This window comes from Fringilla coelebs (genome assembly GCF_963513975.1).
Source record: "Fringilla coelebs genome assembly, chromosome: 3".
Classification (NCBI taxonomy): domain Eukaryota; kingdom Metazoa; phylum Chordata; class Aves; order Passeriformes; family Fringillidae; genus Fringilla; species Fringilla coelebs.
Genome location: NC_140030.1, coordinates 105,851,684 through 105,910,049, shown reverse-complemented (window position 1 = coordinate 105,910,049; position 58,366 = coordinate 105,851,684). Strand labels below are relative to the sequence as shown.

Sequence of the window (58,366 nt, the reverse complement as noted above, 5' to 3'; positions counted from 1 at the left end):
CTGTGCCATGGCAGCTGGCAGCGCTGTGAGGAACAGGCCCTGCATCCCCACTCTGTGCAGGCGAAGATGTCCCTGGTCCCCTGACACTGCCTGTTCTCCGCTGCTTTTGGCACCGAGGGAGGGAGGCGCTACTCGGGAACGGTGCTGCGGGGAGCAGCCGCGATTAGGACTGGGAACGGGGCTGAGCAAGCCACTGCTGGGCCACGGCTCCTGCCTCGGTGCTGCTGGGGCTCTTTTAAGCTAGCAGCTGTGGCAGGGCACAGCCAGCGTCATGTGGCAGGTCGACGATGAGCCACGGCCGGGAAGTGCTGAACTGTTTGCGTCCTTCTGCTGTTCACAGCGGGCAGTGCGGGGCCTCAGGTACAAAACAAAGGCGTGAGCTCCCAGGCCGGCAGCGAGAGGCGCTGCTCCTTTGGCCCAGGAGCCGCCCGTGGGATGGAAACCCACCTGCCAGGAGCTCTCGAGGGCCGTGCCACGGGCGGGTTTGCTCTCCTCCAAGGCTTTCCCAGCAGAGGGTGCTCTGTGTCCGACGAAGCCCTGCCCTGCCCGCCGCTGGGAGGGGGGCGAGGGACGCGGGCTCTGCCCGCCCGCCCCCGCTGCGGCTTCGTGGATCGGCTTCACGGCTGCCCTGGCCACATTTGTGCCTTTTAATGTCTTTCTACAGCCAGAAGGAGATGTTTCTTCCAGGTTGTGTGGCCAGACGCTGCTGCAGGTGTCCCTGCGACTAAATCTGGGAGAATCCCGGGAGAGCCAGAGCTGGGGATGCTCGGGGTGGGTGTGAACGGCCGTGATTTGCTCATACGTTTCGGCAGGGACTGTCCCGACCACAGCCCCAGCGAGCAGCTGCAATGGGTAGGGAGAAATGCAGCTGATTTTTATTTTACAGTCATAAAGTGAAAGCAAAGAGGCGGAAAGAAATAGTGGGAAACCCCCTTCTTTGCTTTGCGCTGCAAGGAAACTGAACTTCCCAAGTTACATCAGGGTTTCATCTCTCCTTGCTCTAACTTGTATCTGCCACTTAAATGGTGATTTTAAATTTTTTTTTTCCTTGCCCCCTGGGATTTCTTTTGATTTTTTTTTTTTTTTTTAAGTTTTCTCAAATGTCTGTAGACACTTACTGAAACTCACTGCTGGGTTTCCCCTGTTTGCCTTCCATTCACCACTTAGCAACAGCCAGCAAGGCTGAGACTGCAGTTCTTGTACTGAAAAGCTTCCTGCTGTATGCTTGTAGGGAGCCAGCAGCCTTTTTGGGCACAGAGGCTGAGTCAGGTGTGGAAATGCAGTTACATCCTACTATTTAAAATGAAATTGCACAAGGGAATTAGTTGGGGAATTCATGTGAAGCTTCCCGTAATTTAGGAAAACCCTCACTGCTATGAATGTGAGAAAGAGCCAATCTCTTTTTCTTTACACCAGCAGTAGGATTGCCTGAATAAGGATTTCCAGATTTTTTCCCACCAGTATCTTGAACAACATTGCCTTGGGCTCCCTTTTTCTCCTCACAGGACACAAACCCTTTGGAGATATAGGTTAATAAACATCCTCCTCTTCAGCCTTCCCACATTCCTCCCACTTCCAAATTTTGCAAAGTATTGTCTTGTGTGACCATGACCCGTGGGCACTGATGTGAGGGTTCCCCCCCTTGTTCCTCCTCATGCCTGCCTTGTGGGAATGTGAACTTTGCAAAGTGATGGCAAACACTGCCTCATTTGGCAAGGGATGTTTTTACACTGCGAGGAAAGGAAGAGCGGAGAGGAAACCTTCTTATCCCTCTTCTTGTTTGGAAACTTGCATATGACATCTGTGTTTTGCAAGCAAATTCGGGCCCATCTCTCAGCAGAAATGTGGGAGCAGTTGGAGAAGGAATAAAACTCCCAGCTCTCAGAGCATCATGTAACATGGAAATTCTCTGGTCTTTGGGAAGGATGGTCCTGAGTGCAGGGCTGCCAGGCTGCTGCTTGGGGATGCATTGCACTGAGTGGACAAGGATTCCTTGAAAGTAACCCAAAAAGTCAAGGGTGGGAGTGGGTATTTGTGAATAAATGGTTTTTTTCAAGTGGCCTCTTTTCCATCATATCTCTGGGTTCCCAGAGCTCCTCTCTGTGCCTGTGCTGAACCTTGGCTGCCCAGCTTGCTTTGAGGGTGGGGCACACACCCCATCACCCACCCACAGGGCTATCTTACTCCCAGGGATGAGGTTTAGCACTTCAGTGCATGAGCTGGAGCCCATGTGTAAGGATCAGCTCCTTCAGTCTTATGGCAATTTCCAAATTTGGCCAGTGCAGCAGCTTTCTGGTGGGATTTGGGATTTTCTTCACTCTGAATCCTGCCAGATGTGGGTGAGCCAATTTGCCCAGCACCCTGAGTCCATCTCCATCTCCTCCAGTGCTTGCATTCAGCGCTGCCACTGTTAGCAGTGGATTTGGAAGGTGGACATTTGTCCTTGTGCACTGGACAGGGAGCACCAGGCTGGCTTCGGGCAGGCAGGGAGAAGCCAAAGGCCGCAGGGACTGCCCCACGCAGCAGCATCCTGGGACTGAGCAGCACTGGACCAGAAATAGTTATGCAATGTGGAAAGGAAGGGAAAGCAAGTTCCCATTGCACCCAAGGAGTGGAGCAGGTAGGACAATGTTTGGAGTGGTTGTACAACTCTGGCGCTTCCTGTTTTCCTGTGGGCAGGAGCTGTGATTGTCACTTCTTATTCAGCTCCTCATCCTGGGAGGAAGACAGCATCGGGCTGTCCAGGGGCAGCAGGATGTTTATGTGGCAGGCTGAGTCAAGGTGCTGCTTTTAATACACCCCAGAGCAGAGTCATTGGGGGAAACGTATATTTTAGATTTCTTCTTTTTTTTTTGTTTTTTTTAAAGGCTCATGAACATCCAAAGTGCTTTGCAATTGCCATCAAGCTGTGTGGCCAAATGCCAGCTGAGTGTCATTGTTTTCTAAGGCTATTACACAAGGATTTTACAGGGTGCCATGAACTACTGGTAATTTAGGGAAGATTCATCTAATTAGTGATGCTGTATTGAGAGGCTTTGCTTAATTACTCCATAAGCTGTTAAACTTTGCATTGTCTCAGCCAGGCCCACGTCAACCAGAGCTCCTAACAGTGATGGGGAGAGGATGAGGCAGCCATGCAGCTTCTGCCATGTGCCCATCCAGAGAAGCTCTCTCTCCCTGCTTTATTAAGGACAAGGGCATTTCCCTGGAAGGAGGGAACAAGGCACTCAATATTTAAAAAAATATGGGGATGGCAGCCATGATCTCTCTGCAGTAGCAGATGGGAATCCCATGGGGAAAAGTAGCCTTTGTCTGGATCTATGTATGCAGGGGAAGAATGCTCATGGCACTAGTGGCCATCACATCCATCCCATCACCTGCCATGGGACCAGCAGCCATCCATCCCATTGCCTCCATCCCATCACCTGCCATGGGACCAGCAGCCACCCATCCCATTGCCTCCATCCCATCACCTGCCACGGGACCAGCAGCCATCTCCCCTGTCCCAGCATCTCCTCATGGAGCTTTGTGCTGCCACCTGAACAGCGCAGGATCTTTTATCACTGAGTGTTTCTCCAACCAGATTTCAGCCTTGCTTTGTGTTTCAAGCTCCTCCTGGCCTTCCTCTCTCTTTAGTGCTGCATGGAATAAACCCAAAGTGGTCCAAGACAAACCAGGCAGTGCCCATGCATCTGTGGTATTTTGGAAAATCTAGTCCTTCAGCTTCTCTTCCTCATTTGTTTCTTAATGTGAATTTTGTTTCATGGGGATAAAGCCTTTGCTCGGCCCCCAACTTCACAGAGGTGGGAGAGTTTTTACTTGGGTGGCCTCAGCCACATTTCTGGGGGCAGCACAGAGGAGATTGGGGTCTGAAACATCTCAAAATCTCCTGAAAAAGAGCTGGTGGTGGTGAAAAACAGGATGGTGGGAAGAAAACCTCTGTTGTAAAACATCACTCGCTGGCTGGAACCAGGCTTTGATCTCCTGCTGTGGCCCCTGATGGGAAGGGGAGGTGTGGGCTGCGAGGGGATGGGCAAAGGAAGAGGGGATCTCCTGGGATGTGGGTTTGTGTCTCCCATGTGTCCTCTTTTCCTGAGCCACAACTCTCTCACTGCAAAATGGCTTCCCCAGGCTTCACACCCTGCGCCTGCCCTGTATTTTGGGGGGAGATAAGCACTTCTGCTTTGTTTACAGCAGCATTTTCCCCTTTTTGTGTCATTTTCTGTGCTGCTGCCTGATCAGGTGAGGAAAGTTCTCACCCGTGTCTGTTGCTGGGGGAATGGATTCTCAGGCAGCTTTTGACCCAGGGACTGGCTTTTGCTGATGCTGCTGAAAGCTGAATTTGTCTGAGTGCACCCAGATATCTGCCCACAGTTCCTGGCCTCTCCCAAGGGAGTGCTGCCCCATGACACTGCAGGCTATCACGTTTTCTTGGTTGCTGGTTGTTTCCATTATTCATACAGCAAGTCTTTAAATATTCAGAGATCTCTTGACTGGTTTTTCAGTGACTTGTGGAGGAGGAGGTGGCAGCATGGCTCGCTGGGGCCACCTCCACACCTGGTTTAGTAGCATGCTATTTCTGATGAGCGATGTTTTCGGGAACTCTGGAGCCTACGGCCCTGACTCCAGACCAGAAGTTGCAGGGGGAAAAGGATTTAAGGTCTGTTTGTTTTACTTTTTTGTCCAGACAATAAGCCAGCAAATACTCCCAGATTGTTTATATTTGGATAAGGCCGCTCGTGTCCTGTGAAAGGAAAATGACACATCTACTACTTCTCCTGGGGAGAAATAGTGTGGGACAAATGGACTCCTGGTGTGGCTGCCAGAAGCCTCTTGATGCCACTTCTGGGATGTGTGGGATGGCACTGGCACCGTGATCCAGATGGGGAGAGCATGGCAGGGGCACAAATGCCTGTTTTTTCTCTGGGGGTGGCATTAGTTTGGGGCCAGATGCACAAAAGGGCAGAGCTTGGTCCCCAGTACCAGCCCCATGTTGCTGTCTCCTTCTCTCCCACTGGGATGTGGGGCTGTAGACACTGGCAGGTAGCCTCATCAGACTTCCCATCCAACAAGTTGTTTTTGGAGTCTGTGGGATGTGCACCACAAACTGAAATTCTGCTTTCCTGTTTTTCCCAGAAACTCAGCCCCTCCTGGCCTGGCACTGCATGGGGGAGAGACACCAGGCATCCAGGTTTGGCTGCAGGGCTTTGGGCTGGCTCTGCTCAGCTCCCAGCACCCCTAACCAGGACATCAGGTGCCTGACCCCCCCCAGGACACCCAGCTGGTTGTGCCTGTGTCCCCCCATCTGTTCTGGCTCTCTCACAGCTTCCTGCAAGGAATGGGATTTAGCAGCTGCAAACAGGACTGACAGCAACTCCCAGACAGAGCCAGTGAGGATCAGGGTGCAGCCCTATCCTGGGACTGGCAGAATCCCCTGCCTCACCTTGAGCCTTGTCTGAGAACAAGTGAGCACAGGATTCATTTGGGGTACACCACACACAGCGTCCCCCTTGTCCTGAGGTCGGGTCTTACGGATTTTGGAGCCTCTTGCCATTGTCCAGCTGCAAGGAGCTGAGGGATGCTCTGCCCTCATCTCCTCTATTCCAACCCTCTCCTGCAAACCAAATGCATACCTGAGGTGTTTTCACAGGAGCTGAGCAGCCCATCATGGCAAATCACAACGTGAAGGTTCCAAAAACTACCCCATAACAGTTTTCTCGGGTTTTTTAAATTTCTTAAACCACTCCCTTGCAGAAAACATCACCTGCTTGTCCCATAGGGAGAGGTCAGGCAGCAGGAAAAATAAGTGAACTCAAGGCACTATGGCCCTGCAACAGGTCAGGTCAGGGAAGAGGAATATTCTTGGCTCACAGAGCCTTGGCAGCTCCTGGGGTGGCTCTGCTGGCTTCACCCTGGGGCAGGTGCTGTGAGAAAGTGCCAGGAACTCACAGCTCCACTGCAGTCTGTAACTCCAGCTGGGTCCACCACCCCCTTTCTTGATGTCAAAATTGGTCACAATTTTTTTTTTTATTTCCTTAGGGTTATATTTTACCTAAAATTGAAGAAAAGAGAAACTTTTCTTCCTATTTTTTCCCCAGAACTTCTTGAAGAAGTAAGAGGAGAAGTGACTTTTCTCCTTCATTCAAAGTTGGTAAATGCAGCCAAAACTTGTCTTCTCCTCATGCAGTTATTTTACTTCCAATCTTGCCTGTCTGTAAATTGGGCATTTCTGCATTAATTTTCATTCTGTGGAAAGAGCCAGTCCCCAGCCTCTCCTCTCTGATGTTTGTCTCCCCATACATGCTGAGGTTCATTTGATTTAAAGATTTCCAAACAGGCTGGAGACAAGAGAAGCAGCTTTTTGTCACCTGCAGCACCATGTTTCTGCAGAACAAAAACATGATGTAATGAATGAAAAGGCCTGGAAACACTGAAAAACCACTCAAGAAGAAAAAAATTGCAAATGAGCAAATTGTCATCATTTCACACACAGCCACAATTAAAGAAGCAGCAGATCTGGGGGGTTTGGTCTGAAAAAGCCCAAAGGATTTCAGCTCCACTTCCTTGTCCAAGGCTTAAAATGCAGCAGCTGTTAAAAGTCATGCTCTGGTGCTCCACCTGCCCTGAGTGCTGAATTCAAAAGCAGGCAATGAAACCCTGAGCTGACAGACCAGGAAAGCCATGAAATGGAGGACCAGGGATCTCTGTGCCTGAAGGAAGGACCCAGGAGGGGTGAACACCTCTTTTACCCCAGCAGCCTTCTGACTCTACGAGCCTTCATCTTCCCCTACACCTATTTCCTGGGAATGCAAGGTGTGGGAGCAAATTGCATTTTGGGAGCCCTTTGGGAACAGATTTCAGATGCACCATTGCTAACTCTTACCCAAGACCTGGCAGCAGGTTTTGCCTTTGGGAGCTTCTGACCTCAGCTGGTTGTTGCACCTTGGTTGTTGCACCTTGGTTGAGCCTCCTCTGCTCATTCTCCTGATGAAGATGAAGAAGGAGACAAAGATGAATGATGGAGAGGTGGCTCCCTTGTGTAAAACACCCCTCAGGCAGGCATCCACCACTTGCTTCAGCCTCTGAGGGAGAGCAAGCCAGCAGGGAAGAGGTGGGAATGTTCTGTAGAATCCATGCCATGTGGATGTGACCCTTAGGGACATGGCTTAGTGGTGGCCTTGGCAGTGGCAGATTAATTGTTGGACTCAGTGATCTTAGAGGTCTTTTTCAACATAGATGATTCAGGGGATCAGTGTGGGAGTGGTGCTCCAGCCCACAGAGTTTAACTGGAGCAGAACACTGAAATGCCCCTGAGACCTGGCTCTTGGGTACTCCTGAGGCTTTTTTTGGAGTCTTGGCTGGTGGTTTGGTGTTGCTCCAGCACATTCCCACTCTCTTACTGCATCTCCAGCAGCCCCTTTGCAGAAGACCATGCTGGTGTCCCTGGAGAGCTGCCAGTGCCAGCTGCCTCTATAAATACCCCTGGTATAAATTCAGAGCTCTGTCCCTGGCAGGCTCAGTCCTGCCTCTGATCACAGCATTATAGGGTGCTGGGCTGGAAACTCACAGGCTGCAGAGCCCTGACACAAGAGAAACAGCTCTTAATGCCTTGTTAGAAAGCTTACATTTCCCTTTTCCATTAATTAATAAAAGTGATGCAGTAGTGGTTCTCTGCTGCTTCAACATTTCCATTCCCTTGGTCTTATATAAGTCAAATATTTCAACTTTTGTACCAGGACAAATCATTTTTAGAAAGCCAACTAAGCCTGTGTACATGCCAAAGTGCTGCAGCTCCATGGCAATGAGCCTGGGAGCTGGGCTGAGATGTCCATGTGTGGGTCAGACCTGTGGTTGCACTTTCCCTGTTTCATGGAGGAGTCAGCATGAAGCTTCCCATGGTTGCAGAACACATCTCAGGCAGCTCTTGCCCCCTGCCCCAGGCAATAGCAGCAGTGCTATTTCTCAGGCTGACCTAAAGGGACATTTCTTTACTGGGCTCTCCTTGCCCAGACTGATTTTCTGAATCTTTTCAGATTTTACATGGTGAGATCCTCTGGGAAGATCCCCATGAGATCCAAACCCCTGGGAGGAGGAGGGAAGCCTCTCTGGCCTTTGCTTCTCTGACAGCTCCTGCAACATTAAAGGGTGTCTTGGGGATGGGCTGCAGCCAGAGCTGCTTTCAGTCCTGACAGCAGCCACATTTTTGACATCCACTGCCCCACTGAGAATCAAGATTTATTCTTAAAAGGAAAAAAACCACGCACTTTTCTTCTTTGCAAGGAAAACTCTCACTCCCTTTTGCTCTCTTGCCAACAGGAACGGCTTGCTGGGGGCTGAGGGAAACTTCTGCTCAGCACCAGGCAGATGCATGAATTCCTTTCCATGTTCCTCTTGGCACATCTCCTTTTAGCACTTGAGGACTTCTTCCCTGTTCACAGAGAAAAGCAGGCAAGGAGAAAATCAGAGCAGGTGGGCAGCAGAGCCCTTGACAGTGCTCTTGCTTTCCTAGTGACCCTGGTGGCTTTGGAGAAAGTTTTTAGTGTGTGAGTATCCCCCCAGGACAGACACAGCTGAGAAGAGCGATGCCTTTGCATTAGAGGAGAGCGGCAATTATTGGAATTCGGGCTCGAAACAGCCTGTCCTGACCCCTCCAAGGAGGGATGGGGAGCAGCCCCTGGGGTCAGGTCCACGCGTGCTGCTCCTCCCTGCCGCTCCAGGGGCTGCTGGGGAGCGTGGGTGTGCTGGGGAATGTGGGAGCTGCGGCATGGGGGAGTGGGAAGGGTGGGAGGAATGACTGTTCCGTGCTTATATTTATCTCCCGGTGGATGACCAGGCTCACAAAGCAGGATACGCCTCCCCGGAGCCCGGCAAACTGACAAAAATCTACCTGGGAAGGACGCAAACCCAACCTTCCCCCCCACTAAAAATATGCAGGCAAATAGAGATTTTCCAAAACAGAGTTCCGGAATGCTAAACTTGGTGGTGATTCATGGAAGGACGGGGGCACAGCTGCTTTATTTTTTTTTCCCCTAAAGGCAGAAACAATGTAAATGCCGAATGTTATCCGAGCCGCTCCCTCGGCTGGGCTGCTGTGCTTTGAAGCGCCCATCCACAGCCCGGTAGGCACCGGCTTCCCAAGAAGGCAAAATTCCTGCCGCAAAAACAGGAATCCCTTATCGGGCAGCAGGAAATCCTATTTTTACATGAAGTTCAGAATAAAAATGAAAGGGAAATATATGCTCTGTGGGTATGCAGGCTAAAATTAGACCTGGAGCTTCTGCTCTGATGGCTGGCTCCTGCCACTGCCTGGATTGAGAGTCTGATGGTGTCTGGTGGTGATCAAGAAGGATCCTTCTGTCCCTGGCTGCTCTCAGTGGGATCTGCTCTGCTGTGGGGCTTTTCTCCTCTCAGTGAGCTCTGTGAGTGTGGCTTAAATGAATCACTCACCTTGGATCAGTGCTGTGGCCAAGGCCTGTGCCGTGGGCAAGTGGGAAGAGCTTCCTTTGCCTCTTCTTCATGTGGCTCCTTAACGTTTCTGAGCCAAATCCTTTAGTTTGTGACTGCCCTGTCAGCTTCACTGCCCTGTGCCCAGCCCAGGCCTTTCTCTGACCAAAATTTCTGCATCCAGGTGGTACCACAAGATGTACTGATGCATCACGAGGCTCTGTCTTGACCGAGTTTCCAGCTTTGGGTCTGCTCCTCCAGAGGGGATGAACTGGCACATCTGGTCTGGATTTGAGCATTGCTTTACAAAGTTCTTTGGGATGTGTAGTAATGAAACAAACCCTAAGCCACAATCCCCAAACCTCTTCCTTTCCTGCAGCCCAACACTGAAGAGTGACTGCCAAAAACAGCACTGTGGCTGTGTGTTTTCATTACCACTGTGATTTGTACAACAAATGCAGCCCATTCGCAGCCGCGCTTTTGTTCTTCGACATCTCAGCCCTTTGCCAGCTGAAGCCACGCTCAGGGCTTTCCTCTGGGCTGCACCAGCTTCACCAGCTCTGTGGCACAGGGTCTGTGTGAGACAAATTTTGTGAGACAAATCCCACAGGGTCTGCGAAGGTGGCCCTGATGGCACTTGGTCAGCATTTCTGTAAGGCAGCTCATTTCAGAATTTCCCGTGTTGGACGTCAGACCAAAAGGCTTTTTACTTGGCTTCCAAAGAGCAATTAAAGTGGATCCAGAAAAGTCACTGGGTAAAATGCATCATGAGCTGCAGACCTCTTGGCTGGCCACACTGACCTTTTATGTATGTGTGTGTGTATATATACATATACATTTTTATATATATATATATATAGGTGTGTGTGTGTGTTCAAATATATATGTGTGTGTCCCGTCTGCTTTTTTTTCCTGCAGCAAAGGTTCACTCTGAGCCTTTGGCTGCAAAATATATTGTTAAAGGTTGTTTGCTTGGAATAGGTGTTTGAGGGCATCTTCAATCTCCTTCAGGAAAGTAAATCCCAGTAAATATTGAGCAGAGCAGCCTGAGTTAGCCAGACAGCTGCAGGTGCTTTAGCAGGGTCTTGGCTTCTCAGGTGCATAGGAGTTTGAGAGCAGAATTTCTTTCACCTGTGCTGGTCTCCTCCTCATTACTGAAATTACAGGAGGCTTTGAAAGGGTGAATAGAGAATGGTGGTGCTGGGTTGCTGCTGAGAGCCAAGCTGTCTAGGAGGAGCAGCCCCTGGAGAACAGGTAGGAAAATTGGGGAAGAAGGAGGGTGAATGAAGAGAAAGCATTTGGTGATGGTTTTGGATACTCAGGAGTATCCAGGGCTAGAGGGAGCTGCCTGGGTTGTCTCAGCTGTGGTGTCATTTTTAGAAGATGGCTTTTTGGTTCTGGGAGAAGGTCGAGTTGCAGCATTCACCACTGCTCCTGTTTGGGGCTGGACTGGACAGCTGCATGTCTTGAAATTTAATGTTGCAGCATTGTTTGCTTTTCTTCTCATGTGCTGAGAGGGCTTTATGTGGAGAGCCCTTCTCAGCCTTGCCAGCTAATGTGGGCAAACATTAAATTGTTAAATGTTTTGGGCAGCCCTGTGTGTGAATGAATACATGAGGCTTGCATGCAGTGGGAAGTGAATGTCTGAAAGGCCCCCAGAAATGCAGGTCTGGGATCTCTGCTCCGTTGTGTAAGTGCTGTTTAACATTTCTGCTGTTTACTGTAAGGTGAAGTGGTGAAATTTGGCTTAAAGGAGAAGTGATGTGAAATGGTGCCCAGTCTGATTTGGAAGAAAACAGTGGCTGCTCTGCCTCTGCAGGGTGTAATCTAGTTTGAACTTCACCATGTGCAATTACCTTGCTTATTCTTAAAAGGTTTTGTGCTGTATAATATCACCTTGCTGTTTTGCCCCTTCACAATCACTGTAAAAACTGCCCAGGCTGCTCCTGTTCTGGAGAAGGCTGGGGGGGCTCTAGCCTGGCCCTTGTCCTTCCTGGAGTTAGGGACTACATAGCAGAGGAAAAATATAGCATTTGAAGTGATTTTTATTCCATTTTCTGCAGTGCACTGTATTTTCTGTTCCTCTTTCAATGAGAGGTGATGCTGGGGATTAAATGTTAAAATCCTGTGTGTACTGTGGTGCTCCTAGGGGATATCTTGTATCCATATTTGAATGCTTTTTCTCTTCTCTCTGAAAAAGAGAGGCATGTAGAGCCAGTGAAAATAAAGGTATCTGTGAACACCTTTGGGTTGGGATGGGGAGGGGGATGTGTGTGAGTCCTCTGCCAAAACCCCTTGGATGAGAGGCTTCCTGAGTAAGGACAGCACCTACCAGGAAGGGGTAAAAGAAAGGTATTCCTTTATTTGATACAGTCTGTTTGTCCCAGATATTGAACTTATGGTCTGACCCCAGAAATTGGGAACAGCAGGTCCAGGAGGTGCCCTGAGGTGAGGAAAGGAGTGAGCTTCCCCTGGAGGCCTCCAGGACCCCTGGGCTGCTGCCAGCACGAGGTGTCAGGAGAGCTTGCTGGGGACTTTGGGGTTCCAGGTGCAGACCTGTGTCCGAGGTACCCGAGGTGACACAGGGCAGGCTGGCCCTAAGCAGAACGAGCTGCCCTTCTGGTCACTCTCCTCAGGCAGGCACAGGTGCCCAGAGGTGACAGGGGTCATGCCAGCACAGTGAGAGGGGTAAATGCAGAGCTTGTGTCCCTGAAGATTTTGGTTTGGTTTTTTTTTTTGCCTGTGACAGAAACCATGAGTGTTGCCAGAGTGCAAAATGCAGAACTTGAGAGGTGAGAGTGCAGGGCAGGACTCAAGGTGGGCTCCAAGGCTGGTCCATCATCCCTGAGGCAGGGAAGAACTCCATGTGCTTCTCTCACCTGCTGTCTCAGCTGGTGCACTGGAGTTTCTTGAACCTGGTCCCCATTTCACATTCAGCAAAAAAGAACAAATTTTGCAACAGTACATGTTTGAAGGGCGGGGGAACTGTCAGTCCTTCCTTTCTGAGATGTTTTGAGAGTCAAATTTTTGTCAGAGAGAAAAAAAAACCCAACCCAAGACTCAAAACAGGAAACTCTTATCAGCTTGCCAGGAAGCTCTATTGCTTTGTGGAAGTGTTACCCTACGGTCATTGCTACTTTCAGTAGCTGTTTGTGAGTAATTTATGGCTTTGAGATGGGCGTCAATCTTCCATGCAAGCAGGGGAGAGGCCCTAAGGCTGGAAGGAGTAGTGGTAGGAATAGAGGGTGGAGGGGAAATACCAAGGAACAGGATTTGTATTATCTCACTACATATATTTACAACGATAAGATTTTCATTGTCTTCAATGGTAAATTATGATCCTGTTTTTGTTCTGTATTTGGATCAGGAAAAAGCAAAACCCGTGTCTTCAAAAAATGCTCAGGCTTGGTGTTCAGTGCCTGTTATTCAGCAGAAGTAATCGAGGGACTTGGGATAATACGTAACTTCTTGGCAGGGGAATTTCTAAATTATTGCCTTATGGAGTTCTCTGTGCTTGAATTCTCCATGTGTGCAGGTGTCTTTGTGTATATCATATAAAAATTTATCTAAAACCTATTAAAACCTGTCAGAGGGGGTTGTTTGGTTCTCTTCTGTGTCCCAGTTTTGGTGTGCTCATCTCCAGCACAGAGCACTTGTTTGTGTCCAGAATAATTTCTTTGAAAGCAGTGTTCCTGCAAAGTGTCTTTGGATTTAAAAATAAAGAAAACGGTGTTAGGCAATGTATCTGAAAGCTCTGTGTGTATGCAGAGAGATCAGGAGCTCCTATCCCAAACCTGCCAGGTAGCAGTATTGAACAGTTCTGGCTCCTGGCCCGGTGTTTATTTTTGTTTTGCCTCTTTGTGCCCTGGTGTGTCTATTCTAGTGCATAATGGATTGCTGTAACTCCTGGAGGCACCCAACACAATGGGGATCTTTCCACCAGAGGCATTTTTTATCCCCAAGCCAAGCTGTATGGAGCAGGCATGATGTGGAGAAGGAAGTGCAATGCTGCTGCCAGGTTATCATGTTTGTCACATTGACTGCTGGCTAAAGTGCTTGTTTATCTCTTAGTTTATGCTGGCAAATCTCTTTTGCTTAAAATAAGCATTAAACTTTTGTCTGGAAAGCTGGGCTTCTGGGCCATGAAGAGAAAAGATGATTTCTGAGTGCATAACCCATGACCAGATTCTTATAGGCATTTTGGCAGCAGGCCTGTGCAGAGGAGCTGGGATATGTCCTGGGTACGTTCACTGTGCACCACCAGTGATGCAGAGCTCATTTCCATGGGCTCTGGCCTTGAATTTAGAAACACGTCATGGTGTGACCAGGCTTTGGGAATATGGGGATGATGCTGTTTTGGGGGCAGCAATGTATTTCTTGGCATGTCTTGAGCTGCCTTGTGGCTGGAGGAGTCCCTCCAACATCAGGGAGGTGAATCATCTCCATGCTTCCATCTCATCACTTTGAAACCTGGCTGTGCCCGTTGGCTTTTGAGCTGACATCCCTCTCTTAAACAGATCATTTAAATACAATCATTCACCCTTTTTGTTTTTTTTTTCTCCCTGCAATTTTTAAATGATGTTGTTAAACACAGAGCACTTTGTGTCCCGCTCTTCTGGGAAATGGGGTTGTTCCATGATGGCTTGAAGTCTTTGGCCAAGCATTGTTGATACACAAAAGTACAACATCCTGACTACAGCGGTGCGTGAACCCATTTTTCTCCTTTAATATGCACTTATCTTTATAATAGGGCATTGGAAAACATTCCTCTGAAACCCAGTAACCAGTGGCCTTTCTTACTCATTGGACAACATTCAGTGTTTGCACTAGCACTTCATTAGGAAATAGATAGCTATTTGCTGGGGCTGTAAAAAATCACTTTTCCTCTCCTTGTACCTTATCTCCTCTTCCTGGACAAAAGTCAAGAGCCTCTTTCCCCTCGCACCCCTCCCTCTTGGGTATACAATTGAATACAAATGATCCAAGGAGTATGATATGCCAGGTATTTTGCACACTCATCTCTGGGGAGCTGATAACAGCAGCTCATCTCTCTGGAAACCTCTTGGCTGCTCACTCCTGCTGGAGTCAGCAGCTTCTTGCAGGGCCAGGAGGTACTCACCTCCCTCATCCTTCCAGCCAAGGACTTTGGAGCAGGCAATGAGTTGTAGCTGATGCCTTGAGGTGCCCCAAGAATAATTAATGCTGTAAGAATAATTAATGCTGTAAGCTCACTGGCACATTTGGTGGCAGAATTGCAAACCTCCAACCAGCGTGGTAGGGTCCTTGAAAGACATTTCCTTAGCTAGAGGGGGGAAAATGAGCTGCTTCCAACCAGCTCTGGAAATGGTGGGAAGCCAGGTAGGAAGATGGTCTGAACTTCCTCTTTTCCCAGGGGGTCTCCCAGCGGCCCAGGTGAGTTTGGCAGCCTTTCCATCACAGTTCTGACATTCCCATGGCAGTGAGAAGCTGGCTGAGTAAATTCCCTGTGGGAACAAGGGAGAGGGCTGGAGCGGCGTGTGCCTCTCGGGCTGTAACGATGGCCCACGGCTCCCGGCAGCACTGCACCAGCTTTTGTTCTCCTCTGTCCTCCTGAAAGGAAGTGGTGAAAGGCAGCCAGGCTGCCTTTATTTCTGTGAAATGGAGTGAAAGGAGTGAGGCGACCCATCGGAAGCAGATCATTAGGAATATTGGTGACCTTACGTGATCTGCCCAGGGCTGTGAGAGGAGCAGGCGGGAAGGACCTCGTGTCCTTGTTTGTCACGTTCACAGTTTATCATCCCTGCTCTTGCCTCCAAGGAGGCATCCATGTTTCTCCCTTCTCCAGAAGGGTTGGACAGGCCCTCCACAGAGGCACAGCCAGATTTCAGCAAGCTCTAGTTGCCCTTGCGTGCCCTGGCTGTACAGACACGGCACCTTGGCCAACTTCTAGCAGGTTTCCCATGTTTTCCAGTCCCACCTCTCAACCCTTGGGACCCTCTTTGCACCTTTGTCAGCTTCTGTTGAGGGCTGTGCTGGGGAGTCACCTCTTGCTGGGACCTTGCATGGACAGGCTTTTTTGAGAACAAGCAACAGCACTCTTGCCTGTCTAGCAAGGCTTTTGGGATGTCATCACAAGCACTTTTCTTCCCCCATCCCACGGTGCAGGCAGGATGAAGATTTGTACTTCCTCAAACCCCATGTAGGAGAGGAAGGACAGAGTGGCCTTGAGAACCAGAATGTCTGAGGAAAGCCACAACCAAAGCCCAAAACTGCTCCTTCCAGGTTCTCGAGAGAGATGGGAAACTCTGCCCCTGGGTCTGTACTGAAATACCAAGCCCAAGATGATGTTGTGCTTCTGGGGTTTGACTCAGCTGTGTAGAGGATGGAGGGGGAGGAAAAAGCTGTTCAAGCATAAGCTTTGCCACTTCATAGGCAGCATGTGGTCTCTCTTCTGTGCTGTTCTGCTGAAGGGCTGTATTTGAAGCTTGGCAGCTCCCTCGCAGATATGGGGAACAGAGGCTGGGAAATACTGCAGGGAAAGGGCTGGAGCAATGCAACCAGCAGAGCTTAAAGGAAACTCTTGCTGCCATACCTCAGTGCCTTATCAGTCTCCATTCCTATGACGTGTTTACAGGGGGGAAGACCCCAAACCCCTGCCAAAAGCCCAGCACCAGGAAGGTCCCATGGTTGCACAGACAGCTGTGGCACTGTCAGATCCATGGACCGTGGTCTGGTTGCTGTGGGCCTGGGTGTTGGAGGTGTTCAGTCCCTTGTGTTGCCCAGCATTGCTGCACCTGATGGCTGCAGCTGGTAAGGCAGAGCACTTGTCTAGAGAGCTGATTGCTGGGTATGCCATGTACTGCCTGCCTTAAAAACCAGGTCCCAATGTGTCATCACTACTTTGAACCACATGGGTTTTTTGATTAATGCTTTTTGATTAAAACATGTGAGACTTGGGGTTGACATTCACTGCTTGCATGACCTTTTTTTTTAAAGATCTCTGGTCCTTGCAGAGATGCAAGACTTATCTGGGAAGTAAAACTTCTTCCCTGATTGTTCTCCCAGTCACTGGATTTTCTATTGCCCCTGAGCAGCCTATAAAGCTCTAGACTAGCATTAATTGGCAACCAGTAGATCACCTCCTTTCCCTTTCCAAGGCTGCTTAATTTCAGGAGGAAAAGTGAAGCCTTGCTCAGCTGAGCAGGAAGAGGAGCTTTAGGTGTGCTTTGCTATCTTATGTTGGTGGCTGCTGGTGGGAGCTGGAAAAAATGCCACCAGTTCTTTTTATAGTTTAGTTTGAAAGCTGTATTTCTTGGCAGAGAAGATGATTGGTCTGTTTTTATTCCTTTGGCATGATGAGTCATCAAAGATGATATTAATTAGAGAACTAATCTCCCTTGGTGGCAAATGGTGCAAGTTCTCTAGTTTGCCAAGGGTTTGTTCTATGCTAGAACTGGATTGAGGGGTGCTAGTTAGTTGGTATGGAAGCTTACACTGCTTATCACCTTTCTGTGCATGCAGAAGAATTGAAATTCCCAACTGGGCAGATGAAGGAACTCTACTGAGGGACTAGATACTGAAATTCTAACTGGGGAACAATTCTGCTTCTGAAAACTTAACTGTGAGCTGCCAGCTTGGACTGTGGCTACACTGCAGTTCTGATACAACTGGAGATGCCTGTGCTGTGGGATGTGGAAACTTTAAAGATGGTAGGATGCAGGGCATCCCTTCTAGTCCGTTGTGAATGGCTTAAATGTGGTGGGCAGACAGGCAGCAAACTCCTCCGTTTTTAGTGGAAGTGGAAACTTCTTTGGTGGAAGTGGAAACTCTGCCTTGAAAACTGATGGTTGAAGGAGGTCAGAAAATGGCCAGAGATCTTTCCCTGGGAGCTGTGCTTCCTACTGGCCTCTGCACTGCCATCACCTTATAAGGAGCTCCTGTGAGCCTCATCTTGCTGATAAACGTGCAGGGAGCAGGATGAGAGCTGTTCAGAGAGCAGCAGCTGGCATTTGCCTGCAGGGAACTCGCGAGGCGTAAGGAGAGGAATTCCACACGAACGCTGCCCTTGATTTGCACAACGGCCCAGGCCAGGAGGGCGATCCAGCCCCACCCAAGGCCTATAAATCTCTCCCAGTTCACATCTTGTGCAGGCACTAACGAGGCCTCGCTGACAGCTGTTTACAGCGCACGTCAGCAGCTGGAGGGGAGCCCAGTTCCAACCCAGCAACTCGTGCGGTGTTTGACCGCGAGGGCTCGGCGGAACGGGCACGCCGTGGAGGACGTGTGCTGTGCTCGGCAGGGATTTCTCTCCCTTCAGGCACCCAGGGATTGTTTCCAAGGCCTGCTTTAAATACTGGATTTGTTACTCTATCAGCAGTGCCTAGAGGAGCTGGAAAGCTGCGCAGGGATTGACTTGCCTGCACTAGCCTTGAACTTCTTCGCGTGTTGAGATTCCTAAGCCTTGTTTTTCCCCCACTCTTGGACAGACTAGGAAGAGGAGGGAAAGGCTCATAAGCACAAGGAAGGAAAGGGAAAGAGCAGAAAATAATAGATGCTATGCTATGTTATGAAAACTCCACAAAAATAACTTGGATGTTACCAGTCAAGGTGCTCCTCTGGAGTAATTCAGTGCTGTTCTCCACGAGTGTTCCTACCCATGCATCAGGCTTTGAAGGACTTGAGGAATTCTGCATCTAGGAAGGGCTTAAATAGTCTGTTGTGTCCCCCGATTTACCGAAGCCTGAATGTGGAGCCACAGCTTCTCTCCATAATAAATATGAGATAAACAATAGCAGAGGTGGAAACTATCAATGGTGTAAGAGGTGTAGCATGATCTGAGATGATCTTCTAGAGGAGCTTCCGTGGTTCCAGCTGTGCTTGTAGGAACACTGTCCCTCTCTGTAAGGTCAAACAACCCATAACTTTTGTCCATATGACAGCAGCCTTTGGTTAGTGAGCAAAGGATTAAGGGGAGCAACTTAAAAGAACAGTTACCAGACTTAAATCTGAATTTCATTGTTGTATGAAGTTTGTGTTGGAACTTAACGTGATGGAAAAACTGATTCTGACCTTTTCTGTTTGATTAAAAATCTCTCTGAACTTCAGCATGCTGGCTAAATTCTAGATCCCAGAAGTAATTGCCTTTTGCTAAGCTACTCACCTCCTGTGAAACCTTATTCAGGGAACTTAGTGTAATTATTAGCCTTCCCTTCAAATAAATGGTTGTATAGCACTGTTGATCTAATCTGCCTGTCATGTTCCACAGTAGAGAGAATTTAATTTTCAAAAAACTCATATATTAGCCCATGAAGCATGTAGGTACAGATGTTTCTGCTCTAGATCCTTCCCAGAGAGAAGGCCAAATGCAGTTCCTACTTAGAGGGGTAAAAAAAAAAAAAAAGGCCTTTTTGTTCTTCTGACTTGTGAAAGCTCTTCTGTGTGAGGATGGGTAGAGAAGGACATGAGAGGATCAGAGAAGTGAGTGGTAGTGGTATGTTCACATGATAAAATCCCCCACCCACTGACAGCAAATGAATTGGTTCCTCTGTATAACCTCCTGGGGAAATCTTGTTAGGTAATTGAGAAGTGCTCTGGGAAAAAGGAAGCACTGTTGGACACAGATAACTGCCTCTGGAGTGTGGCTCTGTGAGCTGGCAGGAACATGCATGGCTGGAGGCCTGCCTGCAGTGCCTGGAGTCCTGGTGGGCTTGGGAAATCACATCCTCCCACAGATGTGGGAAACAATACAGGTGGCTGGGATTGCCCAGGGAGTCCTAACTCGGAAGGGAAAAGGAAAAAAAGGGGGTGTGTGCATTTGTAGCTGCTATCTGGGAAAGGGATGGAGAAATACAAGCACCTTCTCGTGGCCATAGTGGAGATACAGGATTCCCTGTATTTCTATATAGAGAACAGGGTGTTTAAGGTTTGATGTGGGTCTTTGGTGTTTTAGTGGGATCTTGTTTGATTGTTGTTTTATTTTAAATTTCCTGAAGAGCCTAGCAAAGGTGAAATGTGCTGGATGAAGTTATCTGGCTAAAGAGGACTGTTCATATTCTCTCTGGGAACACAGCCCCCCTGCAGCAGGGTCCCTGGTGCAATCCTATTAAGTAATGGTGTTTGTCAGTGCAGTGCTGGTGTTTTTTCCTCTCTCCCCACCACGAGTGGGGAAGCTGTGCTCTGGCAGTGCCAGGTGGTTCCTGAGGGGTGTTGAAATCAAACCCCTCTGCACTTGACCTGTGTGGGCAGAGAGAGGCAGGGTTGATTCACAGTGCTCTGCTCAGCCTCAGCTGGAGTCCAATGGATGCAAATTCCTCAGGAAGACCTGGGCAGCCTGAGCAGATGTGTCCTGTGATGACAGTTAAACTAGGGGTTACTGGGTAGCTGAACTGGAATGATACAGTTTGCTGCCTTTTCCTTCAATTTGCATTTATTGCTTTTGCTCTCCACCCTATGATTTCCTCTCACCCCTCTCATCGTGTACAGATGCTAAATGGAAACTCTGCCAACTACTACAGCTCATACCCTCTCTCCAGATGCTTCCCCAGGACTATCCCAACTGCTCTCCCTGTCTTACACCATGCCTCTCACTGTCCCACTCTGGGGATAGCTATCACTATCATGAACATCTACAGAAAAGAAAGAATAAAGACAGAAATAGAATTAGTCAGTAAGATTTAAGACTGAGGCTTTCTGCATCCATTCCAGATCTTGATAAATTCACAGGACTCTCATCTGTGACTGGCAGGAAGGAACTCCTTCAATATATTTTTTTTTCTACTGAAATGTGGTGGTTACCTCTCCCCTATATTGAACAAGGTGAATCACAGGTACAATTCCTCTTGCTTTGGCAAGTGTGGAGGTTATGATTAGACTGCCAAGAGAGAAAGATGTTGCAGATGTCAACCAGTCATTCAGCAGTGCACACCCGAGTCCATCTGGGCTGATCTGTACATGCACCTTTGGGAATGTGCACAAGCATAGTCTCCTCCCTTTGTTGCACTTACAAAAAAGCTTTTTTTTTTTCTTTTCTTTTCAGCTGCATTTCATTTTGCTGTATAAAGAAGTAGACAGATCTGGCCTTTCTTTTTTAATAATGTCTTAGGACCAGGGTACAAAAAAGGTTAATGCATTAATTTTTAAGACAAGTGATAAATGTACTGCAATAAGCACATCCTACATACACAGAATATATTTCTCTATATAATATGAACACAAGAGATATAAAATAAGTTATACTTATCTTGGTTTTTCATCACAGTAGGAGCTCAGCTTATATAAAGTGACAACAGGATTGGAACAACACGCTGCTCCAAAGCAACAACAAAAACCAGAAGAGTGCGCGCGCACGTGTGTGCTTAGGCAGTGAAACGGGAAATGGGGGGATTTCTGCTAAAGTCAGGTCTTAAAAACAAATGTTTCAGAGAGCATGAAAGAAGTGGGGAAGGTCTCTTGGCTCAGGGTAGAAGTTCTGGAGGGGATCAAGTGTGTGGTGAGGAGAGTGTGTGAAGGCTGACATCTCGGCTAGGATTGTGGAGGCACAGAGCAGAGCAAGCTCTGCCCAGTGCCCCGGTGTGTTCTGCCCCTGTGAGGGATCCAGTGTGGGGTTTGTGTCTGTACAGTGAGGATGGGGCCTGGTGGCTTTCACTGTGCACGATGAGAGCAAACACGTATCACTTCACAGGAATCACAGACACCACCGCTGTTCAAAGAGCAAACACGACCCACTGGCTGTGAAATGATGGGTGAGCCTGGAAGCAGTGCTCCTCCCTCCCAACCCACCTGATGTCCACCTCTAGGGCCCCCTCCCTCTTCTTCCCTTGGAGTGTGGTTCTCTTGGCTGGGCATGCAGAACAAATCTCCCCTGGGGACTCAATGGGAGGTAGTGATGATTGGGAACTCTGAGTGCCTGCCCCACAGTGAACAATGAGGAACTCCAGCTGCCCAGTTCAGAGCTCTTTCAGATTTTATTGATGTGTTTTTCTTTAAGGACAGGGGAACGTTTGTAAAACTTGCATCTTAACGGTGAATGAAGGTTCCTAAAGTTCTTAACTCTGGGGTTCAGTATCTAGTATTTTAGTGTGGGCTTATGTTAATTAGGAAATGCTCTTTATTTTGGCCAATAGCTTGAAGACCTTGTGGTTTCTCTTAGTCTCCTGAATTTTGCAAGACCCATTAAAAGGCAGAAGGTGCAGCCAAAGCTCAGGAGTGATACTGGCAGTTAGCAGATTTCTATTAGTGCCTATTCCACTCTCCAAAAATGCAGCCCTGTTCAGGTTTTCTTCTACTCTCGCTTAACAGTCCCCTAGTTTGCAACATCCTTTCTTTACCTTCATATTTACAGACTACACATTAGAAAGCAGGGACAGTACACTGGAAGAGTTAATTGCATATCATGAAGGATTGGGCTTTTTTGTTCTGCTTTAGATTTTGTTCTTCATACAGCAAAGTAGGTACAAATCCAAAAGTGATCTCACATCTAAAGGTATAATTTAAGTAAACATGTTGTTCTATATCTTTCATTTTCCCCTTCCCTTTCCCTCTCCCCTGTAACCTTCCTTTCACTCTGTTATTTTCCTTTTGGACGGAGGGAGGAGATGGGAAGGGAGCTCGTTTGGCAGCTCATGACCCTCCAACTTGACTTTAATGAGATGATTCGCCAAGGCAAACTCCTCATCATCCAGCATGCCATCTTTGTCGATGTCAGCCAGTTTCCAGATCTTGCCCAGCACGGTGTTGGGCAGCTTAGACCTTACCATTTCTTTCTTGGCGTTGGCACCAGTTATTTTGCCGTCGACAGGCGAGAGCGTGTAGAAGATCTCGTCGTACATGGGCTTGTCCCTGGCCACCACCCACTCAGCGTCGTCGATCCCCTCGCCGGCGCCTTCTCCGTAGCCGTGGCCGAAGGGGCCGTGCAAGGTGCCCTCGAAGGCGCCTCCCTTCACCATCTGGGTTGGCCGCTGGGACTCTTCCTGGCGGACCAGCACCATCAGCTGGGCGATGTCGTTGGCCAGCATGTCTTCCACGGTCTCCAGCAGCTTGCTCTTCAGAGGCTGGAACTTGCTAAAATCCTGGGCTTGCAATTGATCCTTAAAAACGGGACAACACAGCAAGAGGTGAGCGACGTGGCCGTGTGTGGTGGAGCAATGGTGTACAGTGCAATGCCTGCCCGCTGCTAGGCTCACAATCCCTGCTACTGCAGAGGAGTGGGGAGTTTAGCATTCCTTCCTCTGACTGCCCTGCTTTCAGCACGGGATGGAGTCTCCCTGGCTGGCCTTGCTCTTACTTTAATCCTCTCCTAAGTCCTACACAAAATGACCAAATAGTTCAGGGCCAACTGGTTGTGTGCTCTTGCTACGTCCTGCAGCCAGTGCTCTATGTTCCCTCCCCCTTCTGCGCTCTGGGAAGGGGATGCCACCTGGCAAAAGACCACTGTACTCATCACCATGCAGTGCATCTTTCAGATGCCATCAGTGGTGAGCATGTCTTTATGAAATCTGAGCATGGCTCAGGTTCTGTAATTTCACAGCTAAGCAAAAAGGGCATTGAGTAGGGCCTGCAGAAAGACCTACAGCTTTATCTTTCACCCTCTACTCATTAAATTCACACTGTTCACTCCAACTGGATTCATAAAGGTTGTTTTTTTAACACATTTTAACAAGCAGTGAAGGAGATCTCCTACTGGATACACCCCACAGATAACATTCCCAACAATTTAGGGAAAAAATATTTAAAAAAATAGGCAAATGCTGTTTTTCATAGGTAACTAGTAGCAACCTCAAGAGCTAGAACTCAGAACAGGTTTTTGCTTGGACTGAAGCCACACAGCAATGCTGCAGTGTCCAGCATTGCTTGAATGTACAACACAAGGCTCTGATCCAAGGTCCTTTGAAGTTTTTCACTTGTGTGAACACTGGGCCAGGTCTCTGGTCTGCAGAACAAAAAGCCTGCTTCTCTGCTTAAAATGGAAAAGGGGCTTTAAGTTTTCACACCTTCCTTTTTCTCCTTCTAGAAACAAAGAGTTAAGTAGAAGACAAATATAGCTCTTGAGCAATGTGGCATATGTAGCCTTTTCAGGACACAGCTTTCCTTTTATTATAAATTGCTTAGGCCTGAAAAATCTGCAATTGGAACCTGGAATTAAAAATAAAGAAAAACAGAGGAATCATTTGCTCTAAAGTGCTATTCAGGCAAAGATGTGAGAAATAAATGTGAAGCTGTAATGCCTCACATGAGCTCAATGTGTAAGAAGTGCTCATGCCCAAATATAGCCTGCACATATTTTAAGACACATTTCAACATAAGAGCAGGCTTTTCCCACAGGTAGCAACAATCAGTGTTTGCATGGCTCTGTTGTATTCCCTGCAGTTACTCTAATGCTCTTTCCCTGATGTTTGCCAGGATGCCACGGCTTACCTGCATCTTTCTCAGATTAGGGAAATCTCCTGGTGAGATCTGATGCTCCCGTTCAATCCGGGCATAAATATCTCCCAAGTTGTTAACAAGCTCCTTCTTTTTATTGTCTTTCCCAAACATTGAGGGCATTTCCTTCTTTAGGGAACTGATGATGTAGGCATGGACCTGAAGGGAATTAAATTACATGGAATGAAGGCAAATGTTAAATAGCACATCAGAAAATTCTGCTCAGCGGAGTGTCTGTGCCCAGGACTTGCCTCCATCTTATCCCACCCCAAAGAGCAAGCTCAGCTCCTCAGCTTGCCTGGACCTATGGATTGTTATTCCAGTGCTCAATGCTCAGCTCTGTGCTAAGACAAGGAAAAAACAAGGTGTAGCCCTGAGCATACATGCAGTGACATCCATTTGCACCTTCTGGAGGGAGTGGTGGGGTTTTTTTTCTTCCACTGGGCATGGCCTTCAAGAGAATAGTCCCTTCCCAGTCCAAACATACAGGTTCAGTGTTTTAGTATGACTACTAGTCCTTAACTTATGCAATATTGTGGCTTTTTTTTTTTTTAATGGTGAACCAAGCATTTTTTCTTGAAATGAAGGCCCTTGCACTGAAAGTTTTCGAAGGATCTTTTGATCTCTTTTCTCAATTGATGTGGGTTTTTTCTTGTATTTTTAGGGGCTTCTTTCAGTTTATTTCAAATACTCAGGGATACTACAGGCTTATTTATCATTTGTGTGAGTCTCCACCTCCTGTGCATCCATCTTAGTCAGGTATCTATCTCTCTTGGCTAAGAAAGTTTTAAGCAAAAGACCAAGAGCTTATCAATTCCCTTGGTGTATGATTCTGATATACTGAATTGATCCTAATTCTCAAGTTGCTACCACAGAGCAACTGCTTTCCAGATCCCTTCAAGTGCTACCTGCTTTGATCTGTAGTTCCCTTCCTCACTCTGGCCCGCCATGACTGACACACCAAACAAAGGAGTTGTTTTCTTCCCATATTGGCAAAGGGCTCATATGCTGGGCCTGAGTTAAATGGGATGGAAAAAAGAGTAGGATCCACCAGCTCTGCAAGCTGAACTGGCTAAAACCACTTCTCCATAGGCTGCCTGCTGCAGACAGCCCAAACCCAATGCTTGGGGCTTCTCTGCCAACCCCTACCTTGGCCAGGCGCGCTCGCTTGATGAGATCATTCAGCTTCCTGAGGGCTGCATTGCGGGGCAGGCTCTGGATGTCCCTGAACAGGTCCTGCTCCTCTGCCTCAAACAGCTTGCGGTTGTCGGGGATGAGCAGGGGGTGGGACCAGAAGGAGCCGATGTAGACTCTGATGACCTCGGGAGTGTTGACGATCTTCCCCAGGGACCACATGAGGGCACCGTACACCCGCATCAGCTGCTGAGTCTCTATCTGGTCGGCCTTGTTGAGAACAACTCTCATCTTGTCCTCGTGGTTCTTCAGGGCCTTGATGACCTCAGAGAATTCATCAGAGATGTCCAGCTTGTGAGCATCAAAGAGGAGAATGATGCGGTCGACCCGCTCTGCGAACCACTCCAGTACAGCGGCAAAGTCATAACCTGCAAGGGGGAGAGCAAGAGCAGAGATGCAGCAAACGTGGGAGCTGAGAGCCTCCCTACTGTACTCAAACTGCATCTGCACCTAACTGAGGGTAAGCTTGCAAGGAAGTGGCTTTCCCAGTAGAGCAGGTAGCTTGCTAAGGAGATGAGGCACTGTCCATACAGTTAAGGACAGGTCTTGTCCTCTCCACATTAAGAGATCACCCGAACTTGTGCTCCAGATCTTCATTCAAATGCACATGAAGGAGCAACTGCTGTATTCAAACACTTACTGCAGAAGTCTCCTATGTGGCAACAAGAGAGGTCTAATTTGTGAATGACTGGCCATCAGCATAGCCTACACAGAAAGCTGGGTCATTGCAGTACTTGTATCCAGACTGGTTTGAGATGCCTATCTCCACTGCCTAATGAATCTCAAGCCTTGTTTGTGCAAGACTAACTTTATGCCATCCAATTCAAAACCCAGCATGCAAATAACCTTCCCTAGCAGAGTAACCATCCTGTCATACCTGCTGCATGTGCACAAAGCCAAATGATTTGTGCTCACTTAGCCAAGAGCCTGATGCTCAGCAGACAGCATTGCTGTGAACACCAGAGGCAGGCACAGGCCAGGAACAGGGGGTTCAAATTTCACATGCCTCAGGACTAAACATAATGGATTCAGTGTCAGACTGGGTCCACCTCTAAGCAGTACAGGGCATGATAAATAGTGTGTGGAGAACTCCCTAAAACAATAGTAATGACACAAACAAAATTACCTTCTTTCCTAGCTCTGTGGTGGTTTTTTGTTGTGCTTTAAAGTCTTGGTGAGAGACTGGTTGGTTCTGTCCCCCTGCTCTGTCAGGCTCTCCTATGCTGTGCAACATTTGGGGTTATCTGAGTCACCAGAGTGCTGCACTTTGTTAAGGGAAATCAGGATAGAGCAAATGCTATTTGCATTCAATTCCTTTAATACACTATTTTAATCTTGGCTTTCATGAATAAATACATGATAATTAGTTTGGTGCTTTTTCCTTCTGCTCCCCTTTCTTTTCTTCCTTTTTTCCTTCTGTCCCCTCTAAAACCTAGAGGGCAACTAGTGCATCCCAATAATTAGACTGGAACTACAGAAGGGAGGATAGCTATGCTCTGATCTTGCTTTTTCATGCTGGCCTTTTCTTCCATATGACTAAGCAAACTGGAGTGAAATCCTGGCTCTCATGTCAGGAGTAAAGCCTGTGTGAACTTTCTCTTCAGCTGGATAAATTGATATGAACTTTTTGCCACTGAGAACTTTTATAAAACTTCAAAGTCTTGTTCCTAGGCAGTGTTCTGCTTTGGTCAATTACAGTGTGCTCCTTACAGGAAAAGGGGGTGGGCAGAGTGTGGGCATGTGAGATGTGTGTTCTTGGAAGTGGACACTTTGCCCTGCTCTCTTCTGTGGGATCTACAGAAATCTCAAATGAAAGACACATCTTTGTCCCACCAGTGTCCTTCTGCTCACTGGGACACGAGTGTCTCCTCTCACAAGAGCAATGCTGGGCCCTGGCTCTTTGCTCAGCTCTGTTTGATACTGAGAACTTCAGAGAATTCAGAATCAGTATTAGCTTTGACAAAGACCTGCTGAGCATTCAATATGTTACACTGATAGCTGCATGTCTTGCTCAGTCCGTGTGTCTGACCTCAAACACAGTCACAAGTCAGTTTTTTAAAACTGAAATAAACTTGATCCTGCTCGCTTTCAGATGTTAACAGCCTTTTTTAACCTTAGGTGCTAACCTCAGCTTTTTAAGCTCAGCTGTTCTGGCTGCAGGGAGCTCTGCTCCACTGCTCTAATGGTGCAAAGATCAGTGTGCTGACTCCTTCCTAACCCGTGCTGGGAGCAGTGGCAGCAGGACAAAGTCGATGCTGATAGCTCACTTCACTCGGCCTGGTTCAGGCTGTCAGCTGTCCCTCTGCAAGCTGATCAAAGAGTGTGCAAACAGGGACCTTCCATGCCCCCAAACTTTACCAAACAGAGGATATACAGACTTTATGTTCGCTTCTGCCAGGGCTGGGAGTCATCTGGCATGGCAGGACAGTTTATTCTTCATACGCAGAGCTACACAGCTTGCTTTTTCATCATGGAAGCAGTGAGTCAGGGTGACTTTATTTGGAGATGTTTGTGCATTTAACCTTGTAAAATCTCATGGACTGGGATGTTTTCTTGTCAAGCTGCCATATGTTTGAATTGTACCATAACTACTTCGTCCAGTCTTTTTCTTGGGAGAATCAGATGGAAAACAGTCATGGTCTCTAGGCTACCCTTGTAATGCTACAGTGATGTCCTGTCACAGATCATGTGGATGGTTTCCCTCTGACTGTAGAGGAACAGTCACTGTTACACTCTCTGTTGTGTTAATAGGAGCTGGGATGAGTTAGGGAAAGTGTCTGCACCTGACAATAAGTCCACCTTGCAGGGATTTAGCAGAAGTGGGAACTGATTATTTAAAAGAAGGGAAGTACAGAAAAAATGTGTAATTGTAGTTTTGATATTAACTGAGGACTTGGGAGATTGACCTTAGCCTGGGTTTCAAGGTTTGTCCAAAAGCTCTCATGATTTTTATCCTGTATCAAGCCTGCATCCACAGTGGCACTTAGAAGGTATCTATTTACTGAGCCTCTCTTTCCTATTAACAAAAATAAATGTTGCTCTACCTAGCAAGAAAAGGAAATTAATATCTGCTCAGACCCTTTGTGTATTCCCAGCTGCTACAGTAACATACAATGAGTTCCTGAATGTCCCTCTGGACTTCATTAAATGTCCAGATTGATTAGCAGACTTTCTTTCCTAGCTTCTTTGATGGCTCAGAAATATTCTCCTGACAGCTGTCCTGCATATCTCTATTAAAGAGAGAACAAAGCCCTGGAGAGTAACACTTGCTGTTGACTGCTCTGAAACATCACCATGGACTCGTTTACATCCCTTGCTGGGACAAAAGCCCAACCCACAGCCTCCCCTTGTATGTCCCTCTGGCTCCGGGGAACCTCTCCTGTTGGTGCCCAGCTGAGCAAGGAACAAGTCTGGTGTGTGCAGTGCTACTGACCACAGCTGCATTCCTCTGTGTGGGGGTACCTGGCAGGAAAAATGAGCTCTAAGTGTAGGTATTGTGTTCTTAGGTGATGGAGGGAAAGAGGAAAAATTATCCTGAGTGCTGTCAAGTTCCTTAACAAACAGCATGACGTGGGACAGAGCTCTGTTTACAACTATCTACCTCAGAGTCACTGACTGTGGTGGTGTTTTCTCACACAGTGCCTAGAGAATTGCTACAGATGTGATTCATGGGGTTGACTTTGTAGTCTTGCTTTTAGTGTATAATAGATTGTCACTAAAGCATTTGGATGCAGGATGGCAGTGTAAATGGCTAAGGGCAAGCTATTAATAAAGGTGTTTAAAAAGAAGGTCTTAGATTAATATTTTAACATTGAGTTTAATATTTTAACATTGAGTTTGGAGCTTTCATTTTTGGAGGGCTCTTCAATGCCACAGAGAACTCAGGGCATTTTGCCTGGCTCTAGCCAGAGCTGGAGGTGTTCAAAACCTGACAACATGAGGCTCATTTTGTAACTAAACTTAATCATTATAGCCTCACTTTACTTTCTTCAATCCTGCCCCTTTTTCATTTCCCAGATGCACTGGGCCTGCCTCTTTCTTCTGGCAGTTTATTACTGTGTGAGCTTAGACCAAGAACTGATCTTCACCAGCAGTCAAATTAGGAGTTTTCCTGGTGTCCCTTGCACATTCCACTGCAAATGCATTATGTCTCCCTGTGCCCCCCTGTGTTGTAGGGTGTTGCTAAGGCCTCTCACAAAGCAGGCAGGCACTATCTCAGCTTTGGCAGTGTTTCAGGGGTGGGTGATGCTGTCCATGGAACTCAGCATGGTTTTATTGTGAACTTACAGGGTGGCTGGGAAGCCATCTGCTTGCCAAAGCTGTATTAATGCAAAACCATTATTACAGGGATGTTCAGACAGAACTGTAAAGGGAAGAATTTGCTGTTCAGTAATTCCTGTCTCTTGTGCTTGCATCCCTGTTGAAAAATATGCTGCATATTTAAACATTCTCTAACATCACTGATGCAGCTTCTTTCACAACCTCCAGATAAGGTGAACGTGAAGAGAAAATGAATCCAAATCATACGGCAGTAGGAGGACAAGATGAACATGATAACAATTTTATTCCATCAGATTTTTTTTTTTTCCATGGGACAGGTTTCTTTCTGACAGCATGAAAAGGACTCAACAGACTTAACACAAAGCTGACAAGTCAGCAGGACTGTCAGCGGGTTCAGCCTGCAGAGAAAATTATATTCTTGCAGACACCTTGCCACCTAGACTCCATAAGGCAGGCTGGCCTAATGAATTCTTGTCTGTGCAGCACTGGAATACCTGGCACCATGCATTGCACCAGGATCTGGCAGGATTATGCAATTACATTCTGTCAAGTCAGATCAGGCATGATACAGTCTTTATGCTGACTGTGAGAAGAAGGATGATACCTGACCCAGCACAAAATCTGCCTGGCTAAAAGATTCTAAAGCCAATTTCAACCAGCAAGGAGTGGGCATGCACTGGTTCAGCATTTCTCACCATGTAGCTACACTGGTTGTTGGTTTAGGTTTGTTTAATTTGTGCAATTTTTTTTTTTTTTTTTTACAGGTAGCAAGCATAGTAGTGATTTCCTGTATTGTGGAACCATAGCCATAGGTCCTGTGGTAGTGGAGTTCAGGTGGGGTTGAATGGAAACAGTGAGATCAAGAAGTGCAGAAAACCCCAAAGCTTATGCTCTGCACCAGATATTTCACAGCTTGCTGTTAATACTGCTGTAAACTGTGCTGCTGCTTTTAGCAATTTACTTCTTTCCTGCTGAATTTCAGTCACTGAGAGCTTCATTCTCATCTTTCTAAAGCTGGTGTTATCTAGAGATGAAAGATTTACCAGATTGTGCCACTCTATAAGGCAGAGTTTTATGGCAGTGTCCCTATTTGTCAAGTGGGAGAGTGGCTCTGATTGTCTGAGAACAGCATCCCAAGATGACACTCTGAACACTGACTGCCTAGAGAGGGAACAGCTCTGGGGAGATGAAATTAAAAGAATGCTGATTCCAGGGAGCTTATAACTTAAAAGTTTGTAATTGAGTAAGAGAGCTTTGAGGCTTAGTCTAACTGGTCACAGCGATGTCCTCCCTGAAAGCCCTTCAGAGTCCAGGGAAGAAGACTTGTGTCATTGCAAAACAAGCAGGCAGCCCACACTGGAGGGGGAGAATGTACCAGGAGGGGCAGGTGTTACCCAAATGTGACAGATGGCTGTGAGCGAAGGAGAAGGAAGGTCACACGATGGTCAGAGGAAGAAAATGAGGGGAGGGAGGGGGAAGTTACACATCCCTGTGAGGACACACCAAGTGAGTGGGAAGCTGGGCTGGGTGGCAGTTGTGGTGTCCTAGAGAGAGAAGGGTGCTGGGTAAGAGTATCAGAGAGGAAATAGCTTGGACTGGGTGGAAGAACAGTGATTTGATCAAGTTTCTCTCAAGGTGAGGGGCTGGTGGTGCCAGCAAGGAGAGGAGAGAAGGGATGATGAAAAGCAAGGGCTGGGTACTGGATACACCTCACTGCAGCTCATCCTAAAACACCTTTGTAAAAAGCTGCCATGCTCCTCTCTGGAAGTGGCTGCCTCCCAAGGGAATATAAAGAGATTCCTGTAATGCATATCTGTGGGTGTGTTGGGAAGTACACAGAAAGCCTTTGGGATGAAAAGATTTCTTTGAATGTCACATGCCCTAATTTCTAGAGCAGGCCCCAGCTTGCCAATCACTTCTGCCTGTGCCTATACTCAAAGAAATAATCTGTCCTGGAGCTGCTGATTCAGAGCACTGGGAGCTACATCCTCCTGCCAGTGCTCCACATTTCCTCCTCTTCCATACCAGGAACTCATGGAAACATTAAATACGTTTTGGAGGCTTTAAGGTTTCCAAAGCAAAGGAAAAAGACTCAAAGCACAGCAGGTCTCTGTTCTCAGCTAGCAACAATGCTAACATTAACATTAACCAGTACCTGGAGTGTCAGACTGTGTGACCTTTTGCTTTCATGTTGTTTACTGCAGGGGCTTCGGGGTGGGGAAGAGACTGGGAGCCTGATGGGGCTCTGGCTTCATGTCACTGGAAAGTCAATGAAACCTCACTAGGCACATTCAAATCAGGTGGAGCAGAACTGAGGAGAGCATTGTCCAGAGCTCCTGTTTAGCTCCTGTGTACACACAGCCAGAACTTGTCCCATCTACAAGTTTTTATCTTCGCCATTTGTGACAGATGGGCCTGAGCGTTACCTGGTACTTGGGCCAATTCTAAAAACAGTTTCTAGACAGGTTTTGAGACCTCAGAAGGCACCTAAATACAGGCCAAGTTTTCCAAAGAAGTCAGTGCATAGCAGCATTGATGTGTAGCTTGGATTCCAGGGAACATTTTCTTTTACTATAGCATCCAAACACAAACTGAATTCTCCTGTATTCATACTTTAAATTTCAGGAGAAATCATGTTTGAAAAGCTGGCCTGAAATGGCCACCAGTGACTGGCAGCTCCCAGGGACCAGGAAACACATTCCTTCTCCATTGTTACTCAGGATGCTGAAAGAATGCGTGATGGGCATAAATAATGCAAATTGATGAGATGCTGATGGCGTGACCATCTTCCCTCTATGCAATAGAGTATTTCTGGAGTGCACAGTGCACAACAAATGGACAAGCTGCACAGCTGTTCTAAAACTCGGACTTGTTTAGTAACACAAATGAAATGCTTGCTGTATGTTAACAGGAATAGAAAAAAACACAGCCCTTTCCATATGTGCAGCCATTTAATCTTGTTCTTTGGTGCTGCTTTTTTATTTTTTTCTCTTTCAGTTCTGGAACTGCAAAATATATCAGTATTTCCAACCCTAATAATGGGGACAGTTCCTCTCCCCCCCCCCAGTACCAAACAAAATATTGGTTTGCCTTTCTCAAACCCCAGATATAATCTTGACCTTCTGTTTGCATACTGCTTTCAGATCACAAGAATTAGGCCCATGGCTTCATGTATTTCTAGAACTAAAAATGAGAACTGTGCAGATTTTCTGCTCATTTCTGTGTTGTTTTTTAAGAGGAAGTGCAGAACAGTGTGCCTGTAAGGGCTGGGTATTTCAGTGGAACAGTATGTGTTAAGTGAGACTGTGATAAAATCAGGCAGGTTGGCAGAGCAGCTGTAATGGAGGTGAACTGGAAAGTCAAAACTAAGCAGTGCACTTTCACCCTTTCAGGCAGAGTGAAATACAGAATATAAGCAAACATCACCAGTGGGGAGTATTATAACAAATATTTGAAATGCCTCCCTTTTAGAGGCTTTCAGGGTGGATGCCTTTAGTTTGTATCATGCTGTTGCTAGCACACGTGACAAAGCTCCTCAGAAAAAATATTTTTTGTTGCCATTGTACCCTAAACAGCATTGCATGAAGTGGGAGAACATCAATTCCCTTGGTGTTTGCCTTTCCCTTCCAAGCATGGCTATTTGAGACACAGCCAGGCTGAGAGCTCTGCACTGCCCAAGACTGTTGCTATTCCCATTTTTCCTCTTGCTGTCAGACTGGTGAGTGATTAAGTGTCCCTGGTGCTGAAGCTGCTGGTCATTTGGGAATTCTGCTTTCCCAGGAGAAGGGTGAGGCCGGTGGGTAGGGTTTTTTCCCTTGGTTATGGGATGTTTAGGCTGCACTGAAGCCAGCAGAATAGAACTGAGTGGAAGGCTGGGAATATACTGGAATAGTGTGTACTGGAAAGCAAGCCGATGAGGAATGACACTGCCAGCCCTTACCTCCTGGCTAGGACCTTGTGGTCACTGCTAACACAGGAAAGGGAGAAGGCAGCATACAGAGAGTGAACATGAAGTAAGGGTTCAGGATACATCCAGGAAGTACTACCCGAAAAGAGGGACCAAACACAGCTTGGCCAAGGTACCACTGAACTTGGCAGACATGGATCTGCTCAGCTCAGGGCAGATGTAGGCTGAGACAGATGGGCAGCAGAGCGTGCAAGGCTCAGCCCCCAGGGATGGCACTGCCACTGAAGTGCAGTTCTTGTTGCCAGGTGGCTCCATTAGCAGGGCAGACTCACAGGGTGATGAATTATGAGGAAGTCCTGACTCCTGTCCTGGCTCTGCATGACCTGATCTGTGGTCCTCCTCTCTGTCCTCATTTATTTCAGTCATCCCCTCCTCATTTTCCCTCCCAGCAGGCTGGCCTGAGCTCATTATGTGACACCAGAACAGTGCTTTGGCATTTGTATCATTATCAAATTGTCAAAGCAGACAAGACTGTACTGCTTTGCTCCAAACACCTCCCCCATGAGCATCTCTGCAACCTCATGCTCCCCTAGAAACAATAAATAACAAAAAGGACACAGAGCAAGGGGCAAGGCAATGCAATCATTAGTTCTTTAAATGTGGACATAAATGCCTCAGTCTGTAAAAAAGATCAGAAGAGAAATGGCTGCCTTCCAGGCAAGGATGATACAGAAGCAGTGAAGGACAGGATGCTCTGGGCCAGGACATCCTGGAAACATTTCCCACAAAGCCTGTAAATGACACCTGTGCATCCCAGGGAGTCTGGCTACCACACCTGTGACACTGTGGGTGCCCACCACAAAGCAGTGCATGAATCAGGAGCACAGTAGGTCAAACCAGTGCAGGCAGCTCCTTGGCTACATTTGTTATGAGGGCCTGAGAGCAGCAGCAGCTGCTGTGTCAGTGCTGGTGATGTCCCTGCATGTCAAAGGGATGTGCACTTCAGCTATGACAGACTGCATCACCCTCAATTGCTTAACAGCCTAAACCTGCAGCTCTGCTACTGGGAAACTTCCTGGGCTGCTCTGTGGGGGAAGGGGGCTCTTTATGGTCATGCAGTCCTGGGAGAGAGCCAGTGCAGAGCTTTGTTTTCTGGGATTATACAGCGTTCCTTGCAGCAAAGCTGGGTAGCCATTTGCAAAGCCCTGCTGCTGGCTGTAGGAGGCTGAGTGCTGCTAGCACTAACACCAGCACCCTGTGCTCGTGCACACACTGGCTGTGAGGGGACTGTCACATCTGTCACCTTTAACAGCAACAAGGCAGAGAATTTAATTCAGAGTTGAGTTCAGGCAAGTGAAATGCTTCCAAACCTGGACTTGGCCCCTGCATCAATCCTTTAAACCCTGTTTCTTTGCTCTTTGAAACATGGATTCAGTAACAGGAACGGCCACTGCTTTGAAATTCAGGGGTATAAGGTGGCTCTCATGGATTACTAAACTTTGACAGCCTGGTATTCTGCTAAGCTGACACTGTATAGATTAACTAATGCTCCTGACGTCTAATGGGGAGGGAGATGGACTTGTCATGTTCCCACTGAGAGGAATTTCCTATTTTTAGAATTGCTGCTGGTTCTCATGGGATGGATAGGCTGGGAAAGCCTGCCACATCTTTTACATCTTTACTTTCTCCCTCAAATTTATGACAGAATGCTGCTCACTATCTACTCTCTTCCCTGACACTGCATCCCAGGTACCCCAGTCTGAGGGTCTTAGAACCTACTTACTTAGAGAACTAGCACTGGAGGTAAGAAAAGCATTCCTGTTCCAAGCAGTTAAGAAACTTCAAAGTCTCTTGGAAAACTTCTGTAAGACTCCCTCAGGTATTGCTTCATTCCCAAGTGAAATCTGAGCAGGCTGGGACGGTATAGAAGGAGCAGAAGAATTTTGTTGTGTCAGCATTTTTTAGCCCTCTCTTGTTTTCTGCCTAGACCATGTTACTGCTCCATCTGCCTCCAAAACCAACTTGCTCATGAGGTCAGCTTGGCTTGTAAGCTTGGTGGCAAAGGTGTCAGCCTCACCACTTTTTCCTATTCCTCTTCCATGGGAGCTGGGAGGTGACTACTCTCTTTAAAACACCTCAAGATAAGCTCAAGCCTATGCCTGGCTGCAGCTCTTCCTAAACACCTCAGCACTCTTTTGACTCTTCTGCTCCCTGGAACAGAAATTACTGGAGTTGTCCCAGCCTCAACAAAGCCATATTGACCTAAACCAGGTGAAGATCTTGTCCTGTATCTATTGCAAGGTCATCTGACCTGGCCCACATGACCCCTTCCAGTCTGACCCAGATGTAAATGGTGACAAAGCGAGGTCCCACCTACACTGTACTTTTAACTGTTGTGATGAGAGCAGTGACAGCCCCTCCTTGTCTGGCTGGAGATACAGAGAGCAAATTCCTGGGATGGCAGGATGATCAGGAGATGGCTGATCCATCTGGAGCTGCCTCCTGGCAAACGGGTTGAATGACCACACACTGTAGTCACAGGGCCAATGTGCCAATTTTCTGCCCTAAGTGCACTTAATTGCACTGGGGGCAGAGAAGCTGTCCAGGAAGAACCTGTTCCACATGCTGAGACAGGCCTCCAGCTCTGCAAACATGTACAACAGGCAAAAATGTACCGAACTGGGACTCCCCTTTAGCCTCCTCAGCTGTTTCCAAATGTTTGCAGAGGCATTATTGGCTTGGGTTAAAGTACACCAGTGACTTTTGTAACAGTGCACAGCTGTGTTATAAGCATGTTCTGGCATTGCTGGCATTTATTAGAGTAGCTGCAAAGAATTGTTTAGGTTAGAAAAGATCTTAAAGATCATTGAATTTAACTGTAAACCCAGTACTGGCCTCAGCCCATTGATCTGTCCCATGCATTCAGATCCCTCTACAGATTCCTCTTCCTACCTTCCAGCACACCAACACTCCAGCCCAGAATGGTGTCATCTTCAGACTGGCTGAGGGTGCTCTCACTCCTCTTGTCCAGATCACTGATTAAGGTATTAAACATGACTGGCCCCAGTGCTGAGCCCTGGGCAACACCACCTGTGACTGGCTTCCAGCTGGATTTAACTCTTTTCACCACCACTCTTGGCCTGGCCATCCAGCCAGTTTTTCATCCAGGGAAGGGTGCACCCATCAAGCCATGAGCAGCCAGTTTCTCCAGGAGAATGTGAGGGAAACAGGGTCATGGGCTTTACTAAAGTTTAGGTAGGCAATACCTTCAGCCTTCCCTATGCAGGAAATGGGTCACCTTGTCACAGCAGGAGATCACCATCATGGATCATCAGGCCTGATCCATGATGGTGATCAGTTCCATGACCTTTTTCAAGCCCCAAGGTCACACTGACAGGATCTAGAATGGGACACCAAGATCCACTGGAAAGCTGACAGAGAAATTTTTGCAGAAGGAGCAGCAAGAAGTGCCAGTGTATTCTGCAGGAGGGTATTTTTAGTTCTGAAAACAGCTGAAAAGTAGGAAAATCTTGCAATACATGTTGGCATTTGAACTAGTGAGATTTGGAAAAGGGGCTTGAAATGGGTCCTTTTTGACTCACCTATACCTTCTTTTTAGTCTTTTTTTAATAACAAAAATACTTCCTCCTAAGCAAATTTCTTTCACTGTGATAGTTCCACAGGAGAATTGGTTGCTTTCAGTGGCATTTTTTCACTAAAAATGTCTACAGCACATAATACAATTTTTTTTAATCTCCATAACACTTTCTGAGGGGAGGAATGCTTGCACAGCATACTTTTCAACTTTCTCATGAAGGCTGGCACACCTTGGAATTTCTGATCCCTTAGCAGTGGAGAGGCCCACACTGAAAAAAGTTAATGTGAGGGGTTTTTTGTGAACTGTAGCTGTGTTTTATTGACACTTCTTTGCTAGCTAAGGTTCCTGTGGTGGAAAATCCCAGCAAAACAAACAAGACCTGGCTCTGTGCAAGGTGGCTGCTTGATTAAAAGAAAAAAGGAAGTTTCCAAGAAAAATTTCAAGGCAAAAGTGTCATAGAACTTGGAAAGTCATGAGTCATCTGAAATCTTATGGGGCAGAACATGGAAATATGGGAAAGGCCTCAGGACTTTGGGGTGGAGCCTGTGCTGCTGAAACTCAACTGTGCACTGTTAATAGGCAGTGTGCATGAGAACTGATCTCAAACCTGAATGCTGAGATTACTGCTCTTGGCTTTCTTCCAATGAAATGGTGCATAGCTCCCAGCTTAATCTAAGGAACCTTCCAGAAATGCAAGCTATGCCACCATCACCTTACAGAGCAAAAAGGTGACCACAGAGGTTTAAAGTATAAAGATGTTGCCGTGGGTGGAAGTTCACTAAGAGACTCCATGCTATTCATCAGCTCCACTTGCAAGGGTCTGTAGTGACAGGACAAGGGGGAATGGCTTTAAACTGAAAAAGGGTAGGCTTATACTAGATATTGAGGGGAAATTCTTTACTGTGAGGGTGGTGAGGCACTGGTGCAGCTTGTCCTGAGAAGTTGTGGATGCCCTATCCCTGGAAGTGTTCAAGGCCAGGTTGGACAAGGCTTTGAGCAACCTGGTCTAATGGAAGGTTGCACCTATCTACGGCAGGAGTTGGAACTAGAGGATCTTTAATGTCCCTTCAAACCCAAATTACTCCAGGATTTTAAGATTTAGTGTCCACAGGCTTTCCAGATTCCCTACTGCAATGAAGACCTTGAGTGCCAATGGTTCTTAAACCCAGTCCAGTCCTGCACTAGATTTAGGGAGCCTGGCCAGTGCAAGAAACCAGGTAGATCACAATGGGGGCCTTGGCTATGGATCATCAGTAAGCCACTGAAAGCAACTGGTTCTGCCAAGCTGATAGGCATCACTTGACTCTGATAGAAATCTCTTCTGTGGGGTAATACTGGACTGTGACACAAGTACTACTGAACTTGCCAGCAGCCTTCCCTCAAAACATCTAAATGCTCTGCAGGAGATTAACCATGTCCCTTTGGTCTCCATTTGCAAAGAAATGCTGTAGCTCTGAGAGGCTCCCACCACTGCTTTTATCCACAGCGTGCCTAGTTTGAAGTGAAAATCATATAGAGTTCCTTTGGTTTTCATTACTGTCATTTAAAAGAGAACTGAACTTGGGACTTACCTCTGCTAATTCTCTGCTTTTCTCCAGAAAGGATTCCTGGAGTATCAATGACACTGATGCTCTCTAGTACAGGATTAGGTAGCTGGGCACAGACAAACCTGTGTGAAGAAGAAATGTGTTTAAAAAAATAAAAAATGCAAAACACAGTCATGATGTGCTGCACATCACATAGGACAAGTCAGACTCTGATCTCTCAAGCCTTGGCTAGAGCTTGGAGCTACTGTTACTCAAAGAAATGAGAAAGAAACTAGAACTAAACACTTTTCTCATCTGCCTCTGGAACATGGGTCTCAGTTGTGACCTATGACAGGTTTTTTTTATATGGGCCCCCAAGTTGTGAATTATGAAAATATTTGGGTTTTCATTTATGTGCTGTTTAGATTTTAACAAGAAGTGGTATTTGTTTTTCTTTGGTTAAGCATTCCCCTGAAAACTTCTGAACTCAAGTGAACTGAAATAACTTGCTTTAAAAAAAAAAATCAGCAATTCTGTAGGACTTCTGTTCTCTTTCAAATCTGTCTTAAAAAGACAAAGTGTGCTATTATTGCAGCATGGAAGTAGTAAAGCATAGGCAGCATGAGATCTCAAGAGGTTGCTCAGTCTATCCTCTTGCCTCAAGGCAGATCAGTCAGGTTATTTGTCTAAAGTGTTCTTCAAATCCCTAACAATGCAGACTCACCAACATGTGCTGTGAGTCTACTCCATTACTTAATAACCTTTACAGTAAATCCTCTTTTTTAATGTCTAATCTAAATTTCATATGCTATAATGCTCCTCAGTCAAAAACACAATTGATGTGGAAAATTACTTATTTTTCCCCTCTTGTCACAATTCACACTATTGCTACCCTGCTCCCCTCAGTCTTTCCCCTACAGAAATCAGTTTGGTGGTTATTTATTTCTTTTTCCTATCTCTTCCAGTTCTCTCTAGCTGCCTTTCCAGCTAATTTCTAAATCCCTGAAGAACCTTGCAGCCTTCCTTTGGGTCCTCTTAAACTGCTCCACATATTTCTTCTCCAGGCATGATGCCACAAGCTGACATACTCCAGCCACGGCCCTGCTAGTGGTGAGCACAGTGGATGGATTGCTCCTTATCTCTTAGACTTGACAGTCTGTTTATACATCTCAGTGACATGTTTGCTTTTTTAACAGCACTATGACACTGTTAGCTCACATTCACTTTGTAATTCACTGCTCCCCCCTCTGCAGCTCCATTTATGTGTAATTGCTCTTTAGCTAGTTGTTCCCCATCCTGTATCTATGCAAATCACAGCCTAAGGAGAGTCATTTGTGCTTTGTGGGCTGTAGCTCATCTATTTCAGTTGCTAGTAACAGCAAAGGACACTAAAAGCCTATCTGCTTCCTGGTAGCATTTCATGGATAGCCTTTTTGGGATGGCATTCCAGGCAGCTCTGAGTGTGTGTACATATGCATATTGATAGGGTGGTGTGACATCCAGGCACAAAAAAGCATGTTACTGTGGGAGGAGGCAGAACCACAGAGGATGGGGGTTGGTACAAGGACCACTCAGATGCAGCGCTGCGGAGCTCTGATGAGTGTCTGGCTCTGCAGAAGCCCCTGCACCTCTGAATTCCACCAGGCTAAGCCACAACCCAATTGTTCCACTTGTATGACCCCAAGAAGATTCTGATAAGAGTGAATCCTCAGGGGTTAAAGAGTGTCTCCTCCCCTAAGCTGTCAGCTATTTCAGACCACATGTTACAGCTTCCCACATCCCCAGCTTGGCAGGTGGCAACAGGGAGCATTTCTGAATGTGTAATAACTCATATCAAAGAGGGGGACTGGCTTGATTATCCTGTTGAGTGCCAGGCACAGCAGCAGAGAACAAAAGGCTCAGGAGGTCATGTTATTCCCTTGTCCTGCCAACCCAGGTTTGCTCTTCATTGTTGCAGCCCTGAGTACTCCTTGTGCTGTAACAATAAATGGGGCAGGGGGATTTTCCACCAGTTTCTCTAGGAAAAGTACTCCACAGGAGATTTCAGATATAAGGTCAGAGGCCAGCATGAGTGAGTGCATTCTGGCTCTTTTGGCAGAGTTAAGGCTGCTGCCCTCCTGTTGTCCCAGCAGAACTGCAGGACCTCAGGGAGCTCGACCTAATTCTGGCTGGGGCCATATGAAGGGAAGAACGCTGTGCCAAACCAGAGTTTCACCACCTCTACAGGCAGAGCATAGGGCTGAAGGAACATGTTATCTACCTCTCCAGCTGTTCACAACACAAAATCAGGACTGACTCCAGCTTAGTTTCCCAAAACAGACTTTGGGGATGGGGGAATTTTTGCAAACTAGCCAATGTGATACAAAGTAATGGGTGAGATTCCTGAATTTGCTCCAGGCCCATGGTGCCAAACAAGTCTTCCTGATAACAAGGTGCAACTTCTCATCTCTCTGGAATCTTCCCAGAGGTGGGGGTTGGCCAGCAGAGCTAGAGAAGGGTTTGTTTTCCTTTTTCTCAATGCCCAGGAACAACCTGGGGCAAGAAGAGCAGACAAGAGACAGGATTGTGCAGACCTGCTATCCTCATTTCAGCCCTGGGCAGCCCTATGTCCCAGCTATGGGCAGGTGCTCCATCTCCTGGGAATGAAGGGAGGGAGAATACAGGCTCTGAGCAGCACAATTTGCTTGTCTCCCAGCCAAACCCTGACTGCACTAGTCTTCCCTTGCTTCCTGGAAAGTGGCAGATCCCAGCCTCTGCTGGGGCGGAGTCCCAGCTCAGGGTGGATGCTCACTCCTGGAGCAGCAGGCTCTGCACCCCACATGACACAGTGCTGTGGGCTGCCACCTCTCAGCCAAGACCAGCTTGGCCTGTGTGAATGCTACTGCCTCATGCTGCTCTGCTCCTTTCCACTGATGCTCACAGTCAAGCATACCTTTAAACATCCCTGGCCAAAGCAGACTTGCCCATGGCCAATTTTATCTCAGTTTAGAGGTGTGGCCCTTGCAGATTAGCTCCCTTCTGCAAATTTCTTGCTCACAGCCTCCTAGCTGAGGTCAGGGCCTCATATATACATAGGCATATATACAGCAGCAGTGAGGTATGTGCAAGGCAGAGATAGCTCTGCTTGTCCCTAGCCCAGAAGCCAGGCCCACTGGAAAAGTAAGTGTGGGTGGCTTGATCTGGTCCAGTGGGTGCACCAGGACTTATATTTGCTAAATTTCTGACCCTCTGAGTCAACTCTTGCATGTGTTTAATTTCCTAATTAGCTGGGCATTGGCATCTGCATTTTCAGCTTGTGATGCTCACACAGCTGAGCCAGTCCCCCTTAGCATATCTCCTCTGTCAATTTAGAAATCATTACTCCCTCTTTTTTCATGTCAGCAAGAGAAAGATGTCATTAGCTGCTGTGGCTACTCCCTGCATTGCTAGAAGGACTGCACTTATGCTGCTGCTGAGCCACTGCTGTGTCCCTCTGCCCTGCTGCCTGCACAGGCACAGGCTTGACTCTTTCCTCAGGAGAAGGAAGAGTAAAGAAGCATAACAAGAGCACAGCATGATACAGTGAACTGGGTTAATGCATGCAGAGATTCCTTGCTGTACCAGGGGCAAATTGCATTCAGGACACATCAATCAGGCTAGTTCAGAAGTGTTTGCTTTTTTGCCCCCCATGCCTGGCCTAATGTTCCTTCTCTGCAGTGAACTGTCTGCCAGCTGTGGCTGTTCCTGGCAATCAGCTGAGCTGTTCGGAATTATGTCCTCTTTATCCACGATCTCTGCACTCCAGGCAAGAGGCCTGCTATTCTCGTAGGGCAAATGACTGTTCTGCCCTCATGTAGGGAGTGGGAAGTCACCTGACCTAACTATTGGTCAGGTGCAGATGTTCTGGGCCCTACGAAACAACAAAAACTTCTCAAAGTCTCTGTGGTTCAGGACCATGTTGATGTATTTGAATGATGCTCCTATGCAGTGATCAGATACTGCTTCCTGTCACCCTGAGGTACTGAGAGGTTTTCCACACAGCAGTGACTCCAGCTAGGTCCCTCTCCTGCCAGCGAGTTTCTCCCCATGCTTCTCTGCAGGCCCTTTCCTTGCCTCACTGCAGCCTACATCAGCACTCCTGAGGTCAGTGCTGGTAGCAGATGCTGCACCCTCTGGACAGTCATTCTCTAAGCTTGAGAGATTGAACAGGAGCCAGAGCCCAGCCCAGCTTTCCTGGCTGTTTGGCTGAGCTGCCATGTTTCCAGTGTCTCCCACAGTGTTAAGGGAAGGCGTCGATGATGGGTGTAGCCAGTTTGTTGCCTTCTGCAGCACAGTTTGTGCTCATCTAGGATATGGGTGTGTGCTGCTGGCTTCCTGTGAGGCCTAGATCCAAAACCTCCCTATGGTTGGGCTGGGTCTAGGGGATGGAAAGGTTAAATTCCTCATGTCACAGAGGCTCTGTCCAAACACCCTGCTACTCTTTTTTACAGGAAACACATTAGAGTGGTCATCAGTTTGCACCTGAGGTTGTATGTATAAGGCATGGGAATGGAGAGAGCCTGGTTTTGATTACAAATGGAAGAAGCCAGAAATACTGAAGCGGGGGACAACAAATGTAATGCAGATATCTACCTCTAGTCTCCTATAGGATAAGCTTAGGCTGTGATGTCATTTTTGGTTTGTTTGTTCATGTAAAATGAAGGTTTGTCACACTTGAATTTATCAACCCTTCAGCAAATGAATTATGTGCATCTGGTAGTACTGGACTGCCTTTGCATCAGCCATGTGGATGGGAGGAAAAGAAGTCCTTATCCTTTTACTTTACTTGCTCTGCTGCTCATTAGGTTCTAACTTTACTCTGCAGAACATGGGAGTTCTTGAGTACTGACCTGTTCAAAAAGGCATTGCCAAAGGCATTGAGTTTCCTGAACGGTTTTTTGGGATCCACCACCAACGCGTTTCCAGGAACGATTCCTTCCACATCACCTTGCATAACTGCTATAAAGGAGTCAGTTGTAGGCTCTGGTCCAATCCTCATTCCTGGGAAATCCTGCTCCAGCAGGTACCTGTAAGTGAAAAAACAGGGTGTGGGCATGAGCCATGAGCTGCTAAGTCCTAAATGAATTGTACTGAAGATTGCAGTGCAATTATGAAGCTCAAGAGCATGGATCCTTCTGAGACTATTTTTAGCACTGTCACTCAATTGTTTGATAAATGTCTTGGTAGCTTTTCTACTTAGGATCTCAACACTGAAAGCTCATTTAAGGTGGATTAAGAAATTAAGATGATTATAGCTGCTGGGAAGAGATTCTCATCATGTTGCATCATTTTGTGTACTTCAATCCTCAAGACATTTGGAGCAGACTTAGCACAGCAAAGTAAAAACAGCAGTTCACTGCAATCACAGAGTTAATCCTACTACAGACTACTGTTAAACCACTACACTCCTGAAACCCTACTGGCTCGTGGTGCCAATATCAATTACCTGGCTGCTGCTCGTTTCAGCAGACTCAAACAACTAATGTGCTTAGCCACCAGTCCAAATCAGTTGCTTAAATGCCAACTTCCCCTGCACTTGACTGAAGTCTCAGTCTCTGTCCTTGTGTGCTTCTGAAATGCAGCCATAGGCCCGCACTACAAACTGCTCAAGCATATTGAGCACCACACGTGTGGGTGGGGGAGTGTATTCCAAGCTGTATGTCAAGCTAGACAGCACACTAAGTACAGCATCCCTTATTAATTCCTGAAGGTAGTTTGGTAAATTTCAGGGAAAGACAGTCACCCATGGGGTTGTAGGGCTTTGAATAGGACTCTGGCAGAGTATTCCAACTGACCCTGCCAAATTCAGGGTGGGTCAATGATGTGTGCATGGGACAGTTCCCTTTGGCTCACCAAGGTGCCAAATGCCATCACTGAGGCCAGGCCTGTGTTTGTGTGTGTAGAAAACCACCCGATGATGCTGTGCTGAAAACTAAGACCATTATGTGCATGTGGTTTGCAAAAGGAAGCTAGAATTGGTTTAGCTTCCTTCTCCATTCCTTCACTTCTGACACCATCCCTCAGTATGGGATGGTGTCAGAAGTGACAAGGAATAAGCTCTGGCTAGTTACATGAATAAAATGACTACCAGGCTATGGAAGTTTGTATAATAATGTGTTGCTTGTTGCCAGAGGATAGCTAGCATTCGCTCTTCCATCGCTTTGACCTAATCCTCAGTAGGTAGAAAGATTATTTCAGAATTGCTGTGATGTTAAAACTAGATTATGGGGATGTGGAAAAGGAAATAAGAGAAAGACTGGAGATTTTTTTCATGATTGAGACTGATATCTCAAGTGAGTCTAAGCACCAGAATTGGTTCACTCAGGTGAGTCTTAGTGAGGGAAGTCCCTGTGTGAGGCACTATAGTACCATTGGCATGAAGGCTTGTGGTAACTTTTTAGGGGTTCCTGCTTTCACTGTCATTTTAACATAGGTAATCACTATCCAGTGTTTAAGGAGCAACAACAAAAAAAATTCTGCAGCCTATTAATTGATACCATGTCAGCAAATGTGTCTTCAGTTCCCAACAGGCAAGGCCAAATCAACTGGATCTAGAGGTAAAACAACCAAATGTATACTCAGGACAAATCACTGATACTTATCTGGCTTGATGCACACTCATACTGCAACAAGAATACCTCCACAAATGATATCCATAATTCCCTTAGGAGATGACCACACCTTCTTTCCAGGTGTATTACCATGTATTTTCTTGTATCTTTTGTCCAAAGTGATTTCCAAGTCCCATGCTCACCAGAAGGCCACCAGAAGTGACTCTTCTTAATTGCAGAATTCTGAGATGCAACAGCAGCTGTTGAGCAGCTCTTAAAAGACCTGAAATAATCCAGGAAGAGAGCATCCCTCTGACCTCCTATACTAGGGCGGATATATCCTATTTACCTAAACCTTATGAAGGGTTTTCTCAAACTTTCCTATAAAACTGGGTCATTACTTAAGAAAAGCAGACTGCAGGTAGTCCTGGTGTGTGCCACCTCTGTGGCTGGTGATCACAATACCCATTCCTGGCAGCCACAGCAACTCTTCTCTAGCTTGAAGCACCTGAGAACAAGGAAGGGTTACTTCTCACCCACCAAGGGTTCTGTAGGCTATGATCCGAATGTTCTTGGTTTAATTTCCTGGGAAGCTCTTTACACTACACAACTATTTGATAGGTTAGAAGCCACTTAGTCAGACTCTGGCAACTAAGCTTTTGCAACCTAGATGGAAATTCACTAGTCCCTGATGGACACTGCTGTCAAGCCAGTGGCTTTATACAGACAGAAACCCATTGAATCCATACAAATAAATCTTTGCATTCCCCCCATGCAAATACTAGAGAAAAGAAATAGGCAGCATTAATAGCTGCCAAATATAACAAGTGAAGGGTTTTTGAGAAAGGCTCTTTACTCCCAATGTCAGGCTGCAGCCTTGCTGTAACAACCACCTTTTTTCTTCATTAGAGGCTTTAAATGCACATGTAATATGACAGCTTTTGAGCAGAAGTGAAAATTAGTTGGGGGGGGGGGGGAGTTGTTTGTTATTTATAGACAAAGCTTCCCAGAAAAACTAACCAAAAGTCCTGTGTGGAACAGCAACTCCTCCAGACAGACTGTTTGAAAGAATTTTATCACAGCTCCACTCAGCTAACATTTCAAAGCATTTCTGTGTTTATTTCTTGTATAAGACTTAAAAAAAAACCCATAAAAAATCCCAAGCACAAAAGAAGTAGCCACACACCAATGTTACTGACTTATGTGCAACAAGTGGTAGGAAACCAGAGAGATGAAGATTTGTACTGCCCACTGTCACAGCATCTATTTTAAGTGAGGCCTCTCTGGGAGATGTGGGCACATTGTGCAGCAGGGTGTCAGCAGCATAAGAATCTCATTGTGCAAAGGACAAATACAAGGGGTTGTATTGACACTGCCTGATGGGGGGAAGGCACTTCTGCTCAGCAGTGACACAGCCTGCCCTGGCTACCAGAGGCAAGATAGAGAACACATGCAGTTGTCACATTTGTGGGGATTTCTGGGAGAGAAGAGCAAACAGCTGTGGAAAACACCAACCACCAGCAAGCAATTTCCTCTGCCAGTGCTGAACGCCTTAAGCTGAGCTGCTGAACACCTCCAAAGGCCTGGGGGAGTGACTCCTAGCCAAGCTGGGGAAGTCTGTGGAGTAAGGGAATAGGTTTCTTATGACCAATCTGCTTTTTAGAGAAGTGTCTGGAGTCAGTATGTGGCTGAAAGCATCATGCTGTTTGCCTGTTTCAGGCCAGTTCCTGGGAAGGGCCAGGGCAGGAAAGCTGTGTTGGTGCCAGCCCAGCTGGGGGTCGCGTTTCCCAGGTGGATTTGGGGATGGTAAGGAAGGAGAGGCCGGGCTCCCCGGGCAGGAGTGCCGCAGGATGTGGGGGAAGGGGCTGCCTGCCCGTGATGAGTCATGCAGGAGCCCTGCAGGATGCTGCTGAGTGTGGCAGCAGAGGTGATGCCGAGCAGAACGGGAAGAAGGGCAGAGCAGGAGGAAATGGTGACAACTGCCCCATGCAGGCACAGATGAAAGGTTCAGGGCTGCACAGGGAGGTCACAGCAGAGCTCCGTGTGTAGCCTGTGACAAACGGTGTGGAGAGGCCAGGACGTGTAAATGATTAGCTGTAGGAGGAAGGGGTGGCTACACCAGAAAAGCAAGCTATGTTGACAGTTAGTAGGGCTCTAGCAGGCTTGTTTATTTTATTAGCAGGATGGCTGGACTTGAGCCAGGATTATTTTTAGAAATGACCAAGGAATCTAAGTTAATTAGGAGAGTAATGTTCTGTCCGGTACTCCCACTCTCTTACAGGAAGCATAAAAAGCAATAACATTATAAAGGCAGGCTCCAGTGAGATCCTGCAGTGGCTGTCACATATTCCCAGGTAGAGGTGTTGCCTTGCCCCAACCAGCACCGATTTTCAGCCCCCAACCCTGTGGAAAAGCATCAGCCAAATGTATACTGAGGAGAGAAATGGGAGTGAGCACAAAGAGATGATACAGCAGGAAGCAGGAATGGAAAAGCTGCATTGCAAAGCAATGCAACACCTTTCACGTAGCACAAAAAGGCTCAGTTCTGTGTCCCTGCAGGGAGAAGAGGGAGCAGCCTGGTTCCACTGGAAACAAGCCATGCTCTGGTCTCGCTTCACTGGCTTTGACCCACACAACTCACCTCCCTCTTCCCTGGCTCAGCCTCTAGGAATGTTTCTCACTGCTGACCTTGACTGCCTTTTTTCTGCCATCAGGTCCTGACAAGAGAGCAGCCTCACTGCAAGATGCTGCAGCTTAGGTGCTTCAGAGCCTTGCATTTCTTCCTTGTTTCACCCCAGATTCTTCAAAACAAGGGAAGAGGTTTGGAAGACAGACATTCCTTAGGTAGGTGACTAAGGGTCTTTTTTTTTCTTGGTTAGGTGTCCTGGGATCCAGGTAAAGTGGGACTGAGTTCATTCCACACGATTGTTTACTAGCATTAAGTCATCTCCCTAAATTGCATGGCAGTACAAGCAGGATGCAATTTAAGAGTGGAATTGGTACATAAGGACAACCCTAATTATCCCCCATCCAAGACTGTGGACGGAATGTCCAGAGGCTGTTTCTTGCTTCACTCTACTGCTAAGACATAATGGTTGTCAACCCTCCCACTTCCTCCCCCCAGCCCCCTTTAACTCCTCCCTGCTCTCAGCTTTAGCTCCCACTTGCCTTCCCACAATAACTCTGGATGTTAATCTGGTGCTTATCCCAGCTCTTTAATGAGCAGCGCCTGCAAGCTCACGCTGGAAGCCTGTCACGAGCAACACGAGGTTTTCTGGCCTTTGTCTGGGAACACACTGGAGTAACAGACTCTCACACTTCTCCTACTGTTAGAGACCCTGGGGTTCTACCAGAGTTCTCAACTTTCACCTTCTTAGGCACTATTTTAAACAGAGGGCTCTGCCTTTCTGGAAGGTCCATTTGGCACCCCAGTGAAGCAGAAGCTGCCAAAGCTCCTGGTCACTTTTGCTTGACCATCATCTCTGTAGGCTCATCCCAGCCCTGTGCCCGGAGAAAACTGGGAGAAGAGGACACAAGCATGAGTGAAAAGCAGTTGTAAGAGGCTCAGATCTACTTGCTGGCAGTGAAAAGGTTGTTGCTGTCATCCCACATGAACAAAGACTCAATCTTCTTTTACCTGGAACGCGCTCTAGGCACCCAAACTTCCTGCAAAAGGAGCTGAGGCTTTCAGAAGAAGGACTTCACTGAACAGAGAGGGGCAAAGGCAGGAAGCCTCTGCTAACAGCATGCCAGTGAGACTGCAGGGAAACACTGATGCTGAAAAGAATTAGTTAGACAGCCTTACCAGGAATTCAGCAATTCTTCCTGTTGAGGCTCTGAGTGTCTGTAAGTCTGTAACCCAGAGGACAGAAAAGCTTTCCAAACAGGTTTGGTATCAAGTCACAGAACAAAGATCTGGGGTGGAACCAGGCATTTGTGCTACCCTCTCTATTTTTCAGAAGAGTAACTCCCTTTGCAAACATGTGCAAAATGCTTCTTTGGGTCTTTTGCACCACTTCACCATCCACCTGACCTGGCCTTATGAGAAAAGCCTTTTAACTCTTAAACTTTGTTTGCCAGGTACATGCCAAGGTAGCAGAAATGCATTCTGTTCTTGGCTCCTGACCAGGAAATTTAGCAGCAGGAATATTACCGCACATTGAAAAAAAAGCCCCTGCATTTCTCAAGGTCATTCCTCCAGAGGTGCAGTCAATTTGATTCACCTCTCTCTGCTCTCTGCAGTTCCCTCCTTCACCAAGAAATACTGGTAGAACAAAGGGCTGGCTGCCTGTGGCTAGCGTCCAGATTTACACTGGGGTAATTCCACAGATTTCAACACAGCCACACCAGAAAAAGGCTGGAATTTAACGCTTAGCTTATGAATCACATAGGAAACACGGACAGCGCAGCTTCAGCTACGATCCCAAGGGAAAGGCTGCTGCAAGTTGAACTAGCAGCATGGCTGAACAGAGATCCCCGCAACCAAGTCCAGCCGGAAAAGTTTAACCCTCTCTGCGACAGTTTCACATCATCGAAACGAAAGAGCCGCTGGCAGCTGCTCTTTCTTTACAGTTCGAAAGGAACTCGCTGCTCCCAGCATCTCGGCCGAGCAGGACACAGTTAAAACAGGGCTCTCCTTCTGGAGCCCTGAAGAGGGGCAGGTCTCTCTGTGCACAGGCACACATGCTTCTCTTCAGTGGGTTCTGAGCGCTGTCTCTGGGACAGCGCAGAAAAAGACAGACACACGCAAGCGCGTAACACTAACAGCAACGCCTGCAAACCGAAGCAGCCCCTTTAAAGCTGCCTCACCGCTCAAAAGCTGCAGCAAATTGAACAGAATCGCTATCACAAGGTTCAAGCCGGGCAGCGCAGGCACGGAATGCCCCGCGCGAGGCTTCCCAAAGCCTTTGCACTTTGAACGGCCAGGAGGGCCCCGCTGACTCACACACATCCCCGCACTCCTGCCCTGCCTGCGCTCCTCAGCCCTGCCCTGGGCTACTTTTTGCCACGTCGGTGTTTCATGGGACATCTTACACCACCCCGTGCTTGCGAAGGGATGCTCTGCTTCTGAGCGGAGGTGACTTTTCAATGAAAAGCTCTGTTGAGGGGACACGAAGGGGGTAACAGGAGGGGGATCGAGCCGTAGCAGAGACACGTTCAGCCCCACCCCAGCGCTCGGGCGGCGAGGGTGCAGGCATGGCCGGGAGGGGGGCAGCGGGATTTTACCTGATGAAGGTGGTCTTCCCGGTGGAGTACTGCCCCACGAGCAGCACCATGGGCTTGTTATCGAAGTCGGCATCCTCCAGGGCGGGCGAGTGGAACTCGTGGAACTTGTAGTGTTCTTCCAGCGGCAGCAGCTTGGTCTTGTAAAGCTTCTTCAGGCCGTCGCTGACCGTTTGGAACACCTCCGGGTCCTTCCGCCGACGGTCGTCGGTGCCCAGCCAGCTGAACATCTTGTGGCCTCCTGACGCCAGCTCCGCGACGACCACCGGGGCTGGGCTGGGCTGGCTGCAGCGCGGGCTAGCCGCGCATCCCCCTCAGGCCGGGCGGGCCTCACTCCGCTCCGGCGCCCACCCGCAAGGGCCGTCCGCCCTCACGCCACCTGCGCCGGCAGTTTCAGCCAGAAAGCGATCCCCGCGGGAAGCTGAAGGAGCGGCTCGTCCGCGAAGCCCCGGCCCAGCGGCACCGGCGGGCGCCGCCTCCCTTCACGCCGCCGGCTCCCGGCGTGGGCATGGCGCGGAGGCCCGGCCCTCCAGGAAGGGGGCGGGCGCCGGAAGCTGGCCGTTCCTGGCGGGCGCCGCCCGTTCTCCCCGGCGGGTGAAGCCGCGCCGGGCGCCGCCATGTTGGGCAGCGGGAGGGGCCGGGTCGCGCCGCGCCCCCTGGGGGCCGTTGGAGGGAGTTTCAGCCCGGCCGCCATTTTATTTCCTTTCTCGCCTGGCTGCGAAATAGACCTTAAAACATCTACTGAAATGAACCGTGCGAGTGCAAATCCGAGAGGGAGCCGGCTCTTCCCGAGCACTCTCAGCCTTATCTGGGTCTCCAGCCTGTCATAGAACAGGTCAGGTTGGAAGAGACCACAGTTGGTGGTCCAACTTCCCTGCTCAAGCAGGGTCATCCCAGAGCGCATGGCACAAGATTGCCATAAAATGGTTGTGGAAAACTCCTGTGAGGGACACTCTGCAGCCCTTTTGGGCAGTATGGTTCATGTGTGGTCATCAGCACAATAAAGAAGTTGTTCCTTATACTCAGGTAGAATTTCCTGTGTTTCAGTTTCTGCCCGTTGCCTCTTGTCCTATTGCTGGCACTGTTTTGAAGAGCCTGGCTCCATCCACTTGAGGTATCTGAAGGGGCTATCTTGATATCTAAATAGATATCAAGAATATCTTGATATCTAAAGGTCCGCTTTAGGTATTTACACACGTTCATGAGGTGCTCTCCGTTGTCTCTTGGACTATTCTTTCCCCAGCCCAGTGATTGGGCTGCACTGCTGCCCCTCACTTTGTAGGGCTCACGGTTCTGGCAGTGCTTGGAAGAGTTCTCCGTCTAAGATAAGACAAATTGTCTACTGTCCCAAATTCTTTATTCCTCCAGCAGTGAGGGATGACAGGACAGCTGTATAGGTTTTCCCGGAGTAGGCTGGGGATCAGCATGCCCTTGAGACTGGCCATCAGCTCTGCTGCCAGGCTCTCCTCATCTCCATTGCACAGCTGGGATAAAGCAGCATTTTTTTTCCTAAAATATCTCCTAAAGGCTTTTTCACTTTAGTCCATCCCACGGGTCCGAAGAATGTGGCAAGAGGAGTTTTGGAAGCAGTCCTTCCGTGTGGCAGTTCCTGCCCTTTCCCAGCCATTTCAGCTGGGAGGAGCCCAGACCTTGCATAAGCAGAGGCAGTTCTGCATTAAAACCCTATTTATTTTTTTTTTCCTCCCACAGGAGGGGGGACACATGGAGACTGTGTGGTGCTGTGTGTCTGAACTATGCTCCAGGTCCATTCCTATACCTTGTACTGCAGGAGAAGACACTTTCCTTGTTCTCGTTGTGTGATCCTAGGCACTGGTATGCTGGCCCAGGAGGTGCAAGCAAAGACTCCAGGGACCAGTTTTCTTTTTCTGGAAGAACATAGCAGGCTGACTGTATTTTCTGAAGATCAGGCTTTTCTGCTTTCCTGCCAATGCCTAGAGCTGAAAGTGGAACTGATGTTTTGAAACCTCCTTAAGACAAATTTCCCTCATTTCTTTAGTTTTATAAATAGAGGCTTTTGGCTTCAAGAATTGATGACTCCTTTCCAGTGAAAACTCCTGAAAATCAAAGGCCCCATAGAATTCAACATGATTTGGCAAGAATTACTTATTTTGTAGGAAGAGACTCGCTTTCATCTTCTAGATAGTTCTGCCATTTAAGGGCTGTGCTCCTCTGATGGTGCTCTGGCATTTCTACAGCTATATATGGAGTCTCTTTGGTGCTTGCTTGTGTTATCCTCAGAGCTGAGCAAAGGCCAGGCCAGGAAGCCTTTGATTGTAAATCTCCTCAGGCCACCTTGGTGCCCTTCCTGAATGCAGCACATGGGGGGCAAAGTGAGGTTTCTGTTGTGCAGGCTGCGGGAGCTGACTGCCACAGGTATGGCAGGAGCACAGTTGTTCCCCATTTACAAGGTGAGGATATTAATCATTAAACTTATCAAGTCATGAATATGCATATCTGATGGCTAAATGGCCTAAAAAAAATTTCTTTGTCTTGGCTGAAGAGAGTTCCTTTCCTGTGGATTCATTATCTCCGGGGCAGATCACAACGAAACTTGACAGTCTTTATAGACTTTCTGTAGGTATCTCACAAACATTGCACATTTTTGTTTATTTTTCAGTCTGTTTTCTTAGCCATTTGAGACTGACTTCCTCAACAACTATCTTTACCTTGAGGCACAGAGCTTGCCAAAAACAAAGGGAAGTAAAATTAGGAAAGGAAATTTACAGTGCAATTAGGTTTTTCTTTCTGCCAGAATCAAACTGAAAGTTTTAATCTGTTTCTATTACTTATTCCTTTTCATTTCTTAAACAGAGGGTTTTTAATGGATGGTTTTCCATTGGACAGATTGGTCTTAATGGTGCAATCTTTAGTAAGTTGGGGTTTTTTTTTAGTAATTTATATTTTTAAAATGTAGAAACTCTCCCTTGACTACCCTGCACAGAAGCCACTCTACTGCAGTGCTCAGAACATATTGGTGGGAGTCTGCTGCAGTCCTCTACTGCAGCATTTGTCTTTATCTTTAAAGATATGATGGATTTAACTTTTAGTTCTGTAACTTTTAGTTCTGTAACTTTCTCAATTGTGTCCTTGCTTTTGGTAACAGGGCTTGCAGTCACTTAGCTGGATGCTTGCCTTGACCAGGAGAGAGGGGCTTGCTGGAAAGGCTTCACTTCCACTTTGATGAAAGTCAGTGAGGCTGAGCTAAGTCATGTAGTATTTGCACACAAAATGAAACCTGGGGGTTTGGGGGAAAACGCAGTGTTGTAAAACGGAAACTTGTGAAATGGTGACAAATGTGTTTGCTTATCTGCAGCCTTAGGTTGGACAGGTTTACTTCCTACAAAAGATCATCTGAGGATGGGGATATTGAAATCACTGAATGTGAAAAGATGTGGTGACTCAGACAGTTTCAAGAAACTTGTGAGAGCAGTGTAGCTGAGTAAAATTAACTTCCTGCCAGCACAGTTTCTGCCACTGTCTGTCCATTACCAAGTGTGAAACCTGAGGAGACAGTGTCAAAAGTTCAGGTGCTGATGGGTTCAACAGGGAATAACCAGGGTTGTGGGAAAGGAAAGAAGGGAGAGGAAGGCACAGCAGGCCCCCAGAATTAAACCAAATATACTAATTTGATAAATAAGGGAGGGAGAGTTTCCTCTGGTTCAAGTGAATCAAAATTCTCAACTGCCTGCTGGTGCCATATTGCCTGTGTGGAGGCATAAAATTGTCTCCAGCAGTCTATTCCTTCCCTCACTCATTGCTTTGCCTTTGCAACTTAGAAAACTGCTGCCTTCCTCTCCTGCCCTCGCTGCTCCTTCATATTCCTCTGAAATATTTCTCATTACCTTTCTCATACCATTTTTCAGGTATCTTGCTACACACTCACACAGACACAGTCCTTTTCCCTACCCTCCCTATACTGCTCTTAGCCCCTCATTGCCTGAGGTGGAACAAGGTGCTGGTACCCAGAAGTGCCACCAAAAATGGGAAATGTGGGGCTGGAAAATGTATATCCAGTGAGTGGGAATCATTCTTGCTTTCAGAGAGCTCCCTTCTTAGATCTGTTTGACAAAGAAAGCTGCTTGTATTGCGCACAGGGGGACCTGACTGATGGCATGTCTGTAATAGTGCTGGAAAGAAAAATCCTCTGAGCCCTAAGCCAACCTTGCAGTGTAGAAGCTTGGTCTATAACTCTTGAATGATTTTGTCTGTCTCTGCCATAGGACATACACCTCCATCAAACTTACATAAATGTTCTTTGTAGAAATTTATATGATTAACTGATTGACAAACTGTCATGTCCCTGTCTGTTCTGAGAAAATATGGGGGCTTTGAGATTATTTCCTCTCTGAACTTTTCCTTACCTGAAAGGAGAAATCCTGTTAAAATGTATTAAGACACAGTTGGACACATCTTCCTGTTCTACTTTGCCAGTGATTTATGGGGAGACGTGGAGTTTTGTGCTTTGAATAATCGAGTGACAAACTAAACAAGGAAACTGCTGTCCACTGAAGCAATGGGTGAGTCAAAAAGGTAGCCTGCATGATGGGCTGACCTGTTCTTTCATGTCTTCCGTGGAGTATTTTGCATTGAGATCTCCAGAATTTTCTGTCATTGCTCAATATGTTTTTTTTTCCCCACCTCCTGCTTCTACCACGGTGTTTGATAGGTTAGGACAGGCTCTTGGGATTACGTATGCAAGGCATATATATACATGCACATAAATACACACACAGGGAGAGATAACAAATATACTATTTATGAGTAGGAGGCATCACTGCCAGTGATCCTGTGCTGTGAGAACACACCTGGAGAAGGTAGGACATCAAATGCCAAGTGCTATGTAGAGGGATTTGGTGCTGGCATTTAGCAGTTATCTCTGGCTAGCACAGAATTAGGATTTTCCAGGGGTTTGAAGGGAGTGTAACCATACCATGTTAAGATGAAGCTGTTCTCTGGGATCAGATGGGGGTATTAGTTACACAATGCAGCAGCTGCTGCTGTGCTGTTCTCTGGAGGTGTTGAAGGGAAAGGCAAAAAGTTTGTATCAGCAAACGTGGGAAGGATGGGTGTGATGTAAAGCAGCTAGATGAGCCACATCAGCTGCCCTGCATGTCACAGCTCCAACTCTTCTGCCTGCCAAGTGGTTGGCAACATAGGCTGGTGTTTTAGCTAACCCAGATTTTGTGCACCCTTGTTCTCTCACTTTTGCTGTTTAGAGTTGGTTTGGCTCATACTTGATCACTAAGTATACTGCAGAGATCAGAAATTTCATCTGTCATTAGAGTGAGTTCTCTGTAGTCAGAATATCTAATGATTGGGATGCTTGTGAATAGGATGTGCTAAAGCACAGATCTTGAGTAAATGGGATTTTTATATTTCTACTGATTTTGATGTAGCTAGGAAAATTTCCACAGCAAAGGATAGGTATTTTTAAATCCCATCCAGAGTCTTTAAAAGTGAATCTTCGGTCAGAGAGGTATTACTTGAAGTTCTGAAAGCCATCCAAGCATTTTTGATACAGACTTTTTGTTAAGATCAGTGGCAGCAGGTTCACTGCTTGACCTTGAAAATCTCAGCACCAGAAGGTGCTCATCAAGTTGTGGGCCAATAATCTAAGCACAGGAAATGCAGGGAAAGGTCATCCACCTGTCTCTATATTCATTCATTTAGTGAGAAAACATAGTTCAGTGCTTCTTTTCAGGATATTTCTGTTTGCTTTAAAAGCCCACAGGAAGAGCTGGAGTCAGCTTTGAGGGTTTTTTTCTGAAATACAGCACTCTGTTTAATCAAAGACTAGAGGTTGTACCTGCAAGTGATGTTTTTATACTGTTTGTTTAGAGACTAATAAAGATTAACAAAGCCTAATAGACTCACACTATCATTTTGACTAATGACTACTAATTTCTGTAGCTAACATTCTGCTGTATTACATGAATGGTCATAAAAAATGGCCCTGCCTCGTTTGTTCTGCTCACCCTAAAATTTATTATTTTGCATGCAAACATTTACTACTCTGTTCTGCACAAGCAGGAGCAGCTCCTCAACCCAGATTTGGATTGTCTTTGTTAAATCAGAAGAGCTGACCTCTCTCATCCCCAGGTTTAGTCCTCAAATTGCCCACTGTCCAAGCGTTGCCTGAGGTAAATCCTCTCACAGAATGAGTAAGAGGCTCTCAGAGAATTAATTCATGGTCCAGTTACTTTTACAAAAAGTGAAAATTTTCCATGGATTCTTCAGCTTCTCATTTCAAGACTTAGGGATGAGGCATTTAAGATCTTGAGAAAGCTCAGGGGAGATCACAGGATGCTAATGCAGTGGAAGGACTTAGATCAGATGGTAAATATGCTAACTAGGGGAATGTGCAAAGAATAGAGAATCAAATCCATTTAACCTACTGGCTCATGGCTTCCCTCTAAAGCTTTAACCTCTGTCTGCTACACTTGGCTGCTTTCCCTTAGAAATTTTAATTGCTGGAAGAGACATGCACACACTCTTTTCCACCCTTGCAGGAGGACTGATTCAGTCTGGCTCAGTACCATTGCTGAGTGGTTACAGGAATATAGAGCTGTATCTGGTGCCTGCTCAGAAACAGGGCTGTGGCCAGGCAGAAGGTTAAACACACGGTGGAACACTTGCTGTCTGAGAAGTGACTGTTCATGACACAGAAAATGCTTCGTTGCATCTTTTGTTTGAAGATTTACAGGTAATTTGGAAAAGAGTTTAAAACAAACACACAGTCAGGTTCAGCTGAGAGGTTTACAAAACATACAAATTGGCATAATTGACTCAACACACACTGTTACAGTCACGGGTGCTGGCTGAATTTCTTGAAAATATTCATTGATTTAAACTTTCATTTTTGAAAGCATTGTTTTTTTCATACTATATTTGGGTTTCAAGACCTGTATATAAGATTCAATTATTTTTCAAATAAATGCTAGAGTGAAGTGAGAACTGGTGAAAAGTTAAAATAGTTTTATCAGGCACTGGGAATACTCTGCACACCCAAAAACCAAGTCTAGAATATTTGTTCTTCACTGTAGCTCTAAGTGTGCCAATTGCTCTCCACTTCTTTTCCTGGGGAGCAGCAGAATGAGGAATTTTTCTTCATACATATTTTGTCTCCCTATGTAAAGTGCAGCTGGTCTTCAGGCTGTTTTCTTCCTTTGTTTTTCTCTTAAATCTATCTCTGTCTGTTGCTCATGTTATTGCAGCCGTGAAGGCCAATGGCTGTAAAAAGGGAGGATTTGGGGGAAGAGACAGCATTTTTCATCTGGAGAAAAAGTAAGCAAGTTGTTAGGCACTTAAATTCTTTTTCAGCTCTGAAATGTCTACAGTACAACAGAAAATTGAATTTTCATTTCCAGCGTTATCTTCTGAAGATTTTTCTCTTGGTTGCCCTTGAGGGTCAAGTTTTGTGGATCACTTGTAGAGTGGGTTTATAACAAATGAGGGCTCTGTGTGGTTCAACAGTACAATGTGTGGTTATTTGTTTTCTCACAGGGACTGCTGCTGACCTTCAGCTTTGATGGGAGTAACAATCAACTGGTGCCTAACTGAGACCAGCATCCTCGGGTGCCTGGGGCAGGGATTTTGAGTCCCAAAGAGCTTCCTGTGTGGGAGAGCCTTCCAAATACTGTATCATTATGGCATGTGAACCATTTCTTTATCTTTGAATCCTGGTTAGTTTTTTCACTGTACTAACTGACTGTGATCACCTTCTTAGCACTGATGGAAGTGATGTGCCTACTGAGATTTTAGTCATTATTTCTCCCGGCAAGGGGTGGTGCAAATCTTTAACATAGCTGCTAATATTAAAAAAAGACCTAGGACATCACTCTCTGATGTTTTTAGTGGGGGGAATGAGAAACATCTGTCTTGAATATTACAAGGAAAAAATACCTCAGCATGCAATTTCATGTGTGAATCTATGGTGTTCAGCAAGATGGAATGTGAACTCTTGGGGAAGATCATATCATTCTCCAAAATGAGGCAAAAAGGGCAAAATAACTATCATAGTAGTGTGAGTCGTGGCTTTCTAAAACCTAATGTATTCCATTTTTCTGTTAGCCTTTGTTTTATCTTGCTTTTTTTGGGGGGTGGGGGGAAGGGGAAATACCTTCATGCCAGAATGTGATTGAATTAAGACTGTCATTCATGTTGCAACACGTTATGAAAATATCCTGGAGAGTCTAAAATAATCCAG

General features: G+C 46.9%; 1 protein-coding gene across 1 annotated transcript; it reads right to left on the bottom strand.

The window, feature by feature from the left end:
* Positions 1 to 20,490: 20,490 nt before the first annotated feature.
* Positions 20,491 to 50,652, bottom strand: EHD3 (EH domain containing 3). Its single transcript, XM_084201968.1, has 6 exons — positions 50,143 to 50,652; positions 43,216 to 43,392; positions 38,393 to 38,490; positions 24,991 to 25,403; positions 23,836 to 24,000; positions 20,491 to 22,508 (listed from the first exon to the last, which is right to left on the bottom strand). The coding sequence occupies exons 1-6, from the start codon at positions 50,367 to 50,369 to the stop codon at positions 21,981 to 21,983; spliced, it is 1,608 nt and encodes a 535-aa protein (XP_084058094.1). The 5' UTR covers positions 50,370 to 50,652; the 3' UTR covers positions 20,491 to 21,980.
* Positions 50,653 to 58,366: the final 7,714 nt, after the last annotated feature.

Bases quoted from the DNA above. Each gene is read 5' to 3' on its own strand.
- EHD3 (XM_084201968.1), bottom strand. From the start codon at position 50,369: ATGTTCAGCTGGCTGGGCACCGACGACCGTCGGCGGAAGGACCCGGAG. The intron at 43,393-50,142 runs GTAAAATCCCGC...TTTCACTTACAG, and splicing joins GGGAAGACCACCTTCATCAG to GTACCTGCTGGAGCAGGATT. The intron at 24,001-24,990 runs GTAGGGGTTGGC...AATTCCCTTCAG, and splicing joins AGCGAGCGCGCCTGGCCAAG to GTCCATGCCTACATCATCAG.